General features: G+C 37.1%; 3 protein-coding genes across 4 annotated transcripts; 2 read left to right on the top strand and 1 right to left on the bottom strand.

The window, feature by feature from the left end:
- Positions 1-2,118: 2,118 nt before the first annotated feature.
- sts (steroid sulfatase (microsomal), isozyme S) lies at positions 2,119-20,859 on the top strand. Its single transcript, XM_026204400.1, has 10 exons — positions 2,119-2,259; positions 2,886-3,045; positions 3,430-3,551; positions 3,905-4,027; positions 10,164-10,578; positions 14,672-14,808; positions 16,050-16,187; positions 16,338-16,497; positions 16,789-16,910; positions 19,368-20,859. Exons 1-10 carry the CDS (start codon positions 2,139-2,141, stop codon positions 19,748-19,750), a joined length of 1,881 nt encoding a protein of 626 aa, XP_026060185.1. The 5' UTR covers positions 2,119-2,138; the 3' UTR covers positions 19,751-20,859.
- A 24,536-nt stretch (positions 20,860-45,395) lies between these two features.
- On the top strand, positions 45,396-48,517 carry LOC113044421 (SH3 and multiple ankyrin repeat domains protein 3-like). 2 transcript variants are annotated; one of them, XR_003275877.1, is made up of 5 exons: positions 45,396-46,236; positions 46,702-46,873; positions 46,947-47,399; positions 47,729-47,796; positions 47,904-48,517. XR_003275877.1 is itself a non-coding variant. In XM_026204402.1 (3 exons), the coding sequence occupies exons 1-3, from the start codon at positions 46,036-46,038 to the stop codon at positions 47,282-47,284; spliced, it is 711 nt and encodes a 236-aa protein (XP_026060187.1). In that variant the 5' UTR covers positions 45,396-46,035; the 3' UTR covers positions 47,285-47,710. The 2 variants fall into 2 exon arrangements, 1 of the variants encoding a protein (XP_026060187.1); XM_026204402.1 differs by lacking the exons at positions 47,729-47,796; positions 47,904-48,517 and having other exon boundaries at positions 46,947-47,710.
- LOC113043969 (uncharacterized) lies at positions 48,349-52,126 on the bottom strand. The gene is made up of 5 exons (XM_026203518.1): positions 51,196-52,126; positions 49,896-50,416; positions 48,990-49,070; positions 48,489-48,886; positions 48,349-48,381 (listed from the first exon to the last, which is right to left on the bottom strand). Exons 2-5 carry the CDS (start codon positions 50,143-50,145, stop codon positions 48,349-48,351), a joined length of 762 nt encoding a protein of 253 aa, XP_026059303.1. The 5' UTR covers positions 50,146-50,416; positions 51,196-52,126.
- Between the last annotated feature and the right edge of the window lie 19,963 nt (positions 52,127-72,089).

Consider the following 72,089-nt stretch of genomic DNA (forward strand, 5'->3'; position numbering starts at 1 on the left):
ATGACCCCCCGGAAGCCCCAGTGGCCTTAAAGTTTAACAGAAGAGTAATGCAGTTAATAAGGCTGGATGCATCCTATGAAAATAAATGCTAGGCTGGGAAGTCTGCAAAGAGTGTGGGTGGATCTAGTTGACTTGATGGATACATACTATGAAGATGCAATGGAAATAGAATGCACAGAGAGAAGAAAAAAAGCCAATGGTCTGCCAGATTGAGAGAGAGACAGAAAACAGAAATTAATGAGATTGTTGGGATCAATACATGTTAAAGTAATTGTTCAACCTGAAATAAAAATTGTGTTATAATGTACTCACCCAATGTCCTAAACCTGCATTATCTTCTTTCTATTGCAGAACACAATGTATTTCAAAGAATGCTGGTTGGTTACTAGACAGAAAATAATAATAATAATAATAATAATACAGCATCTACAGCATCTTCATAGTATTTATCCATCAAGTCAGATCTACTCACACTCTTTGCATAATGTATCTCATAACCTTGTACTTAAGTTACATTAAGTTGATTAAATTAATTAAGGGGTAAATGCACATTTTGCTTTGGTTGAACACATCTTTTTGTTGTTGTTGTTGTTGTTGCAGCAGCAGCTAAACAATTTGTTTTTTCTATTACCTTCTCTGTTCGGTAACTATGACTTACACAGGCTTCAGTCTGGTTCCAGCCCTTACGAAGACCTGAGATGACCAAACACCTGAGAAGAGATGATGCCAACCCCCCCCCAGAGGACCTCAGATGATGCCAACCCTCAGACAACATACAAAACTACCAAATTTTGGCTATAATGGACATCGATTTTTAAATAGTCACCACTGATAAGCTATTACTAAATACTAAATCTTACATTTTCTGTAAACCTGCTTTGCAATGATTTGCATTGTGAAAAGCGCTGTACAAATGAACTTGAATTGAATTGAATGATTAATAATAACAATAGGTCAATAATAAACATCTCCTTCGATGTTCCACAGAACAAAGTCAGTCATACATGTTTTCTAAAACATGTGGTTGTGTTAATGAGACCTATGGTATAATAATGTTGATCTCTGCAAAAATAAAACCATAAGATTCAAAGTATTTAACTAAAATAATTAAATCATGCCCATTGTTTTCCTATAAATAAATAAATAGCCTACAGTGTAGCACATACAATACAATGAAAGTAAATGGGGCCAATTATTGCATGATTTAAGATCAGAAAAGTGATGCATACTATATGCATTATATTTTATATAAGAAAAGTATAATTTTGTTGAAGTGTATGTAATATTTTCATTGTAAAATTGTTGTTCTCTCTTTCTCAGAGAGTTTAAGGAAAAAGTCATTTAATAATTTTAGTTATCATAATGCTACAAGTGCTGCCGATTGCAGAAACCAGACTATTCTTGAGCTAAACAGCGTGAGACTGCTGGTGTTTGTATAAAATAAATCTGTGGGATCTGTCACATGCTTAGCCTAATATAAAAGAGAACTAACCAAAACACACTTTCACTGAGGGAGTTCATTTTCCATCAACGCACATGATCCCAGCACAATGAGATAAACCTCAAAAGAGCTCATTTCAGAGCAATTTCTGTCAGGCTCTGATGTGTGAGCTTTTAAAAGTTAAAATTTAAATATTATGCTAATATGCAACGGGATTATCGGTTGCAAACTGTGTTTTGACAAGCTTGTCAGAGCATGATCTCTTGCCTGTCATGAAAACAAGAAGACCGAAGAAATTCTGATACAGAGGGTGGAAGATTGGCTTCCTTGTATATTAAAAATGAGCGAGAGGTGGCGCTGTTTCACTGAAAACCTACAATTGGAATCTCTAAGCGTGTTGCGGAAGACAAATTGACAAAACACAGGCGAAGGTCTCCCAACAAGTTAGCAGAAGCTGAAATCAAAGACCGTTTCATTGGAGAGAACAGTCCTGAAAATTACTGCTACAGTGGCCTATTCGACATTTTATTTAAACGCTTCATTTAAATCAAGCTGAAAATGAAAAGCGCTGTGTTGTGGATGACAAACAGAAGATTAAAGATCAAAAGTACTGATTATAAAAACAAATTCCCGCTCTATCAGTTGACCAATCAATATAACATACGTGAAGCATGTGATCTTCTGCACTCACTTCCTTATGCCGCGAGCATATGTTTGTTTACGCCAAACTAGAGCACGTTATGCATTAACTGGAATCTGCAGCGATGTTAAAGTTTGTGGCAGCAGTCAGATGATTTCTCTCGTCCTGGATGCAGCAGGTAGGTAGACCGACCGTTTTAGGAGAAAATGTATTTAGTCTGTAGGTAAAAATCTTGAATAGGCTACTTTAACATTTCAGTAGCCTGTTTAGTAATGCAAAAAAATTACGCTCGGCCATTGCACTCAGTAGTGTGAGTTATATATTATTTTAAAGACTCATAATGTTATTGGGTACCATTCAGTAGCTCAAATTAAGTTTTCAGCAGTGCTGTAATTATTTACTGAAACTGTAATTGTATATAAAACGTATAAATATAAAATGAAAAATTTGAAAACAAAACTTGGATATGTTAGCAATATGTAACTGAAATTAAAATAATTATGAGCTGAAGTACTAAACTACAGTAATAATACAAAATATACTTAAACTTATGACGTAATTAAAAATAATAATAAAAAGACCATTTCAATTTGAACGTATATTTTAACGCACACAAAGAATATTTGATGAATAGCTATTGAATTATTAGAAAAAATAATGGCACACGGGGTGGTGATTACCAGGTGGTCAGCCAATCAGATTCAAGCATTTAACAGGCTCTATATATATACATTATGAAGGTAAAAATTTTGAAGTACAAAGTGTTATTTGTTTTCAATTTCTGTTACCTTCATCCTCTTTCAGGGTATACAATGAAATCCCTTCCATGGATCCGTTGGACCCTTGGCCTGCTGCTTCTCTGTACTGCTGATGCAGACAGTGGAAGAAAACCTAATTTTGTCTTTATGATGGTGGATGATTTAGGAATTGGAGACCTTGGATGCTACGGAAACACAACGCTGAGGTTTGTTCATATAATTGAGTTTATTGCTTTTATTCCGAGTTCTTCCAGGAAATCCATACAGACTGTCCGATTATGGCTTGTGGATTGCTTTAGTTGCTACGTGTATGTACTCTGCATGTGAAATAATATACAGTTAGGCCAGCAGTGTCAGAAGATGCTGTGTAAGAACAATTAAATTTGACTTGCATTGGATTATTTTTTTTTTGTATTGGTTCATATACAGTATGTTTCAAAGATGAATACATTTTGTATGAAAGCTTGTTTCTGCCATGGTATAAAAGATTAAAAGATAATTGCATCCATAAATTTGGAACCCTGGTGAATAGACATCTCTCTCAGAGACATAATGAGACTGTGTTGTGTTGTGGTTGTCCTGGCTCGCAGGACCCCTAACATTGACAGACTGGCTCTGGAAGGGGTGAAACTGACCCAACACATAGCTGCTGCGCCACTTTGCACTCCCAGCAGGGCGGCCTTCCTCACAGGCAGATACCCGATTCGGTCAGGTCAGTGCTGGAGTTACTGCACATGGAGTTCTGCCTGAAATAAGCAATATGTACTGTTTTTAAAGCATTGCTGAGACTTACTGTTAAAGTGTTAAAAGACACTATTCTTTGTATGTGAGATTGCTGATAATAAGCAGGACAGGTATTATTATTATTACTATTAATATTAATATTATTACAATAATAATGACAATAATGTAATTATAATATTATTAGTAGTACTTCAGTGGATTCATTGTTTATTTTTAATTTTTTCCAAGTAATTTATGGAGCATGTTCATGATAAAATATTCAGTTTGTCTTTTCAACATTGGTTTAGGTTTGTATTGTTTTTTTTTTTTTGGATGCCATAGGTATGGCAGCAACTGGACGTATGGGAGTTTTTCTCTTTTCTGCATCGTCAGGAGGCCTTCCACAAGAAGAAATCACCTTTGCCAAGGCTGTCAAAGGGCAAGGCTATTCTACTGCTGTAATTGGTATGTTACTTCCATAACTCTGGTTATACGTTAACAGGGTCCTGTAAAGTATGTCACTCTGGGAAAAGCATCAGGCATGACCGATGACAATAAATGTGGTGGCTGACCGACAAGTCAGGGGAATGACAAGGGTCATCTGTCATTGCACAATTCTTAACATCTCTTTTTTTGTTCTGACTGAGTGAAGTGTGTCGAAATCACTATTATCAGAGAATTTTAACCTTAAAATCTTTTAATCTCTCATTAGGAATGCAAACAGCTTCATATTGCAAAAAGCACGTAGTTCAGATAATCTGGTGTTGTTGTTCATGATCTCTTTATAGATTGAATGCATCATTCATTCTATCATTTATTTATAAACTTTGGACTTACTCAGAGCAGTGTAGTATTGTACAACCTATAAAATTTCTTGATTGGGTGTAGTGATGTCCAAGCTGATTTGACACTTATATCTTTGGAGTGATATGCACTTAAAGGTTTCCTCCACCCCAAAATTAAAAATATTGTCATTAATTGATTGATTAATTTGTCACAGTAGTGCCGTTTTGGACAATAACCACTGAACGCAAACAGCATAGGCTGTTCTGTGTCAGCCGCAACACATGTATATGTAGTTTTCAATAAAATCTAAGGTAAATAAGTGCAGAAAACGTATCTGTTTGGTGCGGTTGACAGAATAACATACACTGTTTGCGTTCAGTGGATACGCTACACAATGGTGCTACGGTGATGCAGAGGAGTCGAATTTTTTAATAAAGCTGTTACCGTAATTCGTCACATAAAAACCGGGGCCTTTATTTACCTGAACTGCAGAAGGTAACAGGCTTTTATTTGAAGCAGGCTTTTAATGGAGGCAGGCCTTTATTTCTAATTCCATCTGTTTGATAAGTAATTGTTTTAAATAACTAGTTTTAAATTAAAAGCGATAGCGTTCCAGTGGACAGAGATCATAACATTAGCACAGAATCAGTTCAGAATCAATCAACAAAAGAACCAGTTCGGTTCAGATGCACTGTGTGTCAGTCTGCTTCACGAGGAATCATGCATGCGCAGTATCATCAGCTCATCGGTTCTCGAATTGGACGCGTCTGACAGAAACTGTTCTTGGTTCAGTGTACTGGTGATCCAAAAAGCGACAGTGGGCGTGTACGTTTGTTATCTAACTCTGCTGATTATCCACACAAATCCCCCCCCCCCCCTTTATTTTAGACTGGCCTTTATTTGTCTGTGTTGACCACGCCTCCGACCACTTTTAGAGGCCCAGCGTTTATTTGACTACCGTTTTTTATTAGAGGAATTACGGTATTTTTGTTTTCTTTGTGAACAAAGTATTCTCGTAGCTTTGTAAAATTGCGGTTGAACCCCTGATGTCACATGGATCAGTTTACCAATCTCCTTGCTAGGTTTCTGGACCTTGATTGTGGTAATTACATTGCTGTCTATGGGAGGGTCAGAGAGCTCTCAGGATGCATCAGAAATATCTTCATTTGTGTCCCGAAGATGAACGGAAGTCTTACGGGTTTAGAACGACATGAGTAATTGACAATGACAACATTTTCATTTTAGGGTGGAGTACCCTTTTAAATGGCATCTATGGTGTAGATTGATTGCTTAAGATCTCCCGGGGTGGCAAGCTCACACTATTATAATTTGTATCATTGATTCTTGGGACATGGAACAAGAGATGTAACTAAATTTTCTTTATTATTTAATTTAGAAAGCAGGATTTGAAAATAGCAACATTTCCCCTTTGAAAATAATGCAAGATTAGGAATATAATATAATCCAAGATTAGGAATAGAATGCTTTTATCACACTCTCTCTCACACACACACACCATTTTATTGTATTATTTTATTAATCAAACTTATTACTAAAAACCTCTGTTCTCAGACTATAATTTATACTTCGTATAGACAAAGATAGTCAAGATCGGAAGAAATGTAGCTATGCATTATTTAAATATTTATGAAACATCCTGTTCAAAACTTTTAATATCTTATTTAACCAAGACTGGATTTTACTTGCTCAAAACTACAGTAAAATTGTGAAATACTATTGCAAAATAAAATAACTCAGGGTTCCCACAGGTCCTTGAAATCCTTGAATCTGAAATTTTTTTTCAAGGCCCTGAAAAGTTTCTTAAAATAAACATACATAGATACAGGTCCTTGAAAGTGCTTGAATTTATTTTGTGCAAGAAGTTTTCTGTAAAAAAAAAAAAAAAAATCCATATTATTCCCTCTGGTCTGCTAATGTGTTGTTATGCCAACACATCAAGGCCTATGCATAGCTTGCTTGATTTTCATTAGTTATGCACATTTACATGTTACGTTAAGTGTTTCCCAAGTGAGGTACTTTGCCATGACATTCACGCTCGCACAAAACTACTACGATTGTACCTCAACGTTTCACAGATGCCCCGTGAAATTAATGTTGAATTGCTTTGCTTGTTAAGATGTAAACCCGTGAGGCAAGAAAAACATAAAACCATATTCATATATTTAAAACTTCTGGTTGCATGAGCCTAAGCTCTTTTCAGTAAAATCCATGCAAAATAGGGTTGCCAACCATTCAGTATAATGCAGAATTGTCCCGTATTTAAGGCATCAGAGAAGTGTTCTATATGAAAGCTATACGGAATGCAGTTTGTCCTGTATTCGCAGTCATACGCCGTATGGCCATCTAGACAATACAAGTAACACATTAATCATTCTTTTTGCACAAATCATTTTTTTAATTTGCGAACGTAGCCACTCAAGGAAGGCTTTGAGACCTTGCAGAATCCTCTGGGAACTTCTAGAAAAGAACTTCTAGAACTTCTTTTAACATTCCTAAAACTGGACCTCATTAATTTGAAGAACAAATTCAAGCACCAGAAGCAGCCTACACACTCCAAGTTCTCTTTAATTGAGAAATATTCATTTTCATGAATTCATAGGCTACCTGGTTGCAATAACATTTATTTCAAAATTTGTATTGTCATTGTTAAAAAAAAAAAAAAAATATTGATTGAATATTCAAAGACTTTAGTTTGTTATACTTTCAGATTTTCTGCCATATATTGTATGTAATTTCAGACTATATTCACCTCCTAAATTACCACACCACTTGCGCAGTAACAATTCTATAGTGGTAAAATTTACTCGGCCGATGCTTTGTGTATTAAAATGCGTGCAATTGTTTGTATGACATTAAACTTTATTTTTAGAATAATCGCACATAGGTTTAGCAAAACAAATGTGATTATTACTTTTATTATATCTTTATACACCTTTTATACGTATACTTAACTGTAGACACCGAATTTACACTCTATAACAGTGGTTCTCAACCACATTCCTGGAGGACCCCCTTCACTGCACATTTTGCATGTCTCCTTAATCAAACACACCTGATTCAGGTCACCTGCTCATTAGTAGAGGGTCACAGACCTGAAATGGGTGTGCCAGACAAAGGAGAGATGCAAAATGTGCAGTGATGGGCGTCCTGCAGGAATGTGTTTGAGAATCACTGCTCTATAGGTGGTAACACAATGTAACCTTGCTCTCACTTGAAATGTGTCCCCACATTAAGAATATGAGGGTATTGGACCTGGAAAGCCCTTGAAAGGTCCTTGAATTTGAAGTGAACCAAGGTTTGGGAACCCTGATAACTGTTTCCTCTCTGAATATATTTTAAAATGTAATTTATTCCTCTGATGAAAAACAGAATTTTCAGCATCCATTACTCCAGTATTCAGCATCACACAAGAAATCAGAAATTTTGCTGCTCAAGTAACTTTTCTTGTTATCATCAATGTTGAAAACTGTTGTGCTGCTTCATATTTTGGTGGAATCTTAATTCTGCAATGAATAAAAATGTTTAAAAGAACAGTATTTTATTTATTTTGTAAATTATTAACTGTCACTTTTAATTTGTGCCTTTTTAAAAATAATAATTTTCATTTATATGCTAGTTTTGTCAATAATTATAAAAACAAATATTAGATATGACATTCATATCTGCTTGTTTATGTTGACAATGGCAAGGAAAGCACATTTTGTGGGAAAAGGGAATAAGGGGAAGGTTTCACCAAAACCTCTGAACATGTTTAACTCAATAATTCAAAATAATTCCATGATTGATTTTCTAATTGATTGTTTGTTTATTCATTTATGTAGTTGATGTTGTCCTGTGTCTCAGAAATCAGTGAAATTGTATGATATAGCACTGGATAAAAAGCTAGCAGCTGTACAGAAGAGCAAATACAAAAAATAACTGGCTCACCGGAGTAATGTGGATTCGGCTTGAGGGACAAAAAAAAAGGAAAAGGCGGGAAAATAAAGTACTTGCATGCAACTGGTTTAGAGTGATAGAGTATGCAGCTTGCTAACTCTCTTTGCAGGAAACGGTATATGATTTTCATCTTTTGTGGGAAATCACTGGAACTTAAGGTTCAAAAGGGGGCTGAGTTAGTGTGTTCAAAATCTCAGTTAGATCCCAGAATGGGTTTAGTGGCTTTTAGACATTCTGCGTCCTTCATAAAATGACAAATTCGTATCTCTTGCACACTTTATTCACCAGTTGATTAGACTTGCATATAATGAATGGGAACGTGCACTCCTCCACTCAGATGTGATGAGTGGGTGTCCTCCTGCTGATTTATGCATGCCACCGCTGTGGTGTTGTCTGATCTGACCAAAATGCAGTGTTTTCAGTGGAAGTGTGCAGAGTTTCAAAACCAAAAAGCAGTAAGTGTAATTCAAGGTAATTTATGTGGCCTTTGAAATTATGGGGGCCGTAAGCCCTTTGCTACTCTGCCCTCAAACAAAAATTTGTGTTCATCGTTATCGATTTTTCCCGGTGAAACGGGACTTAATTAGTTAACAGTTTTTAGAAATGAGGAGTCCTGCACGCAGGCTGCCAGTTGAGGTAAGGGTGGGCACACAAATGTTCTGTTGCTTTCTAAACCCATGTTTTGCAAAAACCCCAGGAGAATAACAGCCCATGTCCAAACCATTAGGCCCAACAGACAAAGGCAGATCCTGAAGGAATTTGCTTGTCCCTTCCTCGTTCTGAGAGGGAGTTCAGAGAAGCAGATTGTCTAAATGAGCAGACGCTCTAAAACCGACATGTCTCAAAGCCTCCTGTAACACCCAAGGGGCAAGTGAGAGCCCAAAAGCTATTGTTTGATATTTGTGAGTCCTGTGTCTCAGGCAAACCTAGGAAATTTTGGCTGTTTGCAGGTAAATGTCTATGTGAAAAAATGTGAACCAATTGGTGAGACAAATAAAGCAAGTAAGACACAGATTTACATATGTGTCGGAATATTTGAAAATCCATGCATCAATCTGGAGCACTTTAGGAGCAAAATTAAGAAGTACATTCTCTTTTCAGTTACCAATTTGATGAAGGACAAGTTACCTGTGGTCAGTTTTGTGGACTGTTATGAAAATGCCTATATTATGTTCACACTTTTATTTCTAGGAAGCCAAACTATTTGAGTACTAATTTTATTGTTAATATTAGCTCAGACAGAAATATATTACTATGTAATACAACTGTTCTGTGAAATGAAAAATAAAAATAAAAAAAATAAAAAAATAAATATATATTAGTTAGTTAGTTAACATTAGTTAATTAACAAATTAAAATTAAAAATAATTCTAAAACATTTATTAATGTTAGTAAAACTTAACTTTGCCATTTACTAATGCATTATTGAAAACCGCAGGGAAACTTTAAAGTTTCTATGTTTACAAAACTTCTGTTCAGAAAAAGTTCGAAATTATTTGACTTTGGAAAATTAAGCGAACCAGTGAAACTCTGAAAACACTGGATGATAAACTGCATCAGTGTAAATTAACACAGTGCCATGCTTCATTCTGATATGCAGAGTACAGACTTATTTATTTTGCAGCATTTTGTGATTTGATAAGCACACTGAGGTTCAGACTGCACTGAACATTTTCCATGGTGATACTGAGCAAATGTCAGGAGCTTGTTCAGGTGTGTTCAAATAGGGTTAGAGTTAAACTCAGCAGGAAAGTGGACCTCAATGCTTATGATTTGGGGATCCCTGTTTTATTGTAATGGTTTGCCACTCATTAAATCAATTGTTGATTTTTATAAACTCTTTCTTTTTTTTTTTTAGGGAAGTGGCACTTGGGTCTCAACTGTGAAGACAGTGCTGACCACTGCCACCATCCTAACTCTCATGGCTTTGACTACTTCTATGGCACCATTATGACACACCTTCGGGACTGCCAGCCTGGACATGGCTCTGTTCTACATTTCGTCCATGGTTACATCCCATACAAGGCCCTTAGTATTGGTCTAGTTTCCCTGGTGTTACTCCATATTAAAGGGATGATAACTGTGCCCAGGAGGGTAGTTTTTGGTTTTCTAGTCCTGGTAGGGGTAGTGGTTAGTCTCTTTAGTTTGTTGGTGTACACATTCCCCAATCTAAATTGCTTTGTCATGCGAGGGCAAGATATTGTGGAGCAACCATATACATCAGAATATCTCACACAAAGGATGACCAGTGAAGCCATAGAGTTTCTGGAAAGGTATGTGTCCACATTTTTTACACTTTGCTTATTTAGCTTAAGAAATGCAGTGACTGAATTAAAGGGGTCATATGAAGTTGCTAAAAAGAACATTATTTTGTGTATTTGGTGTAATGCTATTTGTTTATGTGGTTTAAGGAAAAAAAACAAAACAAAACAAAAAACATTATTTTTCACATAATGTACATTATTGTTTCTCCTCTATAACCCTTCTCTCTGAGACACATCGATTTTTATGAAGCTCATCAGTCTGAAAAGCAAAGTGTGCCCTGATTGGCCAGCTGTCCAGTGTGTTGTGATTGGCTGAATACCTCAAGCGTGTGATGGAAACGTTCCACCCCTTGCTATACTGTGATGCCATTTGTCCAGGTGTGACAACACAAAAACAATTAATAGGGCTGTGACGGTTGCTGTGACAACCGCGTCACCGCGATGGTCGGTTGCCACCGCGGTTGTCTACTGCCACCGGCAGTAGTGCATTTGACGTCACACACTCTATAGCAAGCATAATACAAAATTTTGTATATAAGTGTAATAACTGTAATAGTTGCAAATTTTAAGTCTATGGTAATTAACAAATTACCTCAAACACAGCGTTTCCTTTAGATTAGCAGATTTGAGCGCAGGAAAATAGTTTATGTATTCAGCACATTAATTTAGTGTTGAGCCATCAGCATTCATGTCACCCATCTGCGTTTGCACAAGTTCTCGTGATCGCAAACGCTGGCTGGTGAGGTTTGGTGAGGCTTTTTCCAAACTGGCCAAATACAAACAAGACAGCGATAAATAAAAATGATAACAAGAAATATGTCAACGATTCCTATTTCAAAGAGAGCACGTGCAGCTGAGGAGTTATTGAGCTCGCTTGGTGGCGGAAAAGTAATCCGGATGCAACACCACCGCGATGCAACAGTCTGTTTAGTGTCTACACAGGACATTTGAACTCTGTGTCAGTACCTCACAGACCGGACGGGGATTTATCATGTTGTGTTGTGCTGCATCCAATGTAGCATCAATGATTATAATGAGTATTTTGTCACGCTGCGCGCTCGCTCGCGTCCGTTACAGGGTGTATTTAATTTTCTTATTTAGGCGTCTTTCTTGTTTAACTGCATAATTTTTTTCATATTTATTTTAGTGTTTTGCAGGCGGTGTTCACTGACAGAAAAATCTCAAACAAACACGAACTGACGAGTTAAATAGGATGTGTTAGATTAGTGAGACAATGCTGGGCTGATTTCATAGACGTGCATATATATATATATATATATATATATATATATATATATATATATATATATATATATATATATATATATATGCTATATATAAATATATCCTGTATATGATATATATATATATATATATATATATATATATATATATATATATATATAATAAATTACATGCATGCACAGTTTAAGTCAGCTTTAATCACCTTTTTTGGTAATTCCATGAACTGACCACGACACTGCTTGCAGATAGTTTATTTCGCAGTTTGATATGAAAGGATACGCACAAAGGAAGCCTGCAATGGCGCCTTTGAGCACAGGACCGTTTCCGAACTCGCTTTACTTGCACCTGATAATAATAAATTTTTTTTTTTTATCAACACCGCGCCACCGGCGGTTGTTGGTCCATGACTACCGCGGTGGTAAAAATCAGCCACCGTCACAGCCCTAACAATTAATCCCATTACATGGAAAGTTTTTCTTGCATCCAGTGGGGACATAATTATGGATTATAATGATTTTATACAGTTTTTTTTTTACGCATTTTTTTTGCATTTCGCACTGCTTAAACATAAAACCATGAATGCATTTGTGATCGGACAAACGACCAACAACAGGCGCTACTCTCCACTGCTCAAAACTCGCATTTGAATCGTCAGTGGCAAATTCTTTAAATATGAAAAATAACTTAGAGGCTGTGACTCAAAAGTCCCAGACTTTTCTCGCAAAGTTGGAATTGCCCCACTTTATAGAAACACCAACCGACACCAACATTGTAGGCTACTCTCTCAGGAAACAGTCCTTGTCCTCCATAAAATGTGCTGCACACATCTGAATATTTGGGTTGAACTTTTCCACAGTGTTGTAAATACAACTTAACCACTGATTTCTAGTTGTGTCCTCTTTTGGAAGGCCAAAGAAAGTAGTTTAACTTTCACAACAAGGCACACAGCATCTCCACAACATGGCGGCAGCAACAATACTACATTGAGAATCAACATTAGGCCTTCTTTCTTTCCTGGAATATTTGGGGGGCATTATGCAAATCTTCCCACACAGTGACATATACATAAGTTAGAATTAACCATATTTAGGTTGGAGTGGTTGACTCTTAACTTTTATAAAGAATATCTCTTTTGTTTTTTTTTTTTTTTTTTTAGTTTATTCACCAAGAGCTTGTAACACTCCAAAGAGAAAGGAAAAAATGAAATCACATCATATGACTCCTTTAATATCAAGGGAAATTGTCAATCCATTTTGAAAGGTCTGTATTGAAATGAAGGTCTTGCTTAAGCCGCTCTGGATTATTAATTTGATTAACCCTCAATAGGTAGAGTTCACCCAAAAGTAAAATTGTTATGTTCTCCTTTTCATTCCAAACCTGTATTACTCATTTTTTTCAGTGTAAAAGTTGATTTTGAATAAAGTGCAGATCACTCAACTAAATGCTAGAATCACTACAAAAATAAAATGGGAACATAATTTAAAACACTCTGTCATACACTTGGAAGTTGTTATAAAACAAACTCTTGCAGAAATGTGCACCTGTTTAATAGATTCAGTATTTGTTCTAAATAATCAAAATATCTGCTTAAAATCCTCTGACTGGATGGAATCATAGTCTGCAACTAAAAACACAGTCTGTACACATTAGACGCTTTGTGATTTTCTGTGAAATTTGTCAGCTATGACTGACCAATATCGGCAGAGTGGTCGCAGGCTCTTCCAAGTTGCAAATCGCTGCGGAAAAAGAGGAAAAAAATCTAGAGGAAAAAGTTATGTTGTGTATTCCAGCCTTAAGGGTTTCTAGCTTCAAAAAGGACACAAGGGCATAAAAGTGTAATTTTTCTGAATAATGATCTTACTTTATTGCATTGCTTCAGAAGATTTTAAATGGATTTCAGCGGAAGAAAGGAGGTCATATGGGATTGAACACATAAGTAAATCATGTCAGAATGTTAATTTTTCTGTGAACTCTTACCTGTATCACAGAGAGTCTGTTTATTGGAAAATGTTAGTTTTCAGCTACTGGACTGATAAAAGATTTATTTAGAAATGACTTGTCGTTGATATTGCTTTTTCTGACAGCTGATGCCGATATCTTGGAAAGTTATATATGTAGTTCTTTTATACTTTAGATGACAATGTATTTTCACGAATTAATATTTAATAAAAATACAATTAAAAAGAAAGTAAACGCTGTAACCAACAGTTTTTTTACATTGTGTGCATTGGAAATCAAATTTTTTTTTTGCAAATAAAGCCGAGGTAATGGTCATTTTACATAGTGAAAATGTCATCAATTTGACAGAGGGCAAATGGTTAAGCACAGCATAGTTTGAAATCATGAGTTTAAAGTTTGACGATGGCACATCTCCAGTGAGGTTAAACTCTTCTCCTGTCCATATTAAATTTGCACCGACCAATTGACATGCAGACAGCACGTTATCATGCAGGGTAAAAGAAAATGCACACTTGACAAGATCTCACAACTGGATTTGACTAAGTTTGCAAGGTTTGCGAAATTAAATGTTCATTAGTCATTCAAAGAATTGTTTAAATTATAAAAATGCGATTTAAATGATATAATACGACTTATATCGGCCTTTGCGATATATCGGTCGACCACTAGTAATGACCAAGTTTAAATTCTCTACTTGCAGTATTATATGGACTGTAAGACACTGTATAGACATTGCCTTAATGTAAAACAAAGCCTTGTGAAAACTCACATAAAAGCAAACCCCTTAAAGCCAGACTCTAATCCTTGGTCTGATGGCATAACACAACCTTGAAATGATGTGCTTTGTGTTTGTCCAATGGCAAATAAAGATTTTTTTTTTTTTTTTTTTAATATACAGGAATTCAGAGAGGCCATTCTTGCTCTTCTTCTCATTCCTACAAGTCCACACTGGACTATTTGCTTCTCCTCTCTTCAGGGGAAAAAGTCAGCATGGCCTCTATGGTGATGCTGTCATGGAAGTAGACTGGAGTGTAGGTAGGTACTAAATTACTTTTTACTTGTCACGTCAATAATCAAAAAATGCTGCTAATTAAAATTAGTGCAATAAATTGCCTTTTGGTTTTACAGGGAAAGTCTTGTTAATATGCCATTATCTCAAACTGTACTACTTGTTTCTGCTGTATTTTGCCTTTAATTAAGGTATACTTATTGTATTTGCTAAATTAATTTTCTGAGGGAGCTGAGCCCAGAAAGAATTCATCATAAACCAACGAGTGTGTCTCTTAAAAGGGCACAATGAATGGTTTCTAAAAATATCTAGTAAAACAATCTAGTAAAAAATTAGTATAGCTACCATATAAATGCAAAAGTGACATTGTATATAGCACTGAATGCATACTGTCATCAGAGTTTTAAAGTGAAGGACAGTTCTCTTAGTCATACTTGAGTGTTCTGGGGAATAAGCAGAAGGAATTAATTGATTTTTCTGTCAGTTGCAAACCGCAAGCTGGTAACCAGGTAATTGGACTGTGCATTTTAAGTTTTGGAGGTAACAAGATATTTTAAAGAAATCCATGTCTAGGCACAATTTATCTGTCTTGCATTAAAACCTAAAGAGTTCAAGGTTTTTATTTTTATTTTATTTTTAGAATCACAACTAACAATCAGTCAAGTGCATTGTTTTTTGACACAGGTGGATTGCAGAAACTAATTAGTGTAACATCATAAACTAGATTTGCATTCCCTAAAGGAAACATAATAATAGTCCATCCAGAAATGACAATTCTGTCATCATTTACACATCTTTATTTCATTCCAAACCTGCATGACTTCTGTAGTACATAAAAGCAGATATTATAAGAAATGGCTTAGTTACCAAAATGTGATCTCTTGTGTTGTGCAGAATAAGGAAATATACAGGGTTGGAATGTCATGAGGGTAAATTACGACAGTATTGGCTTTTTGGGGGGTAAACTGTCCTTTAATAATGATGATGATAATAATAATAATAAAATGCAAATTTTAATTAAAGAAGAGAATAAGCCACTAAATCAGTCACAACTAAAGGCAATGTATGCACCTTTATAAAATGCTTGTGGTGTTCTCAGTTGTAAGTTGATGAGAATTTTGGTAAAAATTCATAAAGTACTACACTGCACTGGAAAATGTAACTTTCCCAGTAGTTATAGCCAAATGTTGCACCAGGTTGGTTTTAGTATTTTTAATATTGATTGATTGGTCAATTTGAATTGTCAGAGTCTTTTTGCCGTTTTTAGGTCAGATCATGCAGACTTTGGAGCGCTTAAACTTGAAGGAAAACACACTGGTATACATGACTTCAGATCAGGGGCCTCATCTGGAAGAGATTTCCATTCACGGAGAGATGCATGGGGGTTATAGTGGCATATACAAAGGTATTCTGTCTGATGATTTGTTCTTAGAATCTGAGAGCTAGTTTACCAAACCTTGGACAAATTATCACATTTTAACATTATTTTCAGTTTTAAATATGAGGTGAACACTAACAATATGCAGTTTCACCTCCTTTGCTGTCTCTCGAGCAGCTGGAAAGTCAACTAACTGGGAAGGTGGGATTCGGATACCGGGGATTCTTCATTGGCCAGGTGTCTTACCTGCCGGGAAGGTCATTGATGAGCCCACAAGCAACATGGATATTTTCCCAACAGTGCTGAATTTAGCTGGTGTTTCCAAACCCAGCGACAGGTGAGAACTTGTCGCCTAGCAACAAGATCTGCCAGTCAAAGATTTGGTTACAGAGACGACAGATGCAGATACAATAGATGCAACTAATTTGGAGGTAGACTGAAATATTGGGATATACAGAAATCAGTAGATAAAAAAAAAAAAGAAAATTCAGGCACTTTGTTAGATGAATGTATCCCTGGTAGTGTAGTATATAATAATGATGTTTTGTATTATGGATATTCATACTGCTAAATAGACTCAATAACTAGGCTGATAATTGCTGTGCATTACCACTTGTTTCCATTGCAGAGTCATTGATGGTCATGATCTCATGCCTCTGTTGCAAGGGCAAGTGGAGCGTTCTGAACATGAATTTATGTTTCATTACTGCAATGCCCAGCTGAATGCTGTCAGATGGCACCCACCTAACAGTGAGTGCTAAATTTAATACACTCTTGTGATGGGTTGTAACTGACTGCTATTTGGTAACAATAAACTTCCTTAGTTAAAGAAATAGTTCACCCCAAACATTTTTTTGTCATAATTTACTTACTCTCATGTCATTCCAAACCTGTATGAGTTTCTTTTTTTATGTTGAACATAAAAGAAGATATTTTGAAGTATGCTGGTAATCAAACAGTTGATGGTCCCCATCGACTTCTATTCCATTTATTTCCATATTCTGGAAGTTAAAAGGGGGCCAACAACTGTTTGGTTCTTCAAAATACCTTCTTTCGCATGTGTTTAGCAAAAGAAAGAAACGTATACAGGTTTGGAACAACATGAGGGTAAGTAAATGATGAAAACATTTTCATCTTTGGGTGAACTATTCCTTAGTTAAAAGTGCTGTATGTAAGTGTTTGACTACTAAAGCTTAAGATATTTATGAAACATGCTAAGGTAACATACTTGTTAATGTCGGTCTTTGTTTTGGTTTGTGAAACCTGCCCACTGCCAGCTTACCCAGTTGTATTTCGACATCCCACAGCACATTTAATTTTATTCATCGTAAAGTGTGCTCGTTCCTGTTGGTGTCATCAATCTGGCAACCTGTGTGCGTGCGTCAAGTCTGAGGAGGAGGTGCCGGGTGAAGAAAACCCTGTGCAATATTTTGAATTTGGACTGCAATACTTATTTCAACCACTTTGTGTCAATCCTACATACAGCACTTCAAACATTAAAGGGTTAGTTCACAGAAAAATAAAAATGATGTAATTGAAAATTATGTAATGACTCACCCTCATGTCGTTCCAAACCCGCAAGACCTCCGTTCATCAGGAACACAGTTTAAGATATTTTAGATTTAGTCTGAGAGCTTTCTGTCCCTCCATTGAAGACGTATGTATGGTATACTGTCCATGTCCAGAAAGGTAATAAAAACATCTTCAAAGTAGTCCATGTGACATCAGAGGGTCAGTTAGAATTTTTTGAAGCATCGAAAATACATTTTGGTCCAAAAATACAACTTTATTGAGCATTGTATTCTCTTCCGGGTTTGTTGTGAGCGCGTTCAAAACACAGTTACGCAGTTTAGTGATATCCGGTTTGCAAACGAATCACTCGATGTAACCGATGTAATCTCCAATACGCATTAATCCACAAATGACTTAAGCTGTTAACTTTTTTTTTAATGTGGCGGACACTCCCTCTGAGTTTAAACAAATCAATATCCCGGAGTAATTCATTTACTCAAACAGTACACTGACTGAACTGCTGTGAAGAGAGAACTGAAGATGAACACCGAGCCGAGCCAGATAACGAACAATAGACTGACTCGTTCTCGAGTCAAGAACCGTTTCAAAAACCGATTCAAGAACCGAGGAGCTGATGATACTGCGCATGCGTGATTCAGCGTGAAGACCAACACAGCTAATGTTATGAGCGCAGGTAAACCGAAGGCTTGAATCAAGGGAAATCATCGCCAATTACGTCGAGCACAAAAGAACTGGTGAATCGTTTTCTTCAACTGGTTTATTGAATCGAACTGTCTGAAAGAACCAGTTCGCAGGAAAGAAACCGAACTTCCCATCACTACTGGTGATCCGAAAACCGATGCAACCGGATCTTGACTCAAGAACAAGTCAATCTTTCGTTCGTTATCTGGCTCAGCTCGGTGTTCATCTTCAGTTTTCTCTTCACAGCAGTTCAGTCAGTGTACTGTGTAACTGTGTTCCGAAGATGAACGGAGGTCTTAGGGGTTTGGAACGACATGAGGTTGAGTCAATGACAATTAATGACAATTTTCAATTTTGGGTGAACTATCCCTTTAAGTAACATAGTTAATGTTTATTTCAACATGTGCTTATCAAATCTGGTATCTGTTTAGATTAGTTAATGATCCTGAGCTTGCAGGATTGCAACTAACAATGAATAGGTGTTTTTGTTTACTAACAAACAATTAACAAAGATTCATAAATACTGTAACAAATGTATTGTTCATTGTTATTTAATGCTAGTTAAGGCATTAACTAAGGTTAATTAAGGATATTATTATAACATTTTAACAACTGTTTTGACACTCTTAATTACTGATTTAAATAGTATATTAGTTGAGTAGTATATGAAGTCCCCATTGCGCATGTTACTTTGAAGTCTAGATGATGTATGTATTGTGCAAAAAATAGATTACAACTAAAGTAAAAGTTAAAATTGCTTTATGGATAAAGTGCACAGGATAACATTATGTAAACACAAACTTTTTATTTTGGATGCAGGTTGAACAGTTTTACAGCACCAATATAAACACACACACACACATTTTAATGGGTAGATAAGGTTAGATAAGATAAGATTTTTCACTGTAAATGATTGAAAAAATTGTTAGATAAAGGTGATGACTGATTGTTTACATTGTTTACAAGCTGGATTTCCCTTTTTTTTTTCTCCAGGTAATGCAATCTGGAAGGCCTTTTTATTTACCCCTGACTTCTACCCAGAGAACAGCTCTGCCTGCTTCCACACTCATATCTGCCTCTGCATCAAGCCATTTGTCACGTTACATGACCCTCCACTGCTTTATGACCTGTCGAAAGACCCGACCGAAAGCACCCCCCTTAGTCCAGACACTGAGCCCCAGTTCTTCTCAGTCCTGGAGGTCATAAGGGGAGCAGTAAACCGTCATGCAGAGAGTCTGAAGCCTGTCCCAGTACAGGTTTCTCCTCTGCAAATAGTATGGAAGCCTTGGCTTCAGCCCTGCTGCTCCTCTCTCAGTCAGCTGTGCACGTGTGAAAGAGATCATCAAATAGAGAAGCTACGAAAAAGAAAAGAATAGTCAGGTAATCAGAATCATATGGCTTTAATGCACAGGAAGGGCATGTAATACTTAAAAGGATAGTTCATATAAAAAATAAATAATTAAAATAAAAAATAATTTACTAACCCTCATGTCATCCCAAACCTGTATGACTCAATTTCTCTGTAGAACACAAAAGAAGACTGTTAACCGAACAGTTTTTACTACTTCATTGTCTGCATTTCTATCTTCTTTTATGCTAAACAGAAAATAAGAAAGTCATACAGATTCGGAACGAAATGAGGATTAGTAAAAATGACTCAGTTGTTTTAAAAAAAATTGGGTGAATTGTCCCTACAACATTAGCTTACCTACTAATTTAAAATCGTGGTCACATTAAAGTTGTTCGGAGAATTTTGTGGATGAAATGCTGTAATTTCCACAAAATTGGCAATTTTGCAGGGCAAGAAAATGGGTTCACTCAGATCCGGCATGTTTGCAACAAAAGTTGCTTGGTAGCGACTTCTGTGTGAGCTGTGCTACATACATCGCTAATCTATTGACGGCAGTCAATGGTCAATTTTTGCCTTCCAAAAATTAACTCAAATTTGGCTGATTTAAATGAATTTTAATGCAATATCTCTGTAAAATAAATAAATAAATAAAGAATCAGAATATCCTATATAGGTCTGAAAAAAAGAGATGAAAATGAAAGGAAAACAAAACATTTTCTACACAAATTTGTACCAAGATAGCACATCTAAGGTCATTTGCAACAGGGTTTGCAAGCACAGCCAGGTTCTCTGTTCTGAGTTCTGTATTCCTCCTAGTCTGGAGATGCATCATCCTGATTGAACATTGTAAGGTCAGGGATTTTGTGAAGCAGTAATTACTACCTTTATGCTCATAAGCTTTGATCTAGCCTGCAACCGGTAACGACTCAATACCCGTAATGTCTTTTACAGGCTTTGGTGCTCTAAGGGTTTTTTTGGTGGTATTTTTGGTTTCCAATCTGTTTTGCTTATTTTTGTGACTAATCAGGCTGCACTGAATGGTTTGCAGTTTTTGCCAGCCATAAGAGGCTCTCCACGCTCTCAACATCATGTTCATTACACAAATCTCATCACATTAAAAATTATCTGTATCAGGAATTAAAAAGATGTTTTGCCTAATATTTTTAAGAGCCAGATGCGATATGTATTGATATTATGCTGTACTTTACGGCTTGATGTATTTATCACTGTTTCTGGAATGTTTCATATATTTGCTAATCAGATATTGATAGTCATTTGCATGAGGTACATTTCATATTTAAGAGTGTCAACTCTGAGCTCTTAATCCTTAACTGATCTTTAACTACTATTTGATAGTTTCACACATAATTTCCTCAAGATTTCATGATTATCCACAGTCCTGAAAAAAAAGTCCAGCTTCTTAGAAGAGCTTCTTAAAATTCTTAAAATGATTTCAAGTGGGCGTTACTTGACGTGTGATCAAGTATCTCTTACTAGCATCTTTCTGAATCGAATTTGAAAACATTTTGACCGCTTTTAACAGCATATCTACTAAACTGCATTACTTTTATGTGAACAGATACTGACTTTTAAAGATAGCTAAAAGAGCAGATGGCAGTTACCCAGGGGAGCCTTGAAAAAGATTGAACCATGGGGCTACTCCTACAGAAAAAGATCTAAGATTATGTCAGAATAGACAAGTTCAATCATTCTGATTTTCTGGGCACTTTTGCAGAGGGGAGAGATCAATCAGTTGCATTATGGGAGGTTGGCTTGGCTTAAATGATCAAAGGCACCAAAAGGGAACGTGTGCTCTGCTTAAGGATAGGTTTTTAAAACCTACAGGAACTTTATTTATAATATTTTTTTTAGAAGTTGGAAAACATATGTAAAGCTTCTTCTTAAAAATAAAAAAAAAGGAAATAAAGAAAGGACGCCCTGTAGAATTCCATGGTTTTCTGTATTGAGTACAAAATTAAAAAAAAAAAAAAAATCTGGATCTTGGCAGGTCTTAAAATTAGAAAAATAAAACCTGAAATAAAAAAAAAACAACAACAACAGCATCACAGTCATTTTTTACTTAAGAAAAAAAAGGAAAGAAGAAAAGAAATAACAATATACAAATTGACAATTGTATGTTCACTGCTGTATGCACTTTGGGTGGGTTAAATGGAGAGCATGAATTCTGAGTATGGGTCACCCATACTTGCCTTTGTCACTTCACTATCTGCAAGGTCTGAAGTGCCAGTTGCGATGGGACTACTTCCCATCTCCAAATGTTCAGGTTACCTGGATTGAAAATCCGTTCATAAACTTGTGTGATGAAGTTGCTGAGAGAGCAGGACAGCCTTATTGACTTATCTTGTGACAATGCTTTAAAATTAATTTTTCTCAAAGATATCTGACAGATTTTTGGATTCATAGTCTTTCCGAGTATTCCTATCTTTCTGACAAAGCTCTGAGGTTTATGATGCCATTTTCAACAGCTTATTTCAATTCAATTTCAATGTATTTATGAAGCACAACTAAAAACAACTACCGTTGACCAGTGTGCCATACAAAGTAACCAGCCACAAACAGAATTAAAAACAAAGACCAGGATAACAAATAAAACTGCAAGACACGGCAGAGCAATGCAATCCATTAATAATAAGCCAGATCAAATAAAAATGTTTTAACCTGGATTTAAAAATGGATAGTGTAGGGGCAGTTCTGATTTCTGCAGGGAGACTATTTCAAAGTCTCGGAGCAGCTACGGCAAATGGTTAATCACCCTTAGACTTGAGTCTGACAATAAGAACCACTAAGAGCCTTAAAGCTGCGGTAGGGAACTTTTGACACTCTAGCGTTAATAAACAGAACTGCTTGCATCTTGCGGAAGAACATCGCAGCCGGAACTACTTCTCTCTGTTTATGTCTATGAAGAATCACAAAGGTACTGGGTTACTCCGCCGCAGTATCCCCGAAGCACTCTAAAATAGTCCGAATATAAACACTTATTATAGGTGCACCCTAGTGATTCAGGACAAGCCAAAAACACGGTTTGGAAAATGGATTCATGGTGTACTCGCTTATTTTATAAATTTTTCTACATTTTGAACACAAACAAAGTTACAGACCGCAGCTCTGATTGGTTATTTTTTACCGGGAGCGATGGAGTTTCTGCAAATGGCAATAGGACCACTGGGAGGAGCCAGAGGAGCTTGATTTTTTTTCACAGATTATCTGTCTCATATTCTACTGTCAGGACATAATGACAGGTTTAATAAATATGTAAAAAATATTTTTTTTTACAAAAGTTCCCTACAGCATCTTTAAGTTGGCAGACCTGAGAGCTCTTGCAGTGTGGTGGACTATCAACAGATCCAAGAGGTATGAAGCTGCTAAACCATTTATAGACTGGTTGGAAAAAACAATAAGAGCACTTTAAAATTAATCCTGTAGTGTACAGGTAACCAATGCAACGACTGCAGGACAGGGTGATATGCTCATGCTTTCAAACTCCTGTCAGAACTCTGGCAGCAGCATTTTAAACCATCTGAAGGTGGTTTAAAGAGGATTGACTGATCCTCAAATAAAGAGAGTTACAATAATCAAGTCTTGTGGTGATAAAAGAATGGATTACTCTTTCAAAATTAGCAAAAGAAAGAAAGGACTTCATTTTTACCAGGGTTCAAAACTGATAGACGCTTGACTACACAACTTGATTAACTTGTCTATTAACTTGCACAGTGTGATACATTTCCTCCAGTTGTGTACTTACAATATCTCAAAAGTCTCCAAAGATTTTTTATTTGAGAGAAATTCCGATTTTAAATAACTGTCCGTCCCGGAAAAGAAATGTCGCCTCTCAGTGACGCAATGTCCGCTCTATACTTTGTTTCCGGTGTAGACCATGTGATGTTCCACCACACCGGTCAAATGTGGACCAGTACCAGTTTTTCAAATGGCTTCATGACTACAGACGTTAGAGCCACAGGCCTGTAGTCATATAGTTCTGTAATTTTGGATTTCTTTGGGATGGTGATGTGTTTGCGTTTGAAGCTTGAAGGTACTGCGCGCAGATCCAGTGATCTATTGAAGATATGTGTGAAGATGGGGGACAGCTGGTCAGCACAGAATTTTAAACAAGCTTTTCTAAATCTAAAAATATAGAAATTATTATTCTTTCTAAATGGGATGTATATACGCTACTGTGACTACAAATAAATGGAAAACATTGATGCTTTAGGATTTAAATATTTAACAAAGCATGCATACAAACGGACGCTTTTATCATGTTCATTTTGTGTTCATGCTAGTTCCCGTGAATTAGTTTTATGATAACTTCTCTTTGTTGGTTAAATTCATAGACAGTAAAAGAAATGGACACAGCGACCCCATTGGAACTCAATTAAGACAAGTGAAGCCAATTTTTAGTGTTTTTTAGCACTTCCGTTTCTGACGCGCAGACTCAAACGAAGCTTGACGACATCAGCAACCTGTCTGACAGATGTAATTCTTCTAGTAGCTGTGCGTGCAAACTGCCATCGTTAATCTTGCAGAGACGGCGAGCTTGAGCGGGGAGTTCTTTGTCGTGAGTGAGCAGGAGTAAGTATTCTGATTAATTATTTTGTATAGTATTTTAAAATGTAACGCCAGTACGCCATATTAAGTTAATTGCCTGCGAGCTTCTCCTCCTGTCTGTACGGTAATGCGACAGAGAGACGAGTGGTTATGACGCAATCGTTAGCCTATTTTTTACAAAAACTGTTTATACGTGGCCATAATGTAACATAGAAGGTAATGGAGCCCTTTATACATTGTCGTGTATCTTTAGAAATAAATAATGGGCAAATGGAGTCTTTAAACGCCTCAGATGTAAAGTTATTCGCTGTCAAAGTGACACCAAAATGAATGGGAGTCAATGGGAATGCTAACGCAAGTGAAGTTCTGCTAAAAGATGGCAGCCCCCACCCGACTTCAACTTCCGGGCGAGTTCCTTGCCCCCTGGTTAAATTATGGGGTTGCATAATGTTGTTCCTGAGAGGTGTGTAAAGGGCAGGTTTTAGTGAAGCACAGTGGAGCTTCTGGCCCAACGGTGGAAACCCAGCACTATTTTGGCCTCGGTACTACAGGTCTGAGGCAGTTAGCCCGCCCAGCCCGTTTAAAGAGCTGGCTCACACTTGCCCGACAGTGGAAAAGTGGCTATTCAGATTGTCTGCCAGTTGTTTGATTGTTCACAGTGCTGGGGGATAGTGTCTTATAGTCTCTTTCAGACCTTTCCACGCTGATGTTGAGTTGCTTGACGTGAACTGAGTCCTTAGTTTTACAGAATAATTCCTCTTCGCCAATCTGATCTCCTTTTCCCGTATGTGTTTGGCCTGTTTATACAAGACATGTAGGAATGCACCTGTCTTCACTGAAACTGATATAAGATGTTACAGTCTCTAAACTTGTCCAGATCTGTTGCAGCAGCTTCAAAAACACTCCAATCAGTTAAGTCAAAACATGAAAAAAAAAGCTTGTAAATCCTGCTCTTCTTCATTAGTCCATCTTTTTACAGTCAACATGTCACAGTCAACAATTCAACATTTTACAGTTTAATATTCAACAGTTTAATATTATGGGGGGAACCCCTAGGACAAACGCGCGCACGCTATGGAGATTATCACGTGAAGCGAAACAATATCCAATCAGAAAGTGAATGATGTTCTTAAAGAAAGATGTAAGATCTGATAAAATTTTTAAAGGGGTTTATTTAATGCGGCAATTAAAAAAAAACAAAAATTATATATATCTATCTATCGATCGGTGGGGATAAATTTACACCCCCCCCCCCCCCCCTCCCAAAGTCATCAGTGCTACTACACTATTGGCGAGACGGATCACAAAACTTATCACGGATCCGTGGTTTGATAAGTCAATTTTATTTTAAAATGCGCTACTTTGGCTGGCACGCAGCCTCTCTGTATTCACCACTCTGCAGACTTGCTCAATCTGATTATTTTCCAAAAAAGCGACTAGCTTCAAATCTAGCGACTTTTTGGACAATCATTATGTAGTCTCTGAGACTCTCTGGTGATGCCGTACAAGTGTGAGGTCTCTCTTTCCCAGCGCGAGCCTCTCTCTCTGTAAGTCTGTATCTGCGGTGTTCAGCGAGCGCAGAGGAACAGCACTTTCAGTAAAAAATAAGAAACAAAAACATATTCTGTTGCTTCTAACTTTATTTTACAAGCAAGTATAGCCAGCATTAGTCACAGCACAACCACTGACTTTATCGTATGTGTATTTGATTTCATTAGAGCAGATTAATGTTTGAGAGCTGGTTATATAGTCTTAATGGACCGCGTTTCAGTCATTGTAATATTCATTCCGTTGTCTGACAACAGAAACATTAAAATATAGTAATAAAACAGTTTTATTGAGAATTAAATTAAATGGCTAAATTAAATTGCAGTATGTTAGCATAGGGAGGCAATACGATGCACTTACGTCATAAATATGCTAATTAGCGCATGACGTCATATAGTTCATGTTCTCCTGATTTATTTTTATGAATTAGAATGTTTCAAAACACCCCCCCCCCCCCCAACCCTCGGTTTTTTTTTCCACAAATTGCACCCTGGTTACACCTCACCTGTAATAGCCTATCAACACTTGGGAGAAGGTTGAAGCCGGGTCCGCTGGGCAGTGGAGTTGCTAACTTGGCGACTTTGTCGCTAGATTAAGAGCCTTTTTTTCAAAAAAGTGACTGGCGACAAATCTAGTGACTTTTTGGACAATCATTATGTAGTCTCTGAGACTCTCTGGTGATGCCGTACGAGTGGGAGTTCTCTCTTTCCCAGCGCGAGCCTCTCTCTCTGTAAGTCTGTATCTGCGGTGTTCAGCGAGCGCAGAGAGGAACAGCACTTTCAAAAAAAAAAAGAAAAAAACAGATATTCTGTTGCTTCTGACTCTATTTTACAAGCAAGTATAGCCAACATTAGTCACAGCACAACCACTGACTTTATCGTATGTGTATTTGTTTTCATTAGTGCAGATTAATGTTTGAGAGCTGGTTATATAGTCTTAATAGCCCGCGTTCCAGTCATTGTAATATTCATTCTGACAACAGAAACATTAAAATATAGTAATAAAAACAGTTTTATTAAGAATTAAATGGCTAAATTAAATTGCAGTATGTGAGCATAGGGAGGCAATACAATACGACGCACTTACGTCATAAATATGCTAATTAGCGCATGGCATCATATACAGTAGTTCATGTTATCATGATTTATTTTTATGAATTAAAATGTTTCAAAACATCCCCCCCCCTCAGTTTCTTTTCACAAATCGCACCCTATATATATATATATATATATATATATATATATATATATATATTCATATCTGTGTGATTTTGTGACAATTGCTCACCTCTAGCTCACTCTGTAATTTGTACAGGCCATGTTTCCGCCGTCTCCATGACTTCACCCAAACCCTTTTCTTTTTTTTTCCTCGTGACTTTTCTGTACAAATCATTCCAAACACTATCATTGCAATTTCTTCCTGAATATCATCTGCAATGCTTATTCTGAAGTCTCGCAAGATTTTGGGAGATTTCCTGTGTTCACAGTCGAGAATCTGGCTGAAAATCTGTTTGTGTGGTGTGCTGCCTTTGTCACATTATGGCACACCACACTATAGGATTTTTTTATCCTCATGTTTGTGGTCTATCGCATTTTGAAAATCATATAAGATTTTGGTTTGTACGCAGCATTACATTTCTTTGTTACATTTACTTGAGTACATTTTTTGGGTAACTAATACTTTTGAATTGGTTCGCTAATCAGTTTGAATGACTTGTTCATTTCCCTGCCACAGGCGCTGAGCCATCTGAAGTGGTTCACTCAGAGTTGTAACAGAAAGTTTTAGAACATCAAGAGCGTTGAAGACGTGGCTTTGGATCTACACTCAATTGAAAGCTAATCTAGTAAAAAGGTTATTGTTTGCTAGTGATGAAGATCTTTATTATATGAACACAGCATGTACTTTCTATGGTTCAACAGGTTAGATAGGCTACATTTGATAACAGTACACAATACCACTATGACGTTACTAGTTTGTTTCATGTGTAACTTAAATTAAATACAATGTATATATTTTTTTTACATTAAATAAGCTGTCACAGAGTATGAAATGAATAGGCTTCTCTCCAAACCCATGTTAGCTCTGTTCCAAGAGGAATGCCTTCACCTAGACAGAATATTGATATTCCCACAATATTTCCACTTGCAGAAATATATATTTGTTTACATTTTGCAGAACAGATGGAAAAAGATCTGTCAGTGCATTTGGTTCGTTATGTTCAGATGTTCGGTAACTTAGCTGTCATGTGATGAGTTTTAACTCTTCTGAGTGTCATAGAGGTTATTTATACATATATAATTTAATTCATTGATGCAAATCAGAATTTTCATCAGCCGTTAAGCCAGTTTTCATATCATATGATCTTTCAAAAAATAATTCTAACGTATAGATTTATTACCAGTCCTGGAAACAGTTTTGCTGCTTAATTTTTTTTGGAACCTGTGACAGTTTGTTTAGGATTCTGTGATGAATAGAAAGCTAAAAACAACATTATTGATAGTAAATCAACATATTGGAATGATTTTGAAGGATAATGTGACATTGGAGACTGGCATAAATGCTGGTGTAGCGGGGCACTCTTTTAGTCACAGAGAGCAGCTATATGCACACTACCTCTAGCTTAAATATGACTACGCCACCCTGTTGACCAGGGAAATATTATGGATCTAAGATTTTACACAAGACACACAGGAACGGGATCGTCAAAATACAAAATACACATTCACAATACAAAAAAAGAGACCACGAGATAAAAGGAGACCGAGGCTTGACGGCAGATGCACGAACTCAGTAAACACAAGGCTTCTATATCACTCTCAGCACCCCGTGTACAAGCATCAGCACACTCACTGCAATAAAGTCAAAAAATTAACCACACATCACTCTGTGACGAGCCCTCCAACATCTCTACTAGTCTACTAGTGCCTGCCAGGAAGCCTCGGCTCCTAGAGCGAGAATAAAAGATAACTACCGGTTTCAATATACAATGACACTCACTCCAACCATGCACACATATGTAATATAAATAAAACAATAAAAAATAAAAAAACAAATACCAAACGATTTAGAAATACAGTGTGGAAGCCACCCAACGATCATGGTGGCACTGGAGAAAAAGCGGCGTCACAATACGCACACGTGTGTTGGGAAGAAAGTTTGTTATCAAGATAAACTTAATGTATGGAGCAGCACGTCAAATCAGTGTTGCCCACCAGGCGTCGCAGAACATCTATTCCTCCTAAAAATACAAGCATAAACATACTTGCAATATATTTAAAATAATGAGCGCTGTACAAAAAGTGGACGTTTCACGTACCTTTAATTCATAAATCCGTAGCCCCTCCACGCCACGCATACACTGGACACGAGACACAACATCCCCCGCCGCACGGGAATGCAAAAGGGGAATGCGAGGTGGAAACAGCCACCACTCAACGCTCACACCGCGAGCTATCCCCGCAGCTCCAAGCATATGAGACACCGGACTGCAAAAGAGGCATGTAACGTGAGAGCCAGAGCCGCCAACAGTCGCAAACTATCCCGAAGCTCAAAGCGGAAGCGCTACAGGAACAAGGGGCAATGACGCAACACTCAACCGGTAAGCACACGCAAGTAGTGACTACACATTCTTTTTATACTGTTCACCCAGTTCGTAATTGGACCCGCACTACCCCAAACACATTAGTTGAATTACATGGTCACATTAACGGAGCCTCAATACGTCCCACTACAATCTGCCCCCCCCCAACTCTTGGATCGTCGCCCCGACGGTCCCCAAATCACAACTCCTTAATCCCACGGTCTAAAAATGCACGTTACCCCTTGTATTTGCTGCAGAGCAACTCCGCCCCTCTCACCCACTGCACGTGGAAGGTGATATTGATTTGGATGCTGCCCGGCAGTTGTACGTCTCGTTCTACGCACACCCACCTCGTCAGCCTCGGTCAAGCCCCTAGGCTGGGGTCCAGGAGCACTGGCCATACCTCCCTCTGGACCCAGCTGTCCTGGTCCAATAACAGGACCCAGTACTGGAGTATGCAACCCCTCCTGTGGACCCGGTTCCATCTCTGCCGCCAGCCCTCTCGGTTCTGAGTCAACAGTGACATGGTCCCGCTCCTGTACCACTGCCAACAAATCCATCTCTTCCTCATCTTCACCCAATGATGCTGTGTCCACTACCGGGGTCATACAAGGGACTACCACGGTCTACCCCCAAAATGTCCTTACCGACTCGACCCTTTACCAATGAATGGTGCCCGTTCCTGGTCTTGGTAAGGTCATCTACAGGTGCAATCGTGTATACCACACCAGCCTCTTTGGGTGCCCTCGTCACTTGGTAAACCACTGGGCTCCACAGGTCCTGGATTTTAGGAGGGCCCCTTACCCCATACTCACGGAGGTACACCCGCTGACCCTCCACCAGTGGTTCGTCTCAGACCTGCTGATCGTGATGGGCCTTGCGCCTGTCGGCCATCACCCGCAACCGTTCCCGTACACCTTCAAAGGCCACCTGCAGTTTGGTTTGATGCTCCACGACCCAGTCATGCACACTACCCTCTCTGGGCTGGGGGTCTCTACCCAACAAGAAATCCACGGGTAGTCGCGGCTCTTGACCGAACATCAAGAAATGTGGTGATTCTCCAGTGGCCTGATGGGGAGTGCTGTTATAGCTGAACACCACCTGGGGGAGACAAGCCACCCAATCCCGTTTCCTGGAAACTGGCAGTGTGCGCAACAGATTGTGTAAGGTGCGATTAAAACGTTCACACTGGCCGTTTCCAGCCGGGTGGTATGGGGTCGTACAAGACTCTTCCACACCATATAACTCACACAACTGACGGATCAACAAGGACTCAAAGTTTCGACCCTGGTCAGAATGGAGACGGCCCGGAACACCAAACCGGAAAAACCATTCTGTCACCAGGGCTTGGCCCACCGTCTCGGCTCTCTGGTCCCTGGTTGGAACCGCTAAGGTATACTTACTAAAAACGTTGGTCATAACCAAGACGGTTTCAATGCCAGAGCGTGTGGGCTCCAAAACTGTGAAATCCACAGCAAGAATGTCATTTGGCCTAGATGACAATAGCCGCCCCATAAACCCCTGAGCAAGCAGCTGGGTGTCCTTGGCTTCCTGACACCGATCGCATTCTTGACACCTACTTGCCACATCAGCAGATAATCCTGGCCAATAGCACCTCTGTCTCACCAACTCAAGGGTACGCTCTCTGCCCTGATGTCCGTGTTGCTGATGTAACTGTCTTAGCACCTCAACCAGCTCAACCAGACGGTCCCATTGCTTGAGCAACGTTAGGGCTGCCCTAGTCAGACGATGCCATTTTTCAGAACGTGGGCGAGTACCTCGACTCCAGAATTGTAACACCTCCTGAATAACAGGATCAACTGCTTGCAATGAACCCAACTCAATGTCAAAATCAAAGGCTGCCATCTGATAGGCCCAATGCTGCTCAGTTGCACCGAGCTTTGTGGAGGTCAGGTAACTAAGGGGGTTATTATCTGTAAAAACCACACACTTGTTACCCAACAAGTACTCACAGAATTTCTCTGTCATGGCCCACTTGAGCGCAACAAACTCCAGCTTCATAGAGCTATAATTGGACATGTTGCGCTCAGTGGGCCGTAGAGTACGACTGGCATATGCTACTGGTCTTACATCACCTTCATATTCCTGGGAGAGAACTGCCCCCAACCCTTGGTAGCTGGCATCCAGCTTATGCAGAGGGGCAGCCAACTTGGCAAACCCCTCTACAAACCGCCGGTAATAGCTGGAGAAACCCAGGAACGACTGTAATTCTGGTGACACTAGAGGGACGGGGCCACTGGGCCATAGCCTCGATCTTGCTGGGATCAGTTGCTACACACCTGGATGAAATAACATGGCCCAGATATCTCACCTCTTGTTGGAGAAAAGCACACTTCTCTAGCCTAGCCTTTAAACCTTCCCGCTCCAGCCGGTTTAAAACTTCCTCCAACCTCTCCAAATGCTGAGTAATGGAGGTGGAAAACACTACGATATCGTCCAGATATAAAAGTAACGACTGGCACTGTTGGTCCCCGAATATCCTCTCCATAAGTCGCTGGAAGGTAGAGGGGGCATTGCACAAACCAAATGGCATACGGTTCCATTCGAACAAGCCAAATGGTGTGCAAAAAGCGGTCTTAGGCTTGTCCCCCTCTGTAACCGGGACCTGGTTGTACCCACTAGCAAGATCCAAGGTAGAGAACCAACAGGCCCCGGTCAACGCATCCAGCGACTCCTCAATACGGGGTAAGGGAAATGCATCTTGTCTAGTCTTGGCATTTAACTGACGGTAGTCCACGCACAGGCGAAGACTTCCATCTTTCTTTTTAACCAACACAATTGGGGAGGCATATGAACTACAACTCTCCCTGATTACCTGAGACTCCAACAGCTGATTAATGTGGGCCCGAACAACCTCGTACTCAGAGGGGTACACGGCGATGTCGCTGCCGTACGGGGACGTCGTCTAGCACTGGAATATCGTGCGAGATGAGACTGGTACAACCCAAATCACCATCATGCTCAGAAAACACCATCTGATACTTACTAAGTAAGGTCCTGACCTTGTCCTGTTCTAACTCCGACAATGCATATAAGTTCAGTGCTGCAATCTGTTCTGGAACAGTAGAACTGGCTACTTGAGTACCTTGGGAGTATGCACTAACTGGGATGGGTCTAACTTCCGTAATACCCGTAGGCAAACTAACAACATGCACTCTAACAAGGGTACCCAGTACTCGTCGGCGGAAAAGCAGGACATCAGAAGTGCCTATATTAACCACTGGCACATAAACTGAGTCTCCAATCACTGGCACCAAAGCAGGGGAGGCTATCAACCCTTCAGGTAACCCTGACTCAGAGGGTTCAAACAGCACTGTACTACCTGCCAGCTGTTCCGCACAAGTTGCCGCAACAAACTTAATGGTACCGCCTGTGACGCGACATACCCGAGGACCGCGCACCCTTACCCTAGTCGTATCCACGGATAATTGCTCACTTCCTTGGTGGCAGTGTTGTAATGCTTGGAAAACTGAAACTGTTGCACAACAAACCAGGGGGAAATTAAACAAAGCAGGGCCATGGTGTCCAAAGAGCTCCCGATAGCGTCACCCGAGCACGTTCATCCCCAACACACCAGGGACTCGAGAGCTCAGGCCACCGGGAGGATCCCTGACCAACAGCACCCCACATCGGGTCACTATCCTACCACAGAGCTCGACGTCCAACTCCATATATCCAATATACGGGATGGAAAGACCATTGGCGGCTCTTAGCTGCAACCATGAACATGACCTCAATTGCTCTTGACCCCCTGACTCAAAATGCTGAACGAAACAACTTTCCGTAATGGTTGATACCATTGAACCCGTATCGATTAGACAAGGGTCTAACACACTCCCAATTGAAACATCCAAATGTGGACAGGGGGACATTAAATTTGGACTAGAGTTATACTTCTTACCGTCGGAGCCAGCCTTTTCCCCAACCGATCTGTGACTCTTCAGCACGGCGGGAATTAGTTTTCCGACACATTATTAGCTCGTGGCTGGCTACCTTCCCCAACTGGTGGATCAGTGCGAGGACGCAAAGGTGATCGAGACATAACACGTTCCACCTCACATTCCCGTGCAAAGTGACCTGGTTTTTGGCACCGCCTACAGATAACGGGCCCACCACAAAACGGTTGAGCGCGAAAATGGCGACCCTGCAACCGGGCAAAACTCTGGGTGAGTTGATTCAACTGCTCCTGTTGTAACTTTAACATTTCTCTCAGCTTTCTCGTTTCAGAATTTTTAGGCGAGCTGCCACCTCCCTGAACTTCGTACTGAAACCCATGTGCCATAGGGACGGAAAGACTTCGACCCCTTGCTCCACCCGGCATTCCCTCCCGCTCCCATCAGATTGCTTCAGTCCGTACCTCTAAGAGCGTGGAAAAGGGCTGGCGGCGAACTAACTGTTTCAGTTCACGGCGAAGGGAAACATCAAACACATATTCTACAAATTGATCCCTCAATAAAATTTCTGCATTTGACATGGCAGTAGGGGACTTCTGCCTGACTCTCTCTAGGAGACCCATCAGGGCCAGGTAAAATTCCAACAAAGTTTCCCCATCCTGCTGTCTCCTAGAGAAAAATGCCTCCTGTAGGGCAACATAAGACTGCCTCGCCTGTGCCTCTCGTTCCTCTCCTGTTAGATGATCAAACAAAAAAAACAAAAAAAAATGCTTGATCAGCCACAGACAGATGAAGTGTTCTTATGCAGGCTTTCGCCTCCTCTATCCAAACATTTATGCCGATAACAGATCTACCATCAAATGTTGGGCATTTTCGAACCCCTGGGGATAAACACAAGCCGCTCAGTTAATGTGGCACTACCACTTACTGACTGATCAGCAGAGGGCACTGAAGATTCCCTAGAGGGGCCAGCTATTGGACTCGAAGGAGCAGCTCGACTCTGATCTTGACGCAATTTCTCATTATCTGCCTTCAGCTGAGCAACAAGATCCCTCAATTCCCGTATTTCCTCCTCCATTTTTATTACTTTTTTTTTTTTTTTTGCTTACCAGAGTAACCTAAGTAGGTGGCACAGATACGAAAACAACCTTTGAAATGCTCCAAATCCTCTGAAATGACGCTGCTGCTTTGCCTCCAACACTAGTCTTGAAAAGCAAGAGAGAAGAAAAAAAAGAAAGGAAAGCAACCAGGAACACTAATGCATTTATACAATATACACATTCACAGTTTCCCAGATAGTAATAAGCATCCACGTCTTCAGCCCAATAGAGAAATTCACCCTGCCGACTACGCCAGAATGTAGCGGGGCGCTCTTTTAGTCACAGAGAGCAGCTATATGCACACTACCTCTTGCTTAAATATGACTACGCCACCCTGTTGACCAGGGAAATATTATGGATCTAAGATTTTACACAAGACACACAGGAACGGGAGCGTCAAAAAGGGCTAGAGACGTGGATACAAATAATACAAAGCTTTATTTAAATACACAGTCATAAAAAAAAAAAAATCTCAGGGCTGGGTCATCCACATTCACAATACAAAAAAAGAGACCACTAGATAAAATGAGACCGAGGCTTGACGGCAGATGCACGAACTCAGTAAACACAAGGCTTCTATATCACTCTCAGCACCCCGTGTACAAGCATCAGCACACTCACTGCAATAAAGTCAAAAAATTAACCACACAGCACTCTTTGATTAGCCCTCCACCACCGCGTAAGGGTCTACTAGTGCCTGCCAAGAAGCCTCGGCTCTTATAGCGAGAATAAAAGATAACTACCGGTTTCAATATACAATGACACTCACTCCAACCATGCACACATAATAAACAATTAACTTAGTAAACCAAGAAACAAAAAACTCAAATAAATCAAAATAATCAGTAGCACAACAAATGATAAATGAATATACTGAAAAAATAAAAATAAAACAAATACCAAACGATTTAGAAATACAGTGTGGAAGCCACCCAACGATCACGGTGGCACTGGAGAACAAGCGGCGTCACAATACGCACACGTGTGTTGGGAAGAAAGTTTGTTATCAAGATAAACTGGAGCAGCACGTCAAATCAGTGTTGCCCACCAGGCGTCGCAGAACATCTATTCCTCCTAAAAATACAAGCTTGAGCACCTGCCCCATTGCCCTTTGGTGCCCAAAGTTCCCTTTTGTCAAAGCAAAATTTCCTCTAATTTTTTTTTTTTTTTTTTTGTCATAACGTTTCCTTTTGTGAATGCCTGCTCATGCCCATTCTAAATATTACTAAAATTTTGAATAATAATTTAGCCGTCAATAAGATGACCAACATGACCTTTGACCTGACGACGACAACCTCCTCATCTGACCGGGACGAATCGTCACGCTGCACGCACATTTTTTAATTGTCAGAGGATATTATTTTCAACACCGCGGAAGCTGGTAAGCGGTGTTAAATTCTCAGCGAAGTGATTTTGATATTTATTTACTTATTATTATTATTTTACAAGAACGACCTGATGTGAGAACATGCAGATATGTTGTTTATATTGCGGTGTGTAGCCTGTAGTGTAGAGTAACGTTAGCATGCTGTTTGAGGGAGAAACGTTTCACAGGCATCGAGGGCAGAGGCGTCATGCCCATTCAAAGATTTCTGAGCCAAGTTGATTTTAAATGCAGCTTCCAAATGACCAAAAAAAAAAAAAAAAAAACAGCAGAATCATATTTTTTTTATATTTGATATAATCACACTGTTGTGATTAGATCGTTCAGAATCAGCTGCTAAATTCAAATTTGTGTTCGCTGGCTGGTGCTGAGCCAGAAACGTTCTTACATAGCTTTTTTTTTTATTTTTTTTTATGCTTTATTAATTCGATGCCACAAGAACATGAGGTATTACATATTCACATAATCAAATTAACATTAGCTGCCAGAGAAAAGAGAGTGAGAGAGAAAAAGAGAGAGAGAAAAAAAGTTACATACATTTCAATGATTTCAGAGCATTACATATTTTCAGTGCTTTTTTGTTTTCTGTTTGTTCCAAGAGATTTATATATAATTTGAAGTCATTTATTTACAAAATTTGGTTTACATTGAGCCCACTTTTTCTTATGTATATGGAATTCCTAACAAAATAAACAATTGTATAATATATTGTTCTTTACTATTCAAATTTTCGTTTTCTGTAATAAAAAATTTCATCAAATATACGTTCGTACAAAGCTTCATGATAACCAATCAACGGTTCTGTTGCGCGATTGCAATGGCCAATCGGAGACGTGCAGAAGAGTCATCATGAAACGCGGTGTTTTTGTTCACTTGCTCGCTGACTGAATTATTTAGCGAATTCTTTCTTCAGAGAGAGAGAGAGAGAGAGAGAAAACTAAAAAAAAAAAACCCTGATGTGCATAATGTAATGTAAAGTGCTTCAGTGATTGTAATGGTAGTTTTTGAGAGTGCCTGAACTCTGGCTAAACTGAATGAAAATGTTATTTGATAATGTAAATGTTCTTTACTTTCTGAAAAATGAAAGTGTTAAAATAAGTAACTTACAATATTGTTATTAAATTTACATTAAATGCAAATTCAGTAGTATTAAAAATATTTTATGGCATGATATGACGCTTAAGTAAAAAGTCGGGGTTTTATGTGTAGTTAATAGATTACACTACCTTTCCATTTATTGATCAAATAACAATCTATAAAGGTGCAAAACGCGTTTACTTATACGTTTGAGAATCGAGATATTTCCTGATATATTAAGCATGTTTGGAATTGTTTTGAATAAAAAGGAAAAATAAATAAAACATAAGCCTATATAAGTTATACAGTGCTTTCATAGCATGACTCGGTTGTTTATTGTTTTGTATCAATATTTAAGGTGGACTTATTGATTAGGTGCAAGAATAGTAGTGATGGTTAAAATAATAGATTGATAACGAAATAGTAGATTGTGCCTTGTTCTTAGATGGACAGAGACTGGAAAGTAATAGATCAAATGAGGAGATGGAGATAGAGGAAGAAAAAGAGGCAAATGTAGACGCACAAGTGACAGAAAGAGCAGGTAAGCAAGCCAGGAGACAGAGGCTGGTGAGAAAGAGGAAAATGTAAGAGTGTTTTCTGTAGTTTTTACCATAACAGCTGTTCTTAATTATTCTGTAGAACAGGGAAGAAAAAGCCTTCAGGTTGGGACAGTTTAAGACATTTCAGTTTCTAATCTCAGAGCTATTATTAGGTGGAAATAATTTTTATTTTTTTACTTTTAAACTTAAAATTGTCTCTTCTAATCTTTTTCTTTTTAAAAACTGCATCACAGCATTTGCTGCCATATCAATACATAATCATCCATATCAATACGCAAATCGGCAAGGAATGCTTCACAATATATTGCTGTATTGCTATTTTGAACCGCACTAGCCTTGTTCCATGTGCCCCTTTTATACTTTGAGCACCTGCCCCTCCAAAGGTCTCTGCACGGCCCTGATAAATTGTATTTATATAGCTAAATAAAAATAGACTATAGATATACAGTATATGATCCAAAGTAACTAGTTACTAACTACTTTAGTTTTTTTTTTCTTATACTCAAGTAAATATTTAAACTATTACTTTTAGTTTTACCTGAGTAAAGTTTTGGGTACAATAAATCAGAGACTGGAGAAATTTATTCTCATCTGTTTTTTCATTGGAAGACAAAGCTGTATATAATCTGCATAAATATGGTATGAGATCTGATTCTCATGAAAGATCTTAGCTAAAGGCAGATGATAGAGGGAGAACAAAATAGGGCCTAAAATGGAACCCTGGGGTATCACAGGGTTCCATTTTAGTGGCTATTTTGTACATGCAGCATTGACAGAGGTAAAATTATCAAAAACTTCAGAAAAGATTTCCCCTTAAAATAGGAAGAAAATCAACTTTAAAGGAGTAGTTCACTTCGAGAAAAAGTTATATTTTTTTTTCTCGGTTTATGACAGTTAGGGTATATTTGAAAAACTCCTGTCTCATTTTCTTCTCCAACTTCAAAATAATTCTAAAATAAAGAATAAAGAAGTACCTGACACAGTGTTTACAAAGTCAACATGCAAAGGTCAAATGCATAAAAACAAAACAAAAAAAAAAACACTGTAAAACAGTGATTTTCGACATACCCTTACTATATATATACATTTTTTGGAAAATAACCGATCATTTGGCTAGATAAGAACGTTCCTCTTTGGCTGGGATTGTTTAGAGCCCTTTGATTTACATTTATCAGATGCTTTTAACCAAAGTGACTTACAGTGCACTCTTTTTTTTACAAGTATGTGTGTTCCCTCTGGATTGAACCTATGATTTTTTGCACTGCTAATGGTAATGCTAATGCTTTACCACTGAACCACAGGAATCCTTTGATTCTGCATTTAAACTGCATTTTGGAGGTTCACAGTCAGAACAACATAGAAGTTCATTGTATAGAGAGAAATCCTAATCTGTTTTGCTCAAAAACCATAATTTTATATTTTTTTTAGTTCTGGAAGTGAACTACTCATTTAAAGCTGTTCCTCTAATTCCATCATGCTCCTCCACTTGTCTCAAAAAGATAGAATGATTGATAATATCGAAAGACAATCTTAGATCCAGAAGAAACAAAAGCCCACTTTTCAGAGTCAGTAGCTGTATTCTGATTCTGTATTAAATTGAGCTCTGATTCCAGACTAAAGCTTGTTCAATATTTCACTGTTCTTTAGGGAGGAGAGTTGAATAATAATAACCTTCTACATTTGAAAAGTTTTGATATAGGGTATATATTTTGAAGGGTATAATATTTCCACAGTTAAAGATGTGGGATCTAGGGAGCAGGATGGAGGTTTCATAAGACAAATAATGTCCATAAGATTAAATAGACAGGCTCAAAACTAGATAATGTAGCAGGATTGAAATGGATGCAAATAATTTCAATCATGCAAATATTTTGAAACATTAATAAAAAGCAAAAACCTTTTTTTTTTTTGGAAATTAATATATAATAGGATTTAATACCCTATTAACATTGCAAAATAACATGTTAGGTCTACCAGCATTGCTTGAGATAAGATTGTAAAAATCTAATAACCTAACGTTCTTAATAAATTGCTGGCAAGTAACTAAACAATCCTTCAAAATTTCATGAGAAACTTGAAATGTGTCTCTCTTCCATTCTCTCTGCTAAAGAGACAAAGAATGTCAAACCAAGTCTGGTATTACTTGTGTACCCTTGCTATAAGGATATAGTTTTACCTGTTTCTCCTCATTCAAATCCCTTTAATGTGTGCATATCAGTGGTCCTTTGTGAAAACTACATACCTAGAATGAACCGTAAAGGTTGCGTGGTGCCAGGTGCAGTGAATAAGGCGACCCTACAAAGATTTGCTAAAGTCTGTTTTTGTGCGGGCTGTGGTTTAAAATTAAATCACTTAATTCAAGTGATTTAAGGATTTTCAAAGTCAGTAATCAGGTCAACTGTAAAGATAACCTTGCCTGTTTTAAATGTTTGGAAATTATTAACAGAAATTTAGAGTAATCAAAAAGTAATAAAATGTAATCAGATACATTAATAAAGTTATTGAAATAGTTCTTATTACATTTTAAATATGGTAACCTGTAATCTTTACATTTCCAAAGTAACCTTCCCAACACTGCTTTTAATACACTTGTTTTTCACAAGGGTAAAGAAGTACCTCCACAGTTTTTACCCTTTGGTTCCTTATTGACGTGTTTCTGATATACACTGCCAATGTGCATTACTCAGACAGTCAGATTCACTGTTTATCTGAGTGATCAAGCAGATATAGTCAGCTCTGTCCTCTGCTTTGACGTTAACTGCTGTTAATTTGAGTCAGGCTTTAATTAGCACGGGGCTCCTTTGTTTTTATGTGTTTTTCCTGAAAGACTTTCAGCCTCTGGCAGTTTAGCCCAAAATTATCATTAACGCCACGCTGTCTGACAAGGTCAGTGTCCACGTGGACCATAAAGAGTCGCCTTATTCACTGCACCTGGCATCACACAACCTGTACCGCTCATTCTCGGTATGTTGTTGTCACACGGGACCTCTGATATTCACCCACTAGAGGAATATGAATGAGGAGAAACATGTAAACTATGCTTATAGCAAGGCGACAGATGTAATACCAGACTTGGTTTGACATTTTGTGTATTGAAGAATAAAAAATTGTGAAAACAGCCAATTTGAAATCTTGTAAGTCCATAGGCTATGTAAATATGTATTAATGGAGAGATGAGGAGAGGGCAGGGTGTCTGGACTCCAAACTCATTTTAACAATAGATTCTTATGGCAGTTGGCATCTAAGTTGTTTTTGCCTCTGTCCAGCTGTCTGATTTACTCTGATCGTTTCCTCTGGCAGATGTGATTCCAAGAATATTTGAACATAAACTTTGATCTCATTTCCAATCTAAGAACATATTCTCTTTTGCATCCATAAAGCGCCGTCTGCTTCTGCACTGAGACCGGTTATTTTTTATTTTATTCTTTTGGGCTCACTGCTGAATGAAAGATGTATTTTGAAATGGCTTATTTTGACAGTCACTACATAATTGAGTTGCAATGTTTTTTTTTTTTGTTTTTTTTTTGTAATTAACAATTAAGGCCTGTTCTGCTAGTTCATTTGATTGCAGATTTGTTTTACCTGCAGCTGAATGTTGTGGCAGCGCAACTATCCTATATGAATGCAGGTTTCACCTGTGCTTAAAATACTGAAATGATTAATGTTTTTTTTTTTTTTTTTTTTCAAAGTGCAGACGTGCCATTCTTTTGATTTTTCCAAAAAACAAAATATAGTCGATGGATTTGTGCAACAGATGAACACAGAGAAGTATTTAATGGCTGCATTTGCAGTATAGAATATCATAGTATTTATTTAATTATTCCAATGCATATGCGCCATTGTAATCTTAAACACACACACACACACAAACATTTTCGCTTACCCTCACTCCTAAATATAGGTCTGTTCTTTTACAAGGTTGTGTGCATCTCTGCAAGGGATTGGCAATATTCACTTCCCTCCAGCAACCTGTCTCTTACATCAGACCATGTTTCAACATAGAATGCTATGATTTTGACCAAATGGGTTGGTGGTACATGTTGATAAAAAAGATGAGTGAGCATTTAAATGTTGAATGGATGTTTTATTTTCCTGCATTTAACATTCAGAAAAATCAACAAATAGTACATTGAAAATTGATTGATTGACTGATGTTGACTTTTACAAGGTTGAATCAATGTCTCTGTCCTATCTGAGTACTCTGTACAGACAGCACTTTTATATTCTATTTTATGTTTTAGTTCTTGAATATTTTAGGTTTGTCTAGCATTTTTACTATTTCTTGTTTGATGTTATCAGAAAGTTGACTTGTCAAAAAAGTCAGCTATTTGAATAATATTAATATTCAGTTTCTCGTGTATGCCTCTAATGTCAAATATTATATAAAAAAAGAGCTTAACAATGCAAATTAATACAGACTTGATTTATCAAAAGGAAATAATGCAAATCCCAGAGTCATGACTTTCTCCTCAGAGGGTCTTTGTGAGAGGTCAGATTCACTCTCTAACAATGTGAAGACAGATTCTAATTACATTATTAAAGCAGCCATTCAAAGACGCATCTCTCTGGAGCTTAATTGCACAAATTAATTCACACACTTTCACTAGGACAAAGTGGATTGCAATGCCACATCAAATTATATTATGTAAATGTTTTATATAAAATAACTTGCTTTGTACATTAATTTATATATTTATATATATACATATGTGTGTATGTATGTGAGAGATGCGTCTTTGAATGTATATATATCCTTACGGTATATCAATTTTTAATAAAGAAAATATAAAAATGTTATTGGTTCTATGCACATTGCTGCACTGCACCAAAACTAAACAATATTTCTGAAAATGTACATTGAACATGACATCACACACTTGAGGTATGAGAATACTGTCTCTCTGATAACTTCCATAAGATTCGACCTGCTGTTCACAGATCAACCCTGCACATACAAATGTGTGCATGGTACATTTAAAGATGGATGTAAATGTCCCATGCAGCCGCCAAGTGGTGCGCTAAACAATCCATCTTTATCAAGCTAATGTTGCTCAGTTTATAACATTCCTCTTCCTTCTAATGGATAACAATTACAATTGATGATTTTCACATAAGCAATTCTTATTATCCTTTAACTTTTGACAACTCTAACTGCTCAAAATCAATAAATTTGCTACTTGATTGCAAAAATGTTAGATTTTTTTCCACATGATTGGATAACTCGCAGTTGCGTCAGCCCAGTTTCTCTCTATGCCTCCACATAACACACACCCACAAGCCTTTGCTAATCCTCAAACCTTCCCCAGGGAGACGTTATTCTCACAGACAGAAAAATGATCACAACTCTCTCGTGGAATCAAGTGCAGTCAAAGAGATTGTACTGTGAGGTGAGAAGACTCATGGAGTTCAAACGAGCTCTCCTGTGGCTTTACTTCAAAAGCTTGTTCTCCATGGTTGTCCTCAAGGGCCTACAGAAACCTTGCATTGATATGTGCAGCAAATTTTAGCAAAAGGTGATTTGTTGTTCTTGGGATTGACTGAGGTTTAAAGACCATTATAAACAGATTCCAACAAAAGGAGTTTTAAAAATATTTAAAGACTTGATTTAGTCATTCACAAGGAACACCTTGTGTATTGTAAGTGCCCCGAGAACAAGAGTTATTTTAAGGATGTTCAATAGAAAATTACTGTATATGACACTATTATTCAATCTCCTAAAATACATGATGCATTTTACTGTGCTTTTATGTTTTGAAAATAAAAGTAGACAGTGAATCAAAGCAAGATTAATTCAGTTGAACTGTGTGTCAATTTAACTGTGGACTATGTCAGTGAATGTACAGGTGCATCTCAATAAATTAGAATGTCATTGAAAAGTTAATTTATTTCAGTAATTTAACTCAAATTGTGAAACTCATGTATTAAATAAATTCAGTGCACACAGACTGAAGTAGTTTAAGTCTTTGGTTCTTTTAATTCTGATGATTTGGGCTCTGATTTAACAAAAAATGCACCAATTCACTATTTCAACAAATTAGAATATGGGACATGCAAATCAGCTGATCAACTCAAAACACCTGCAAAGGTTTCCCGAGTCTTCAAAATGGTCTCTCAGTTTGGTTCACTAGGCTACACAATCATGGGGAAGATGCTGATCTGACAGTTGTCCAGAAGACAGTCATTGACAACCTTCACGAGGAGGGTAAGCTACAAACATTAATTGCCAAAGAAGCTGGCTGTTCACAGAGTGCTGTATCCAAGCCAACACGGTCTCACTCCCAACTCGTCACATATGGACGCTTGGTCAGGACCCCTTGGCGTCACATTTTAACGCACTGGGTATCCCTTTGGCGTTATTTTTCAACGAGCAGGGCAGTCCAATTGACTTCTATGGAACCCTGAACCCGAGCCTGAGGCGCCGAAATTTGACGTTTTGGGTAAGCACGCGCAGCCCTTTGTTTGCTGTGGATGAAAAAAAAAAAAAAAAAGTTCTCTGTGGATGGATCTAGACTACAATAAATACGAACAGATAGGAATAGGCTACAATAAATGATCTATGCTGAGGCTGGTTAAATGGTGTCCCCCATATCATCTTTATCTGGCCACACAACTAGGTTTTAATGTTAAGAAATCCCTCGCAGTCTGATATCAAAGCGCCCTCTGAGAAATAGGGGGAGCGTTCGTCGTGCTGTTTAACAGCATTCAGCGGTGAGTTTAACAACGCTCTACTGCAGGTAGAATAGCCTCCAGATGTGAGTTTAACCAAAACAACGATCAACTGCAGGTAAAACACTATTCAGCGGTGAGTTTAACAACGCTCTACTGCAGGTAGAACAGCATCCAGATGTGAGTTTAACCAAAACAACGATCAACTGCAGGTAAAACACTATTCAGCGGTGAGTTTAACAACGCTCTACTGCAGGTAGAACAGCATCCAGATGTGAGTTTAACCAAAACAACGATCAACTGCAGGTAAAACACTATTCAGAGATGAGTTTAACAACGCTCTACTGCAGGTAGAATAGCCTCCAGATGTGAGTTTAACCAAAACAACGCTCAACTGCAGGTAAAACACTATTCAGCGGTGAGTTTAACAACGCTCTGCGGTGCGTGCAGTAAGCAGTTTAAGCGTTTTCTGCCAGGTCACAGGGTAAGTGACTAATTATAGGTGATGCATGCTGGATAATGTTTATTTTTATTTTTATAGGAGTCTGGTATTGATAAATAAATGCACATATGCTTGTGTTCGATTAATCAATGTCTTGTTTATTTATTTATTTATTAAATATCCTCTAAATTAATAACTCTGACGTCATTGTATGGCGCGATCGTGATCCCGAGGTTCATTGCGTTTTTCCCTTTCCACTCGGTAAGTAGAAATTAATTAATAGAGATCGAGACTATTCTTAAATTTACACAATACAACTGTAGAATCAGGACAAGTTGTGTTTAGAACTTTAAGACGTGTAAGGCAGCAATTTATTAGGACGGTTAATGATAGAAAATTAAATATATATATATTTAAATTACTTGCTGCACCACATGTGCAGTAGGCTAGCAAAGTTAGCTAATTAAATTCAAAGTTAATTTTTTTTCGCATATAATCATGAAGGTGCAATCATGGGGAATACAAGATTTTCAGTACTGATGTGTTTCCAGTTACCTATTTTATATAGCTCAAACTATTAAGCCATTTTAGCTAACATTATAAATGGTCAGGCCAGTAATTGTTTAAAATCCACGGATAATTTGATAATAAATGCCTAAATATTATCTATAATAATCAGTAGAAACAAATTCATAACAACAACAGTTTTGTGTCTCAGCACAATTTCTCACTATAAAATAAATAATTTAAATGTTCGTTCAGAGGTTATATAGGAGGCTATGTTGAACATTGCAATTTTTCTATTTCTTTCTTTTGTATTAAAATTACAAAATTCCACCTTCCCAAGCTCATTTATTCACACATGGTGCAACCCAAAATCAACCAAATGGGTGGAAAAACTGTTAAATCTGGTAACATTAATGAAGAATACTGGTGTAAAGTGTAAGGCATAGGTGTCAAACTCAATTCCCGGAGGGTCGCAGCCCTGTAGAGTTTAGTTCCAACCCTAATTAAATGCACCTTACTCAGCTAATCGAGTCCTTAAGGTTTATTTGAAAGTTAAAGGTATGTTTCCTGGAGCAGGGCTGAGCCCCTTCAGGAACTGAGTTTGACACCTCTGGTGTAAGGTGTTAAATTATTAATATATTTTTTTTCTCTCTCATCAGGTCTTTCAAATTTGCCTGCTCTTTATTCCAAACCTCGACCACACATACAGACAAACACACTCACTCACTCACTCACTCACACACAATAAAGGCACTTTTAAGAGCCACGTCCGTCCTGTTTACCTGTCTGTGCTGTAGTTTACTTGTCACTCTCTTTTTAGCTCTCTCTATATATTTATCTCTATTTTCATCTTTATTTGTTTTATTTGACCATCCTTCCAGTTCTCTTAATAGTTCCTAAAAATCCTCTTTATCGTAACAGTTTGTCCATCTGTTGTTTGTTTTTGTGTATATTTCTTGTCTAGTCATGACAAGGCCCAAATTCAGGCCCTGCCCTTCTTGCCAGACTCCCAATCAGGCAAGCAGGAAAACTTGTCATGTCTGCTTTGGAAGCCTGTCCACCAAAAACAAAATAAAAGAAAAAGTGGCATCACTGGATAGCCAGTGGGGGAAATCTGTCCTTAAAAGCAGAAATGCTGGGCGTATAATTGATTCTGCCCGTATTGCAGTAAGTTAAAAAGTTCATATTTCATACATTATTGTGAAGTGAAACCGAAAGTCCATGTTTTTGACATACTAAATATCATACTAATATGATCTGGCCTTTACAAACATATTTACATACATCTTATTTCATACATGGAAGAATCCATCTTTACTTATACATTTTGTTAAAGAGTTACTAAATTGTATTCTGTGTCAAGTATTAAGTAAGTCATGATGGCAATGGCAGAAACTAGCAGTACCTCTGTCCTTACCTTATATTGATGATCGATTGTATACAGTTCAAGAGTAATGTGTCTTCTAAAATAATCTTAATGAAACGGGTTATGGCTTATTTTCTTGCATTGTTTTTCATTAAATGAAATTTATTTAACAGTACTGATGTTTCTAATACATCAGTGGGTGTACTGTAACTAATTAATGTGTGTAATAACTAATGAAGTTTAATAACTGCTTTTGTTCATTTCAGGTGCTGAAACTTGAGGCTGTCGGATACAAGCCAATTTTATTTATTGGGAAACAGGACAAAAGGGCTTCAAATAAGTGGGTGGCAGATATTATCACGCATCTGCACCCCACTCCTGTCACCAAAGTGTTTTTGGAGAAGATGCGGAGGGCTTATGAGTTTATCTTAACAAAAGGTAAGAGTAATGTTTTGTTTAGAATACATGTATATTTCTTTGTTACTATGTACATATTAAATTTGTATTTTAGCAACCTCCACAGCCCAGCAGCCGGAGAGCGTCCCCGCGGAGCGGCCGGAGAGCGTCCCCGCGGAGCGGCCGGAGAGCGTCCCCGCGGAGCGGCCGGAGAGCGTCCCCGCGGAGCGGCCGGAGAGCGTCCCCGCGGAGCGGCCGGAGAGCGTCGCCGCGGAGCGGCCGGAGAGCCTCACCAAGCAGCCTGAAACTGTATTTCTTCTCAATCTTGTTCCTGTGCCTTGCTCGCTCTCTCCAACCTCTCTCTGTCCTCCTTCCTCTGCTACTTCTACAACTGTTCTTCCCTCACTTTCTTCCCCTCTTCCACCTCCACTGCGGCAGAGGAAAAGAAGGTAAAACACTTTTACCGCGTCAAACTCTACCACCCCTGTCTCTCCTCCATATCCATCTGCCTCTTCCATTTCCAAGCCTTTGAGTCAGGAGGTGCCACTGGTAAAGAACAGAAGAAAAGGTAACTTTTTGCATGGTACAACTTACTCCACACTATTCATAAAATTGCTCCCAGTCAAAGCTGACTTCATCATTGATAGCCAGTTCACAGTATTTTGTTATTTACATATTTATTTAGCTCTGTGTTAGTGGCCAATGTCCAAGGGCGTTGGGAAACCAATCCTGTACATTTTGCTTGATTGACAAAAACAGGAACAAATTCACTTTGACACGAATGGAAAAGACTGCATATCTCCTCACATGTGAATTTATAAATATGGGCTTGTGTGATTCAGCTATAAAGCATGATGGCATTCGTGGCTTAAAAAACTTGTCTTTTCATTATTTCAGGTTGTCAAAAATGTAGGAGGCAGAAGGTTTTCCTTTTTGATAAAATAACTGGGGAACGAATAAATGAGGTAAAATGTCTTATTAGGCCATGTGCTGGCCTTTCAAAGGTAATATCCAGTGATTGCTTAAACAGTTAAAGTTAAATTATTACTTGTGTTTGTTTGTGTTTGTGTAGGGGAAAGCTGAATTGAAAGTTCACTGGTTGCCTTGCACTGTGTGGTAAGTCATGTTTTATTTCCTAGTTAATTCCATTTCAATGCAATGGATTAGTCCATTCCATGACCCAATACAATCAAACACACCTGAACAAGATCATCAAGGTCTGAAAGGTTGCTAGAAAGCTACAGGCAGGTGAGTTTTTATGAGGGTTGGAGCTAAACTCTGCAGGACTGAGAGCTACAACAACCATCATGTTAACACAGCACACACAACACCTCTTTAGCACTTTATTTCTCTCAACATTAGGACAGGAGAGCTGTCAGTCAATAAATGTGAAAAAGAAATTTTGATTTTTTTTGTTATAAGCTCCCAGATCTTGGCAGTAAATAATCCTCTGAGGTAGCCTGTAGAAAAACTGGTGTGAGGTCGATGGTCAGTACTCTGATTTAAATAGCGATGAGCTAGAGGCATTGGGAAGAGCTAGATCTGCAATCCTGAGGATCAGACAGAAAAAACAAATAAAGGGATTGGTGCGGGTGCCATTCACATAAAAAAAGAGTTATAGTATGTAAAGTGTGTTTGTGTGTGCGTTCTTGTATACATGGTTGTATACAAGGACACAAATGTGTGTAATGACATGGGTTGGAGGCAATGGCTGGAAGAAGCCAGCAGTCATGGCATCTCTATTGTGGAGGACATGTCTGGTGTGCATGCTGATGTCACATTCAGCACAGAAGAAGGGGTGTGGTCGACAGTCACTGCACCGGATAACTGCTGGACTGCTCCAACACTGCTGGCAGATGTGTGTTGCCACACTTTCTTTTGCTGCAGCCGTGTTTACCAGACGGGGTCTCTCTGCCCTCCACCTCTCTGAAAAGAGACTCTGACGAATGCCCCAGTTCGAAGATGCCAGAAGAGGATCTCTTGGGGTTCCAAGAGGTGATGCCTCATCACCTGAGGAATCCCTCAGTGAGTGCTGGAGATCTTGTAGAAAACACTCTGTTAAAATAGCAAATTCAAAAATGCAAACATTTATTAACATTCTAACCCACTGTCAGATATAAATGGAAACAATGAAAATGGTGTACAATGAAGTACACACCAACAGTCTCTGGAGCATAGGCCACCTCACAGTTAGTGTCAGGAGCATTGAAGGTAGGATCAGTGTTCTGAATGTGATCAGCTGTAGAGGATAAAAACAACACAAATCAACATTTACATATATTATTCAAATTTACAACTGAAATTACCAGACTTAAATGGCACAAGCTCACTGTTTAGTGGGATAGTTCACCCAAAATTTTTAATTCTGTCATCATTTACTCACCCTTAAAGAGTTCTAAACCTGTATTAATTTCTTTGGTCAGCTGAACAAAAAGGAAGCTATTTTGAAGATTGTATGTAACCAAACAGTTGGTGGACCCCACTGACTTCCATAGTATTTCTTTCTCCATACTAAGGAAGTCACCGGTGTCCCACAACTGTTTGGTTACCCATATTCATCAAAATATATTCCTTTGTGTTCAGCAGAACAAATAAATGAATTCAGGTTTGAAACAATTTGAGGGTGAATAAATTACGAAAAGACCAGTAATAACCAATAACCAAGACCAATAACTTGCAAGCGATTTATTATGATGGTAACCAGGCAGGCACATTTTACTGCATAACCATAATATTGACAAGATTTCCTAAAATGTCATAACAGACCAAAAATAAACATTTTTTTATGTGCTAATTTTGTAGTTCATACTGCTTTACAAAAATATTTAATATTAACATTAATGCCCCACTTTCACTTAATTTTTCACTTTCACTTAAGACTATTGACATCTTTAATAAATCTACTTTTTATGTCAGAAATCAAATCACTAGTTCTGGTTTGATTGTTTCCCTGAAATATCAAGCTAAACATGTATTCCTTCATTTTCTTAATTGCTTTATTACAAAATTAAGGTCCTAAACAATGTGATTTCTCAAAAAATCTTAAATGAAAAACAATACTGACCCTTTTTTGACTGATCCCTGCTTGATCTCGGCCTTGCATAGACAATATTTCCATGCACGTCTCTTTTTCTCCAGTGCACCTTTGGTTGCCTTGGCTCAGGTGTCTTTGATGGTGCTGCTGCCGCCTCCTCTTCTTGCAGCTCACCAAGAAAGTCATCAAGACTTTGGAGCTCATCCTTCAGTTCTTGATGATCAACCAAGTTATCCAAGACCATTAGATTTTCTTGGATTTCTGAATCACTCATGGACATAGTGATGGACAGAAAAACAAACAGACAGAAAGACTCACAACAAAGAGATGGACAAATAAATAAATATACAGGGAGGGGGGACAAAGAGAGACAAAGAGAGGAGAGGGGAGCGAGAAAGAGAGCTGAAGAGAGTACAGGTGATGGGTAAAGGTGAACAAGACGAACGTGACTCTTAAAAGTGCCTTTGTTATTTATTTGTGTGTGTGTGTGTGTGTGTGTATGTGGTGGAGTGTTAGAATAAAGATAATTTTTGCTGGCAAATTTGAGGGACCTAATGATAAAGAAAAAACATACAAACAGACAAACAAAACAAAAAAAACAGAATTTAACATTTTACACAAGTATTCTCTTCACCTGTGTTGTCAGATTGGGCTTGAATGTATGTAAAATTGATTTTATTAATTGTTAATTGATTGTGATTGTTAATAATGTAAGTTTTGCTCTATTTCGCCAACAAAAATAGTTCCAAACAAAACCACAGCAGAACTCACTGTAAAAAAGTACATGAATCAATCAGTAACTTATGACAACATCATTTATTATTACATTAATTATACACATGGTTTTATTCTATAGTGAGAAATTGTGCTGAGACACAAAACTGTTGTTGTTATGAATTTGTTTCTACTGATTATTATAGGTAATATTTAGGCATTTATTATCAAATTATCCGTGGATTTTAAACAATTACTGGCCTGACCATTTATAATGTTAGCTAAAATGGCTTAATAGTTTGAGCTATATAAAATAGGTAACTGGAAACACATCAGTACTGAAAATCTTGTATTCCCCATGATTGCACCTTCATGATTATATGCGGAAAAAAAATTAACTTTGAATTTAATTAGCTAACTTTGCTAGCCTACTGCACATGTGGTGCAGCAAGTAATTTAAATATATATATATATATTTAATTTTCTATCATTAACCGTCCTAATAAATTGCTGCCTTACACGTCTTAAAGTTCTAAACACAACTTGTCCTGATTCTACAGTTTTATTGTGTAAATTTAAGGATAGTCTCGATCTCTATTAATTAATTTCTACTTACCGAGTGGAAAGGGAAAAACGCAATGAACCTCGGGATCACGATCGCGCCATACAATGACGTCAGAGTTATTAATTTAGAGGATATTTAATAAATAAATAAATAAACAAGACATTGATTAATCGAACACAAGCATATGTGCATTTATTTATCAATACCAGACTCCTATAAAAATAAAAATAAACATTATCCAGCATGCATCACCTATAATTAGTCACTTACCCTGTGACCTGGCAGAAAACGCTTAAACTGCTTACTGCACGCACCGCAGAGCGTTGTTAAACTCACCGCTGAATAGTGTTTTACCTGCAGTTGAGCGTTGTTTTGGTTAAACTCACATCTGGATGCTGTTCTACCTGCAGTAGAGCGTTGTTAAACTCACCGCTGAATAGTGTTTTACCTGCAGTTGATCGTTGTTTTGGTTAAACTCACATCTGGATGCTGTTCTACCTGCAGTAGAGCGTTGTTAAACTCACCGCTGAATAGTGTTTTACCTGCAGTTGATCGTTGTTTTGGTTAAACTCACATCTGGATGCTGTTCTACCTGCAGTAGAGCGTTGTTAAACTCACCGCTGAATAGTGTTTTACCTGCAGTTGATCGTTGTTTTGGTTAAACTCACATCTGGAGGCTATTCTACCTGCAGTAGAGCGTTGTTAAACTCATCTCTGAATAGTGTTTTACCTGCAGTTGATCGTTGTTTTGGTTAAACTCACATCTGGATGCTGTTCTACCTGCAGTAGAGCGTTGTTAAACTCACCGCTGAATAGTGTTTTACCTGCAGTTGATCGTTGTTTTGGTTAAACTCACATCTGGATGCTGTTCTACCTGCAGTAGAGCGTTGTTAAACTCACCGCTGAATAGTGTTTTACCTGCAGTTGATCGTTGTTTTGGTTAAACTCACATCTGGAGGCTATTCTACCTGCAGTAGAGCGTTGTTAAACTCACTGCTGAATGCTGTTAAACAGCACAACGAACGCTCCCCCTATTTCTCAGAGGGCGCTTTGATATCAGACTGCGAGGGATTTCTTAACATTAAAACCTAGTTGTGTGGCCAGATAAAGATGATATGGGGGACACCATTTAACCAGCCTCAGCATAGATCATTTATTGTAGCCTATTCCTATCTGTTCGTATTTATTGTAGTCTAGATCCATCCACAGCGAACTTTTTTTTTTTTTTTTTCATCCACAGCAAACAAAGGGCTGCGCGTGCTTACCCAAAACGTCAAATTTCGGCGCCTCAGGCTCGGGTTCAGGGTTCCATAGAAGTCAATTGGACTGCCCTGCTCGTTGAAAAATAACGCCAAAGGGATACCCAGTGCGTTAAAATGTGACGCCAAGGGGTCCTGACCAAGCGTCCATATGTGACGAGTTGGGAGTGAGACCGTGTTGTCCAAGCATGTTAGTGTGGAAGGAAAAAATGCCCAACCAACCGAGAGAACCGCAGCCTTAAGAGGATTGTCAAGCAAAATCGATTCAAAAATTTGAGTGGACTTCACAAGGAATGGACTGAGGCTGGGGTCAAGGCATCAAGAGCCACCACACACAGATGTAACTACTGCAGAGGCGTCTTTCCTGGGCTAAAGAGAAAAAGAACTGGAGTGTTGCCCAGTTGTCCAAAGTCCTCTTTTCAGATGAGAGAAGTTTTGTATTTCAATTGAAAACCAAGGTCCTAGAATCTGGAGGAAGGGTTGAAAAGCTCATAGCCCAAGTTTCTTAAAGTCCAGTGTTAAGTTTCGACAGTCTGTGATGATTTGGGGTGGAATGTCATATGCTGGTGTCGGTCCATTGTATTTTTGAAAAACAAAGTCACTGCACCAGTTTACTTCATGCTTTCCTCTGCTGACCAGCCTTTTTTTAATATGCTGATTTCATTTTCCAGTAGAATTTGGCAAAAGTTGGTTAAATGACCATGGTATTGGTTTGCTTCACTGGCCAGCAAACTAACCAGACCTAAACCCCATAGAGAATTTATTGTCAAGAGGAAAATGACAAAAAAAAAAAAAAAAAAAGACCAAAAACTTGTGGATGATCTGAAGGCCACTGTAAAAGAAACCTGGGCATCCATACCACCTCAGCAGTGCCACAAACCGATCACCTCCATGCCACACTGAATTGAGGCAGTAAATAAAGCAAAAGGAGCTTCTACCAATTATTGAATGAGTAAATGTACAGTAAATGAACATACTTTCCAGAAGGCCAACAATTCACTAAATATATATTTTTTATTTTAATTTTTTTTGAGATTGGCTAAAATCATCACAATTAAAATAACCAAAGACTTAAACTATTACTGAAATAAATGAACTTTCCACAACATTCTAATTGATTGAGATGCACCTGTACATATGGCAGAAATGTATGGAAAATCTATTAAAGACAATCAAACAGACTATGGACACTATAAACAGCAATTATTCAAGGTGGTTTTTTTTCTGGTTAAACCACGATCAGATTTTTTCTAGAGCCTGGATTAAATGTATATTTTGACCTCATTATTTGGGGAACAGAGATTATAGCCTTTATAGATTTGACAGTGGAAGTACTTTAGCAATTAAGTGGGTAGAACAAAAGCCATCATAGCAGTTATTACTATTCATTTGGACAGAAGCGGACAGTAGTGAAGTATTTTTACTCTACATTTAAAAAGTATCTGTAGTTTATCAGAGTGTTTTTCTATTGACAACTTTATTTCACTACATTTCAAATAATAATGTCATACTTTTTACTGCACTTCATTTCATAAATAAAAGTTTTTGTTTGTTTTACATTTAATACTTAAGACCATGAATTAAGTAAAAATGTTGTACTTTCCTATACTGAAGTAAATCTTTGAATTACTTTTACTTAAGTAAATGTAAGAAAGTAATAGATTTTTAATGTAATTCAGTATTAAAGGGGTAGTTGATTATGACTTCACATTTTAATGTTAGTTAGTTTGTAATGTTGCAGTTTGGGCATAAACATCTGCAAATTTGCAGTGCTTAAAAGGTGAATGAAAATTATATGAAAAATAATGCGTTTAAAAAAACAAAACAAAGCATGAACACACATTAGACTGCACCTCATAAACACGACCAAGCCTAGAAAAAAAAAAAAAAACAGTGAACCACCCCTTTAAATTATACTTAACATGAAATGTAATTATCAATAAGTTTCGGGAGGAGCGCGTCAGATACTTAGCCTAATCAACACAGGTGGACCACAATCAAGTAATCAATCCCATAGTATAAATATCGCTGATTTACCTCTATCCATTGACTGTTTATCAGCATCCCTCCTCCACCCCATCTCCTCACTTCAAGTTCACTTTATAATATACGGGGAAGGGGGGGTACTCTAGGTTAGGGCCAATCCCGAGCTCGGAGCCCTTCCCCCGGACAGCACGCCAAATACGCATACCATACCTCAGCTAATTATATGTAAGCGTGAACTAGTGAAACGTAGTGCAGCAAAAAGTACAATATTATCCTTTGGAATGTTGTGTGGCAAAGTTTTTTTTTTTTTTTTTTTTTTTTAAAGAAAAACACTCTGATAAAGTACAGACACTTGAAAAAGTACTTTTAGAGCAGAGTTAAAATACTTCTCTGTCTCTACATTTGGAGTGTAGCATCCTGGAGATGTTGTCAGACAGGAGGCTTTTCCGTCATCAGCGCGAAAAAGCCTAGGTGGCTCAAAAGTTGTTAACAAAGAGCAGAGCTTGGTGTCGTTAACCCCCTTGTGAAGCACGACTGCTCCGATGCTCTCATCGCTCATTCAGGATCACGGATGTCTGCACAGAAACATTGAGAACACGAGCACCAGGGAAATAGTGAGTGTGAAATTTACCTTCAGCTGATATTGCACAGACGTGCCGGATGATGGAGTCTCTGATGATCACAGCGTCGTGTTCTGTCTCGCAGAGGGGAGCGAAGCATTCCGGGTTGAGATCTTGAAGACAGGAGTGGGAGAGGTTGTCACCCGGTGCCTGACTAGCATCTTCTGCTGTGGGTGCAACTAGGGTCTTTGGTGTCACAACGGCAGAGTGAAGGACATCTGGGAAGATCGTGTCCTGGGTAACCACATGGAGTAGAGATGGTGGGAGAGTTGTGGCATGCATGTATACTTACTGTATACTAAGCGTGGCTCTCCTCTCTCTCAGCTGGGCCTGCTTCTCCAGTTCACGGATTTGCTTCTCCATGCTTTGGGTGCAGGTGAGGACACATTCGAACTGCATTCGGTGAATATATATATATATATATATATATATATATATATATATATATATATATATATATATATATATATATATATATATATATATATATATATTTAATTCTCTTATGTTCATCAAGTCATCATTTATTTGACAAAATACAATAATAAAAAAAAGTTATATTGAGAAATGTTTTACAATTTAAAACTGATTTGTATTTTAATATATTGTAAAATACTATTTATTTCCATCAAAGCTGAATTTTCAACAACCATAACTTCACTCTCCAGTGTCACATTATCCTCAAGAAATCATTCTAATATGCTGATTTGCTGATTAAGAAATATTTCTTATTACTATCAATGTTGAAACAGCTGTGCTGCTTCATATATTTAATGAAAAGAAACTGCAAAAGAACAGCATTTATTTGAAATCAAAATCTTTTGTAACATCATGAATCACTTTATCAGTTTAATGTGTTTTTCCTGAATAAAAGTATTTATTTAAAAAAGAAAAATAATATCTTACTGATCCCAAACTTTTGAAAAGTCACCTATTCGTCAAAACATTAGAAATGTCATAATAACAAAATCAAATTATTTGCACATGCTTATTTGAAAATTAATAACATACTATATCAATATTGATATTTGCTGAGAAAAGCCCACAAAAGAAAGAAAATTTAAGACATTTTTGTCATTTGAGTAAATGGATAGATATTATTACAAACAGCACCGGATAGATATTGCAAACAGTAGCTGTAATCTGGTATGTACTGCGTTTTCATTCTTCATGGTTTGATGTGTACTGCTTTCACAAATGTAGAAAATAGTCTTTATAAGCTTTCCATTGAAAAACAGCGATCTGTCGTCAATGCTCGAGGCTTAGATCTTTATAATGATATATAGTTTGTCAAGATTACATTTGTCCCGTTTCAATCTATTCGTAAATATTGACATGTGCGAACACGGGGAGTTGAGGACGCCCGCGTCTGGGTGCAGGTAAACAGGTTAAGTAGTCAATATATTGTTTTATTGGCCTTTAAGTCTCAGCAAACTGCGTTACAATGAAGTATGCCTTTCTGTCTGAGATAAACTTAAAATCCAGTCAAAAGGCACACTATATGTTTTGTAGAAATAAAGCAAAAAGGAAGGATAAGGGTGTACAGTAGAGACAGAGAAGGACGTGTATTTGTGATAATTTGTAATGACAGAAAGGTTGCCTATGTGCATATAGCTTTTCTCTCTAGAGTGCCACACTGATCCTGTTAACGCTGTTACAATCTGTAAGTCTGTCCTCTTGGGAATAACCTAAGACTTTATGTTAGTATTTTTATTTTATGTGTTCATAACAATTTGCTGCCTTGGAATTATAAGGTTCTATCTGCATGCTGAGCAGTTCTGAGATACTGAGCATCAACATTTTTGCTTCCCATAGACTTTGTGTTTTCTAAAAAAGGCCCCAAATGTACACTGATTGCAAAATAAACATCACATAATGTAAATAATATGTGAATAACTACATTTTGACAAAAATGTCAGATAGAACCTTATAATTCCACAGTGAAGGCCAAAGAATTCTTGCAGGTGATTTGGTTTTAAATTGCCATTCATCCAACAGAGTTAAATGTGTTTAACAGATTTTAAAGCATTCATTTTAACTTAATTAATAGAGAGCATTACAAAACATAAATACTTAACCTCTGTGAGCAAAATATGAATTCTGTCGAGTCTAATAGTCTTCATCCTTTTAAAAAAAATAGAACAACTTGATGTTTTCCCACGACTACATGCTTGAACTTCACCAAATTGCTTTGGCTGAAAATACCACAGCATTTGGCTGCTAATGTAGTTTTATCAGGCCTCTGTCAGTGGAGAGGACAAGCAGAACCAAAGAGCTGGTCTGCTCATTCATCTAAATAAATCCAAACAGTCCTAAACTAAACAGCATCTCTCAGCAGAGCCACATAAAGTACTGGAGCCAAGAGAGTCGGTTGCAAGACACCATTACCTGCCCTTGGAACTCCACTGGCTTCAGTCCAGCATAGAGAGACATGAAGCAGCTGGCCAAGAGCACCTTTAAAAACAATACAGTCTTAATACATCAGGAGAATGGACAGACAGAGGACTAGTAGGTTATAAGGGTACATGATTTATAAGAGTGTCTGCGATAAAGGAGGAAAAATAAAGTGGGATCTTTGCTTTAAAAATGAACATATTTTTCTTACACCTATTCTCTGTACACAAGTGTGTTTACTGCCAAAAAGGTTTTTATATAACACACTGTCCAAAAACATGAAGTTGGAAAGTTTTTTTTTTCTTTCCTTCTTCTTATGCTGACTGATTTTAAAATAAAGTATATATATATATATATATATATATATATATATATATATATATATATATATATATATATATATATATATATATATATAACAACTGTAAAAAAATACACTGTGTGTTCAGCAGCTCAGATGTTGGGAGTAAATGATGACTGCTATGTTCATTATTATATCCAACAACAGAACACCTCAATCACTTGGACGTCATTATTGTCTACATCTGGAACAATGGTGGACTGATGACAGCTCATTCAGGGCAGGTCAAAGGTAAGACACCAGTCCCGTCTGTGCTGAAACGCTACTGTCAATCAAACTGTGTGACGTCACACAGACAGGCATCTGAGATCGGCTCATTTTGAGAAAGAGGAAAACATTTAACGAGATAAAAGAACAAAACAATACAAGATTGATTTTAATCATTATAGGATGGTTGTGTACACACATTGCCAACACACATTTCAGTTCATACTACTTTTTAAAAGTGCATGTAGCATCCTATGACCCCTTTAAACATTTTTCAAAATGGATGCAAATAAAGGGTCAAAGTATCTAATATTTAAAATTGTCTTGACCTGACATTATTCAATTTTATAGATCCCCGCCATTTATTTTTTATTTTTTCAACATGATCATCACACAAGACACTTGGAGCACATAATTTTGATTTGACAAACAAAAGCTTTTTCAAATATGAATTAGCAGTAAAACTGTTTTGTTTATTTATTTTTCTCTAATAGATAATAATAGCAATAAAAGGCTATGCTTTAATAGATCACCCAGACATAAAAAAAATAAAATTGTTTGAATAAAAATATAATTTACACACAAACAAGAAAAAGAAGGCCAAAAATACATCATTATGGTAAATGGACTACTGAAGCGCCAGTGAAATTTGTTCTTTATTTCAGATGGGAATTAATTAATTAACTCTGCAGCAATTTTCCACAGCAATAACTCGGTCCAGTGAAGATACTTATGATGTGTCTAATTGAATAGGCAAGTTCCCTTTGGGTTGTGGGCATTACTCTGCTAGTTGAGAGATAAATCATTGTCCATTGACCTCAGGCTTGAATACCTTAATGAGATCTTCCCTTGAGGTGAAGCTGGACACCATGCTGTTCTTGTGCGTCTTTGAGTGTGTTATTGAAACATGGAGGCGTTCATTGGCTAACCAGTGGGCATTGGGCGGGAGAATCTCTTCCCTTGAGGAAAACCAAAGGACAGATGCTCATTTGTTGTGTTTGCATAATTAACAACCTCAGTGAAAGCCATTTTTCCCTCAACATCATACCGTAATTACACAATCTGTTGGCCGAACCACTGAGGTAAAGCAGGAAAAATAAGAAAAAGGAAAATCCACTCAACGTTCAATTCCAAGGATATTTCATCAAAATGGATGAAGTCTGATATCCGCTCCAAGCGGTGTGTCAAGATTATCAGAAGCCCTCAGAGGTTTGTGCACATCATGGAAATAATTTCCTTCAACAGAAAGAGAGAGAGAGAGAGAAAAAAAGTCTACCGTTTCATATCATGCTGCGGTTTCACAAGTAGCACTGAGGAGGTGACACATTATAGCATCAGACTGGCACTATCTTCAGACCATTCAAACCACACTCTGCTGGTGCCAGTTCTTTCCTGTAGATCTCCACAGCTGAATATAAAAAAGGAAATCGGTTTCATGTACGTGTGAAACGAATGAGTTTTGGAGAGCATGCATGAAGTTAATTCATGGTCAAGGTGTTTCTTCAGCACTGTCGGTATCTCACATCAATTTACATCTTCATACACATGTTTTACTCTTAGCACTGGAAAGAGTGCTTAATACTCACAGAGGCCAATTAAACAAGAATGCAACATTAACTAATCAACTCTCTTACATAAAATGACTGCAATACAAAAGGAAATTATCAGTGGAGTTTGTGCTTCACTGCACTGATTTGTTATAAAGAGATTTTGTTCCCTCTTTGGACCTGAAATATATACACGTTTACATAACATTTTTACATTTATGCATTCGGCAGACGCTTTTATACAAAGCGACTTAAATATTGTTAACTTTTAAAGAATATCTCTTTGGATTTGAGTTTTTAATCTTTGCAACTTTACAGATCTTCTTTATGCACTAAGAGCTTGTAACACTCCAAAGAAAAGGGAAACATTTTAATCGCATCATATGATGACCCCCCCCCCCAAAAAAAAAATTCTTTGTGTTTAAAAAAAAAATAAAAAATGCAAGCCAGGAGGTGTGTTAAAAGTGGTGAGAGAAATGTACCCACCTGCCATAGTGCATTAACTCAGTATTGCAATATGCTTGACTACAACTCAGTGAACTTATGTTGAGGCTTCAAGGTTTATATTTAATTATGTAATTATTCACAAATGTGGTTTGTGAACTGTTTATAGGTATTAAGTGAATTACATACACAGTTCTTTTTAAATGTTACATTTATTTCCATATTAAATATTGCAGCACATATTTATCATTCAGATAAGCGCTTCAAATTTGACCCAATGAATTTATAATTCACATATATTTTATAAATAAATATGTATTACATAATAAATTAAAGTAAGATAATTTATATTTATTCATATAAGTATTACATTATCATTTCTCTTCTAATATGCACAACTCCAGTGGTGTCTACTCTGTTTTTCTGATGACAATGAAGGTTACTCTATATGAACACATTTTATCAAGTGCATTTTAAGCATTGTGTAATCCCTAACTGTGTTCAGGGAGTAGGAAGCAGTGAACACTGTGTAAGAACCATAATGGAAGCAAAGCTTGGGGGGCTTTCAAGCTTCAAAAGGATATATATATATATATATATATATATATATATATATATATATATATATATATATATATATACACACACACACACACACACACACACATATATATAATGAAATATATAAATTATCATGAAATTCTATCCTAAAATGACTTCAGGTCTGTAAAAGTCTTTGACAGGTTTATGCTAGGAACAGACCAATATTATTATTTAGTTCAGTAAACAATTCATTCAGTGATTCAATTAGATGACATTTAAGAACCACATCAGTATGATTGTATGAGTATGATTTGTGAATGAATCATTTAGGCCAAATGAATAGATTGACTGAAAGGGACAGACTCAAGCAAACTATTTGTTAATGATTGGGATTTTGCTACAGCGAGTGTATTTTGTGCTAAATAGAGCTTAATGTAAAAATTATATTATACCTTCTGATACTATATGGTGCATGTCCTACTTATTGAATCTCTGGTCCCCATTAATCGTAACTGATGAATATAAGTGACCAATACATTATTTTAAAATTCTTCTTTGATGTTCTACAGAATAAATGGAATAAAAAGTTTTACAATGTTAATTCAATATATATATATATATATATAACTGTCTTTTTTTATTTTCTGCCTTCATTTTATGTTTTGTTTGTATGATAAATGTGAGATTAAATACATTTCTAAAAAAATAACAGGACAGAAAAAACACCCACTCTCTACAGCAATAAAGACTTTAATGTGATCTGCTTCCACTGTAAAAACAATGTCTTACTTAAGACTGATTTTCCATGGCAACTAAAGAGCCTTCATGATGTCAATCTGAAGAAACTGGACACCCACAAAGATCTTTAATTATTTTACAAATGCATTTTATTTAAAATTGCACTGGTAAAAGGGAAACAAATATGATAGAATGAAAACCGCAGCAAAAAAAAAAAAAAAAAAAAAAAAGTGTGTGATAAGGAGTTACAGTGCAGGATCATTTTGATCCAGCCTCTGTGCTATCTGTTGCAATATTCTAACACCATTTTGAAATTTAATTTGATTTGAAATGAGGTGAATATAAGTTACGTGAAAGAAACAGCTGAGTAGGATATCTTATCGAGACAGCTGCTGATTTAAATTATGCATGGCAGAAAAGAAGAAGAAATAAATTTAAAAAAAGGTTTCAAAAAGCCCCTTCTGGGGTTAATTTCAACAACCTGCTGAATCGTTTTTCGTTCGATCAAAAATGATGTCAGAGAGCTGTGTTTACCTCAGTTCAAGCATGAAGTCATATCCTGGCATCACAGCTCCAAACCTCTGACTCCTTACATTACTGGAAAAGCTGTAGCTGAATTCCTTACAAAGCTGTGTGAAAACACAAATCCAGAACATACAGGTAAAGAGCTCAGTCAGTTTATGTGCATGAGCCATGGAGATGCGACTGTGAAAAATCGGTATTTTCTATAGATCTGTTGGCTTGTCGCATCAATCTGTTTCAAGTCTAAAGAGGTCAGTCTCTTTCTAAAGCACTATGAGGGGTCATGCTGTCATGCAGTAAATGTTAAGCTTTAAAATGTAGTTTTATATATATAACTTTGTGCACTTATAAAATAGAGATAACAAACCTGACTGAAAGGCTCATTATGCAGCTCTTTATGCGGGTCTTTGTCTTCTCAGGTGTAAATCACAATGATATTCATGATAGTTGATGCCTACTCGCATATGACTTTTACCAACAAAGAGTGTCTTAGAAAATTTAAATCAATATATAGTTTTCTGTGAGTGAGTAAACAATGATGATTTTCACATAATTTAGAAAGAAAAATTCTAGGCTAAAAGCTCCAGTTCTCAAAAGTCCCGGGAACCAATGCTCTTTATGTGTTTAATGTTTTTTTTAAGTGATTTAACATAGTTTTTCACTAAACACGCATAACATTTTATTTTCCTCAAAAACACAATCATGTACATACATGCTGCTCACATGTAATTATAGTCCAGTTTGTGCTGATTACAGTGAGACTTAGACTTTAAAAAATTTCAAAACAAATAAAAAGTTTTGACTCACAGTCTGTAAGTACATCAACTGTACATATGTAAAGAATTTGCCACTGATGTTTCAAAGGCGAATGTTCAGCAGTGTGGAGTAGCCCTTTTTTCTTATCGTTCCTCCGTTCACAAATGCAGACATGGTTTTATGTTTACTCTGTGCGGAGTGACAGTATAAGCCATTGTAATCAGTAATTATGTCCCCACTGGATGCAACAAATGGCTAGTTTGTAATGGGTTTTATTGTTTTCTGACCGGGACATGGCATCAGAGTATGTGCAAGGGCCGTAATATCACAACACACTGGATAGCTGGCCAATCAGAGCACACCTCGCTTTTTAGACCGATGAGCTTTGTAAATATCGACATGTTTCAGAAAGGCGGGGCATAGAGGAGAAACAATAATGTGCAGAATGTGGAAAATAAATTTTGCAACATCATATAACCCCTTTAAAATACCAGCACAATAACACACTCAGCAAAATATCGTTTAATTAACATTATTGATAAAATCCCAGAAAATATTGATATATTATTTTTTTCATTTTGTCACTAATTTGTTATTTAATTTATATAATTATTTATTGATAGTAATTGTTTAAATTAGTATAATGCTTAATATTTTCGACTTGTCAATTTTCTTAAAAATGGTCTAAAAGCTGAAATGTAAAGTTTAAAATTTTTTGTTTTTGTGAAAACTTGTATTTGAACTTTAAATTTTGCTTTTTACAGTCATTTTACAGGTTAATATGGTACTACAGACATTGAATACCCTGCTCATATGGTATTCATTTTATTTGTGCAGTTCTTAAATTTTTTTTAAATGTGAGCTTAAAAATCATGCAGAAATCCAGACTAACCCAATGGCATGGCAGTGTAGGTAGGACAGATAACACTGAAAATTGATCATCCTTTCTCTACTATTATTACATTAATTTGGTTTTATACAGGTGTTTGATGTTGATGCAGTTTGGGCACTAGTATCTGTTGAGTTGCTGACTATCCCTGAAGATGAAGTACTTCTGCAAATCTTTGCTGCCTTGACCCCAATAGTATGTTCCTGTACAACCGGAGGCTGCAGATTCAGGACCGCAGATCTGGCCCGCAGTTCTAGGACCCTAGTTTTTCGTGACAGCGCCACCTACCGTAATGGACGATATAGCGATTGCTGCAGTTTCAGGACCGCAGTTCTAGTACCCTGTTGGCTTAGATTGAAAGTGAACCCTTTTTCCATCAGTTGCTGCATGGATATAATGGCTGTAGCCTTCAAGTCTAGAGAAAGAGAGAGCGAGAGACATAGAGAGATAAATAAGAAACATTTGTTTAACATATTCAACTGGAATATATATATATATATATATATATCGTCATGAAAGCTTATCTTTTTCACGCTTGTCAATTTAAACATTAAAGCATCCAAAAACAAGACGCGGAAAAGCTGAACAGAGTAACTGGTCACTTGCACGCTGTGTTCGGTGCGAAGAGAGAGAGAGCCGCGTATCATGGACAGCGACACTGAACCGAGCTCTCTTCTGCAAAGTTCTCCTCGAAGTCCCTCCTGCACCTGAACGAACAAATACAAATCGCAGTTTGAACAAACAAAAAGATGCGAAAGAGCCCAATTCAGTACTCGCGGTGTTCTGGTGTTCAGGGCTCACGTAGAAAGACGTCTCAAAAGACTTGAAAATCTAATTTGCTTATTTTTGCTCTTTTGCCGACAAATACATATAAAATATTTCAAAATATCCACCTTGGAAATTATGCTCGAATAAACTGTCAGTTATTTCTTAAGGGAAAGTAAACAGTTTAGGAAAAATGGGATGTGTATTATATTGGATGCGTTCATCGTCTCTTAAAGTGACCACGCCTAATTTAGACACTGGCTGCTGTAATGTTAATCCAAGAAAATGAAAGAAAATCACTCACTGCTCTTGAATGAATTACTTTGTAGTTTTAACAGTCAAACCAAAAATTATTCAGACACCAGATATCATTTTTGATATATATAGTTTTATATATGTAGGTTTGATTTTATATTTAATTTTTACATTGAAGACTATCCAGTGCTACTTTACATTTAATTATTTGGATTCTGTACCTTGACACTTACAAACTTGAAAAAAATGTAAACATTGTGTAAATAGCACAAATAAATAAAAATAAATGAACATACAAATTAAACGATTTCAGACAGGGCCCACAACCTTCACCGGGTCCCCGCTGACCCCAGCTACGGCAATTCGAATGAGCCATTTTATTCTAGATTAATCTAGATTAATCTAGATTAATTTCAAGATCACAGTGAGATTAATCTAGATTAAAAAAATTAATCTATGCCCACCACTAAAAAAATTCTATAGCAATATACTTAAACTCATACTGCTACCTCCACTGTTTATAAGAAGCATACCCTAAATCAAATTGCTTTGCTTTGTTTCAGTATGTTTGTTATTCAAGGAAAAACTGATTTGAAAAAACATTACCCTTTAATGACTGTCACTACCTTAAATGTGTGTGTAATTGTATGCATGTGATGAATAGAACATTGTTGTAATTCATTTGTAATGAATGTTTCAAAATAAGGGACACCCATTCATTGCACTCTAAAAAATGCTGGGTTGTTTCAACCCAACTATGGGTAAAATATGGACTTACCCAAACATCAGATTTATTTTTTTTTATATTGAATTTTTTACCCAAAAGTTGGGTTGAATCAACCCAGCATTTTTAGAGTGTGAGCTTGTGTGAAAGTGCTTTAACGGCACATGTTCTGAAGACTCCATCACTATGGAAAAAAAGACACCAAAATGCAATCATTGCCAAATGAGCTTCTAAAATCCTTTTTATGAAATGTATTTAATTGTAATTTCTATTAGTGTTATAAACGGTGCAAAATACTTATTTGTTAATTTAACTTTGTGTTGGCCTTTGTAAATAATGGGACAAATCGCATCCCATACTGATTTGTTACTAGACATTATTTTACCTTTATAATCCACATGAAATCAGAATTTACCTTATTTACTTTAGTAGAGCATATTGCTAGTCTTGATGTGAATAATTAAACCGTGCAAGTTAAAAAAATAGTTTGTTTTGGTAATCTTAAATAAATAAATACAAATAAACCAAAATTATTTCAAATATTTTGCAATTAAGATAAGATATCGCTGACCCTAAACACCAACATCCTACTTTATTAACTCTCCAAAGTGTCAAAGAAGTAGAAAAGTCAAGTCCAAAAACACTTATAACACTTGGATCTGAAGAAAACTGAAGAATCAAAGAAAGCAGCTGCATCTGCGCCTTCACTCACAACTCCCTCTCAAGTCTCGTTCACTCCACCAGTGTCTCGTGGTGATTATGACAAATCCTCTGGTTGTAAATGGACATCTAAAAACGCTTCTGGATAATTTTTACCCTTACTTAAGCCACATACCCTCTATGTAGATATCAGAGAACAATTTAAAATATTGTTTCAATGCATTCTATGGCACATTTAAGTAAGGTTTACTAACTAGAATTTACAGTGAATAAACAGTTGATGTAGCGTATTATTCAGTGAAGCCCCTGAGACAAAGACATCTCATTAGTTATTAAGCAGCATAACCTTGGCTAAGACTGAGAGGGCCTTTGTGGTTTAATTGTTCCTGCCCTGTCTGGATCACCTCTTCATTGCTCAAAATCACTTCACAAACATGTAAGGTGCTAGAGGTTGTGTGTGTGGGTACACTCATCGTAGGCCTTGTCCCAGGCAGTTGCCGCACTTAATGTGGACTTGTGGTCTCATTTGACTCATGTGTTCTTGAAGTCCACAAGGCTGCAGGGTGTCCCATTTATCATTTTAGATTTCAGAATGGTGCTGTTTAGAATAAACTGCTTTGAAAATGTACATTGCAAAGCTATTGTTTTGAAAATAGCTAGTTTCACACAACAAGCTCTGAACAAACAAATAGGCCTATCTAAATTCACCAAAGTTATTTAAGGGTGTAATATGTTTAATAAAGAAAAAAATATATATAACCACCTAGTAATGTAATTAATAATTTAAAGAGATAGTTAAAAATTATAAATGTAAGGTAATTCTGTTTACACACAATGATGTTGCATCAAAACTGTATGACTTTCTATCATTTGTAGAACACAAAATAAAATATTTTGAGAAATTAGGGTTCATACAGTTATATTCATTCAACATTATTCAGAATATCTTACTTTGTGTTCCACAGAAGAAAGGTCATACAAGTGTGGAACAACTTGAGGGGCATCATTTTCATTTTTGGGTGAACTATCCCTTTAATTAGAACCATCTATTTGAATTTGAACAGTAAAATACCTTCATTTGCATATAAAAATAACCATTTGGATGAATATCAGTTCAATAAATGAAGCAGACTTTCCAATAACTAAGCACTGTACTGATTAGGGCTACTGTTACTTGCCTGTATGGTTACATTATCTTTGTCTCTATATTGATATTATGATATTATTGATACATTGTTTGTCATTTTATTTTGAAAATTAGATTGTGTGTGTATGAGTGAGATGGTATTGATTTGTTGGTTCTATGTATAGTATAACTTTTAAGCAGATTCAGACTTGTCCATTCTGTGAGACCACTAAAGATGAATTGATTCAGTAGAATATCTAATTTGTGCTATTTTCTCAGCTTAGAAAGCACAAAAGCTCTATTACGAATATCTGAACTACTAAAATGTAGTTAAGCTACAGTAGCAACATTTCAAATGTTTAATTCATTACTGCGTAGACTCGGGGGAAGTTCTGCACATTTAAATAGTTTTAATTTTAATCTGTGAGTTTCAACACACCACTGGGTTACGGTTACATTTAAAATTGTTTGCTAAATATAGACACTACTATTAGCTATTACAAGATCTGCATCATAAATATATCTGTAATGATGCCTTTCAAACTTTAAATGCTTGTGGGCATTCCCCCATATGTAGTCAGATTGCTTTTTGTTTTTTATGTTGAGTCCCTAGAGTGTAATTCCTCCAGTACATTCTTAAGTCAGCACTTATTTCTCACAGACCCAAAACAATGCTCATTCTGCCATCGCTGTGGCTGCTTATTTAGGTGTCAGCACAAATTTCTTGCTCCTTTACTTCTGTTTACGGTTACATGGAATATAGGGGTGGGAGACCCAAATATTATATCACGGTACAACTAATTTCATAGCTTTATAAAACAATTTCATTTTTTTTTCTTTTAAAAAGGTTTTCATGATATTCAAATCTTTGATATAATATAATTTTCATAATCATTATCACCAATGTCAATATCAAACAAGCCTAAAAATAAATAAATCACAAACTCACTGAAGATAAATAAACATTCAGTGATGAAATAAGGATAAGAAACTCAACCCAATAGAAAAATAAAATAAAATAAATAAGACACGCTACATATATTGTCTAAATTAGTCTTCACTGTGTTAATTCTATCTGTCTATTTATGGATATAATTAACGTGTATTATGTATTATTATCCACACTGTTGTTTATCCTTCATCATTTAGACAGGCTAGTTTAACACTACTAAAGAAACCCACCTTCAACCCATCTCTTTTAGAGAACTACAGGCCAGTTTCCCTTCTTCCTTTCATTGCAAAAACACTTGAACGAGCTGTGTTCAACCAAGCCTCTGCATTTGTCACACAGAACAACCTCCTTGACAGCAACCAATCTTGATTCAGAAGTGGACATTCAACTGAGACTGCCTTGCTCTCAGTTGTTGAAGCCCTAAGATTGACAAGAACGGAATCCAAATCTTCAGTACTTATCCTGCTTGATCTGTCCGCTGCTTTTGACAGGGTTAACAACCAGATCCTACTATCAACCCTACTGGCAAAGGGCATCTCAGGAACCACTCTTCAGTGGTTTGAGTCTTACCTATTCATATAGGTCCTTCAAAGTATCTTGGAGAGATAAGGTGTCCAAGTCACAACATCTAACTACTGGGGTGCCTCAGGGCTCAGTTCTTGAACCACTTCTCTTCTCTGTCTACATGGCAACATTAGGTTCTGTCATTCAGAAACATGGCTTTTCATACCGCTGCTATGCTGTGGACACTCAACTCTACCTCTAATTCCATCCTGATGATCCGGCGGTAGCTACTTGCATCTCAGCTTGTTTAACAGACATTTCTTTCTGGATGATGGAACATCACCTTCAACTCAACCTTGCCTAGACAGTGTGATTCCAGCAAACCCATCATTTCATCACAATTTCACCATCAAGCTAGACACATCAACCATAACTCCCATCAAAAACAGCCAGAAGCTTTGGAGTTATGATTGATGATCAGTTGACTTTCTCAGACCACATTGCTAAAACTGTCCGATCCTGCAGATTTGCTTTATTCAACATCAAGAAGATCAGGCCCTTTCTTTCGGAACATGCTGCACAACTCCTTGTTCAAGCTCTTGTTCTGTCCAGGCTGGAATATTGCAATGCTCTCTTGGCAGGTCTTCCAGTCAGTTCTATCGAACCTTTACAACTAATCCAGAACACGGCAGCAAGATTAATTTTTAATGAGCCAAAAAGAATACACCAATAGCAGCTCGCATAAAATTCAAGGCATTGATGTTTGCCTACAAAACTACCACTTGCTCTGCACCCATTTACCTAAATGTATTACTTCAGACTTATGTGCCGTCTAGAAGCTTGCGTTCTGCAAGTGAACGTCGTTTGATTGTGCCATCCCAAAGAAGCACAAAGTCACTTTTACAAACTTTTAAATTAAATGTTCCCTCCTGGTGGAATAACCTCCCCAACTCAATCCGAGCAGCTGAGTCCTTAGCCATCTTCAAAAATCGGCTTAAAACCCAACTCTTCCATCTTTATTTGACCCTCTAACTTTTTCTAAATCTATTCTTATTTTATTTGATTTTTTTACTTTTTGTATTCTGCTTTCTTTTCATTTATTATGTAAATGGGTGTGTGTGTGTGTGTATATATATATATATATATATATATATATATATACCTCTAACACTACCTTGCTCTATTGCTTTTTCTATTCTAGCTGTTTTCTTTTTATTTATTATATTATTTAAAAGCCCTTGCTACTTGTCTTGTGTTAAGCTAACTGAGACCTGTGTTGCATAAATATAATTATTATTATATATTTTTTTTTATTAAAGTTAAAAAAGTAATTTAGTCGAGAGCAGTGAGAATTTTTCTCTCACTGTTGTTCAATTGATATGAATGGCAGACAGGATGAATATTGGGTAGCTTTGCCTTTAAGACAGAAGTCCGGATCCAATATACTGATACACGTTTTCTTTTTCAGCTGTTTACTCTCTTTTATGACCTAAATTACTGTGTTTATTTACTTGCAAAGATGGGTATTCTGACGCATAGAATGTAATCCTTCAAAGCAAATAAAGTGACAAAATTTCTTTCTCCACCTGGTTCTGTCTTCCCTTCATGCCCCGTGGTGGCATGTAATGATCGCAGTCATCCAAATGTATTTTGTGACACCTTGAAATAAAACGATCATAATATGAAACAATAGACTTTTCATTTCGTCCATTCGATATAGCCTATATCGTCATGTCGCACAGCCCTAATATAATATGCTGAATACAAATTATTGCTCAGGAGAGAATAATAAAACTGGCAAGTGTGTGTGACTGTTAGCATATCTCCATGTGTGTTTTCCAGGTTAAAAACACAGATTAGAATGAATGTGTGAGAAGTAACAAAAAGGGACAGCAAACACTTCCTGATGTTGTCATTTAAATGACAATCACATTTCAAGATCGTTCAAATTTGAACAACATGTGTTTGAAATCCTTTTCATAGTAACAATAGTATGTGTACGACTGTATTTAATACAAACAATACATTCCATTCTTTACTGGTTAATCTAAATATAAAGAATACAGATATACAGTACATCAGCAATGGGAGTTTATACTGTTGTATCACTCTGCTTGTCTTGTTTTTGCTCCACATATGCTGTCTGTTTGTGTACCTTTGTGGTGAGGATTTTTTTTATTTTAGGAGGTTGCATCATAACACCAGTAGGTGGAAACTAATAGGATGCATCTTAGTAAGGCTGCATACCTTGCCTGCCACATCAAGATCAATCAAAGGCCGACTCAGTCTGAAGGATCCTTCATTTTGTATCCTTAATTTGGAGTATTTTGAAGAATACATTTAGTGTATTCTTTGCATCCTCCAATCACCCACAATCCTTGACACACATTTAAAATCACAAAAAAAGAACGGTCGGAAAATGAGTCTACACTGATTTGTCCAATTTTATTATGAAATGCAGTACAAAATGTTTTTGGAGATGAATGCATATTTTTTGTTGTAAATAATGAACACTATTTTTTGCAGAAACAGAAATGCCCTTGTTGTCATGGGGAGTTCCAAGACCATTTCATAGGATTATTTCTATCCTTTTTTTTTCTTTAGACTGAGAAACACCAACTGAATATTTTTTTTTTTTTTTTCTCAGCTGATTCATTCAAAGGACTGATTCATTTAAATATGAAACAAGTGAATGGCTATGTCCAAAGGGCATTAAGTTCTTCTTTTCTTTTTACTTTCATGCACAAATCCTCTCCCATGTGCCCACAGGAAGGTAAAGTGTCCATCATTCACACTTAAGAATCTCGCTGGGAGTACAATACCAGGTCATATGGCTACATTTTGCCCACTGTTTTATGAATACTATGAATTTGGACATCATCACTCTTTTCACATACTGTTTTTCACCAGTTATATAACATGAAATATGCATAGGCTGATTCTTCCACTGGCTTTATAAATGAGTCATTGAATCATTCATTCAACCACTTTCAAAAACAGTCTCATTCACAAACATCATTATTTTTTTGCTATTGAGACACACAAGTTAATTCTGCTACACAAGTCAATTAACATGTTCATTGAACTGTTACCTAAAAAACAATATTGCACTCAAATTTGTACATGTTGGTCTGAATATCTGCATAGCTGTCATTACTCTCAGTTGTTTACAACAGGGGTTCTTTACATATGTTTCTTTAGCAATTCAAAAATTTTATACAGACATGTGGCAATAGATTTCACTTTGAGGTAATCTGAATGAACGGAGTCCCTAAAGTAACAGTTTCTCTCTGTGATCTTCCCATATCTTTCTCAAGAAGCAATATACATTTTTGCCAGCATCAAGTTAATAAGAGCAAATTCTTAATCCTGAAAAGCTTCTCAGAGATATACGTCTGCAGAAAATAAGCTGTCTCTGCCTGTGCCTCAATAAAAATTATACTTTTTTAATACTCTGTGTCATGCTTAATCACAGCTAATTAAACTTTCCTAGCTAATACCTATCATATGGGTATTAATTCTCATCCAGCAGATGGATAAACTGGTCTTTAAGGTGCTTGTTTTCACACAGTCGCTGACAAAGTCAGGGCAAGGTCACATACTGTAGATAGTGAAAATCTGCCCCTAAGATCAAATGGTCCCTTTAGATAGAGTCGAAAGCCTACTCAAGGGGCAGAGAGGATGAAAGGAAAT

Source organism: Carassius auratus, chromosome 26, assembly GCF_003368295.1.
Source record: "Carassius auratus strain Wakin chromosome 26, ASM336829v1, whole genome shotgun sequence".
In the NCBI taxonomy this organism is placed as follows: domain Eukaryota; kingdom Metazoa; phylum Chordata; class Actinopteri; order Cypriniformes; family Cyprinidae; genus Carassius; species Carassius auratus.

Coding starts and splice junctions, on each gene's coding strand:
- sts (XM_026204400.1), top strand. CDS start 2,139: ATGCCGCGAGCATATGTTTGTTTACGCCAAACTAGAGCACGTTATGCA. Junction 10,579..14,671: donor GCCATAGAGTTTCTGGAAAG/GTATGTGTCCAC, acceptor TTTAATATACAG/GAATTCAGAGAGGCCATTCT. Junction 14,809..16,049: donor GGAAGTAGACTGGAGTGTAG/GTAGGTACTAAA, acceptor TGCCGTTTTTAG/GTCAGATCATGCAGACTTTG.
- LOC113044421 (XM_026204402.1), top strand. CDS start 46,036: ATGACAAGGCCCAAATTCAGGCCCTGCCCTTCTTGCCAGACTCCCAAT. Junction 46,237..46,701: donor TTGATTCTGCCCGTATTGCA/GTAAGTTAAAAA, acceptor TGTTCATTTCAG/GTGCTGAAACTTGAGGCTGT. Junction 46,874..46,946: donor TGAGTTTATCTTAACAAAAG/GTAAGAGTAATG, acceptor TTTGTATTTTAG/CAACCTCCACAGCCCAGCAG.
- LOC113043969 (XM_026203518.1), bottom strand. CDS start 50,145: ATGTCCATGAGTGATTCAGAAATCCAAGAAAATCTAATGGTCTTGGAT. Junction 48,887..48,989: donor CTATGCTCCAGAGACTGTTG/GTGTGTACTTCA, acceptor CTATTTTAACAG/AGTGTTTTCTACAAGATCTC. Junction 48,382..48,488: donor GTGTCCTTGTATACAACCAT/GTATACAAGAAC, acceptor TCTGATCCTCAG/GATTGCAGATCTAGCTCTTC.